Source organism: Lactuca virosa, chromosome 4 (assembly GCF_052849685.1).
Source record: "Lactuca virosa cultivar CGN04683 chromosome 4, Lactuca_virosa_CGN04683_v6, whole genome shotgun sequence".
Classification (NCBI taxonomy): Eukaryota; Viridiplantae; Streptophyta; class Magnoliopsida; order Asterales; family Asteraceae; genus Lactuca; species Lactuca virosa.
The window spans coordinates 431,426,767-431,498,855 of NC_136429.1; the positions used below are offsets into that span (position 1 = coordinate 431,426,767).

Consider the following 72,089-nt stretch of genomic DNA (forward strand, 5'->3'; position numbering starts at 1 on the left):
GGGTTGAACTCTAACTCTTTCAGAACGTCTAAGAGGTAAGGACTCGTCAATTGGTTCAACTGGAGTTTCCTCCTCGGGTTGAGCGCCAGTGTTAGAGGTTCCTTCATCGCTAGATTCTTGAATCTCTTCAAGATCGACTTGCCTCCCACTGTCTCCTTGGCTTATGAGTTCTCGCTCTCGGAAAACCCCTCTCCTCGCAACGAAGACAACATTGTCACTCGGCCTATAGAAGAGATATCCAAAGGATTTATGTGGGTAGCCGATGAATATACATCGCTTACTACGAGGTTCGAGCTTGTCGTGAGTTTCTCGTCTTACGAAAACTTCACAGCCCCAAACCTTGATATGTGCCAACGAGGGAGCTTTCCCTGTCCACATCTCGTGAGGTGTTTTGGCAACCTTCTTTGTGGGTACTAAATTAAGGATATGAGCGGCAGTCTCTAAGGCATACCCCCAGAATGAGATAGGTAGTGAAGCACGGCTCATCATGGAACGAACCATGTCTAGCAAGGTTTGATTACGCCTCTCAGCTACACCATTCAATTGTGGTGTCCTAGGTGGCGTCAATTGTGAAACTATTCCACATTCCTTGAGGTAGTCATGGAATTCAAGACTTAGGTACTCTCCACCTCGATCAGATCGAAGCATCTTGATTTTCCTGCCCAATTGATTCTCCACTTCTTGTTTAAACTCTTTGAACTTTTCAAAGGTTTCTGACTTGTGCTTGATTAAGTAGATATACCCATATCTGCTATAATCATCTGTGAAAGTCACATAGAAGCGATTTGCATCCTTTGTGGTGGATCTAAAGGGTCCACATACATCTGTATGTATGAGATCCAATAAACCCTCACCCCTCGCACAAGTGCCAGTGAAGGGTGACTTGGTCATCTTTCCAAGTAAACAAGATTCGCACGTGTCATCTTCCCTAAGGTCGAACGACTCCAACACTCCATCCTTTTGGAGTTGGGCTATGCGCTTCTTGTTGACATGTCCAAGACGACAATGCCATAAGGATGCTTTATCCATACCATTGGAAGAATCCATACACAACACATCATTTCCTAGGTTATCTACAACCATAACAGTTTCATAAATTCCATTACAAGGCATTGCTTCAAAATATAAAACACCATTTAGATAAGCATAAATCGAACCATTCTCATTATTAAACGAATATCTAAATCCTTGTCTAAATAAACCATGAAAAGAAATGATGTTTCTTGCCATATCTGGCGAGTAGCAACAACTATTTAATTCTAAATTCAAACCATTCCTAAGCTCTAAAGAATACACTCCAATCTTGGTGACAGGCGACGTTCTTCTGTTTCCCATGATCAGATTTATTCTTCCAAGATCCACATCCCTATTTCTTCCTAGTCCCTGCAAATCAGAACAAATGTGGTAACCACACCCTGTATCAAGAACCCAAGAAATAGCATGAGATGAATCATTAGATTTAATTGTGTAAATACCTGCGAAAGATGGCTTGATCTTCCCATCCTTGATGGCTTGCAGATATTCCGGGCAGCTTCTGTTCCAATGCCCTATTTTGTGGCAATGGTGGCACTCTGCCTCCTTTGGGTTTGGGTTGGGCTTAGCAGGATCAACCTTGGTCCCACTAGAAGAGGAACCATTTTGGGACTTTCCTTTGTGGTGGTTCTTTGAAAAAGCCTTCCTCTTCTTGCCCCTTCCCTGTCCAATAGCCAAAACAGGAGCAACGGGTGGATTGGGAGTTGGTGCAACAGACTTGTCCTTGAGGTTGCTCTCAGCAGTCCTCAGGAGCCCTTGGAGTTTGCTTAGGGTGGCCTCTTCCTTGTTCATGTGGTAGGTCATCCTAAATTGGTTGTAGCATGAGGGCAAGGAGTGAAGAACAATGTCGATAGCCAAATCTTCCCCAAAGTTGACATTCAACTTGCGAAGACGATCAACATACCTTTGCATCTTTTGCAAGTGCACAGTAAGAGACTCTCCACTTCCCATTTTAGCAGTAATCATATTTGTTATGATTTCATAGCGCTCTTGCCTCGCGCTTTGGTGATACCTCTCCATCAAGTCTAGATGCATCTCATAAGGATACATGTCCTCATAGGACTTTTGGAATTCTGAGTTCATTGTGGCTATCATGATGCAATGGACCTTCGTTGCATCACGCTCATGGTTCTCAAAGACATCCATTTCTTCAGGAGTAGCAGTTTCTGGATTGATCTTTTCGAGCTTCTCATCGAGAACATACTCTTTGTCCTCGTAACGCGCGATTGTGCGAATGTATCTTATCCATTCGCTAAAGTTCGTTCCATCGAATGTCACTTTTTGACAAAGGCTCATTAGAGGAAATGAGCTAGCAGCTGCGTTGTTTGCGTTAGACATCTACAAATAGAAAGAACAAAGTTTGATTAGATTAAGTCCCTAATTAACACCCAAAATGAAAAATTAGGGCTAGGACCCAACAACGTTATTTACACATTAGAAAAGGGATGCCGTAATCCAATATGCAAATAATTTGGAGGTAAGTGAATGACGATTCACTAATTCTTCACCATAAAAACATAAGCTTTAAGTTTTTAAATGTATTGAGAATTCCTAGATTTCTTTGAGATTCATTGAACCTTTCAATGGCATGTTTAAATCTCGATATGCCCCTCGCGTTTGTGACTGGGATGCCGAGGATCACAAAGTGGGTGTGAATAACCATGAAAATGTACATGGTGCCCTCACTGTTACAGTTACCTATTCAATGTGCTAGTTAACCACACACGCTCCATTGAACTATAACGAACGATGAGTCATCCTTTTTCACCTTTGCTTAGAACCCAATTAATGTGCCGGTTAACCACACGCGCTCCATTAATGTCTTAGCGAGGGTACAAAGTGTAATTTCATGGGATTGCATCAATTCACTTTTCTTAAAGTAACTAAGATTGGGAATTTTATAAAACATGTTTAGTTACTTTATATTGATTCATTATACTTATTAATGAGAGGAGGTTTGCCCTATCCTACCCGTTCGGCTAACGACCCTCCACCAGTCAAGCAAGCGGTGGATGTGAATGTACACCCATTAAGCGCCATTTTATAGGCAGCAACCTTATACCCACCTTATAGACCGGCTTCGTGAATGGGGCCTACTAACGGTAAGACTAGCATTGTAAATCATACATATATATATATATATATATATATATATATATATATATATATATATATATATATATATTAAGCTTGTAATAATATAATAGTATAGGGTTGAATTTTAAACTTGTAAAATTCTAGGGATTGAAATTTAAAATTATCCAAATTAAACTTTTAATCAGAAAATTTAAAATTTCAAAGCTTGAGGACAAGTCTTGAACTTTTTCAAAGCATAAGGATCAAATAGAAAATAATATAAATCATCTAATTAGATTATCTCAATTTGATCTTATTTAATGTTACTTGCAAAACAATTTACCAATTCAATTCAAATAATCAACAATTATCATATAAGGAAATTATTATTCAACTAATTGGTAATTATCTTTTGTTAGGTCAAGAATATACTCATATATATGATTAAAATCGGATTTTAATGACCCAAAACAGTTAAGGCAAGTATCCTCAAGTAAAACAGCAAGAAATCCCGAAACTTCCTCCTTCTGACGCTCGAACTCGCCGAGTACCTCTATGGACTCGCCGAGTTGGAGCTACTCGCTGAGTCCACAGTGGAACTCGCCGAGTACAGCAGTCAGAATCACAAAATCGAATTTTTCAAGCAACAAGCAATCAACCAATGCATCAATTCAATAGAAATCAATCAAAGCTCTGATACCACTGATGGGTTTGAGCCATAAGAACTTTCCTATGTGCACATGCAAACCCTAATTGCTTGGATCTAGGTTTCTCTAATTGAACATGCATTGAATCCAAGACTTGCAATACTAGATCTAATGTAATATATTGAATCTAATCATATGAAATCAGATCTGAAAGAATACCTTGAATTACTTGCTTGATACTTCTTCTTCTTGGAGCTTAGAGTCACAATTGTCACTCCTCTAATGGCTTACAAACACCAACTAGCAAGAAGATGATCTTGAGAGAGAGGGAGGAGGGATAGAAATCGGCCCTAGGGTTCCTTGGCTTGCAAGAGTGTCGATTTCTCCACCCCAAGGGTTCTATTTATACTATGAGCTATTAGGGTTTCTCCTTTAACCCTAATTGAATGACTTAGGCCCTAAGCAATCCAAGATCCTTCTAGATACAAGGCTTGGACGAATTTAAGGTTCCCAAACCCTAAATTTCATCCACCCCAATATCCATAAGGATACATAGCCCAAAATACAACTATCACACATTTGACAGTTTATGCCCTTTATTCAATTAACCTCTTTAAGTCACCAAATTAATTCTCAATTAATATATGACTTATATTAATCAAATAATATTATTATTCCTTAAATATATATTATTCTCATAATATATTAATAATATCTCTTCTCTCTTAACAAATCATCCTCTCAAGTTGCTATGGTGAAGGCAACCCAAAAGGACCATGCATAACCGGGTCAAGTACTTACCAAATATAGTTACAGCCTTAGACACTAATCTAACACCTACTACATGAGTTTATAGACTTGCATGCTAGTACTGATCAGTCAGTGATAGGATGGCCTGTTTAGGTTATGCTTTGATTCCGATTACTCGATGCTCGAATATTGATTGCTTTGTGCTTTTTAGGAGTTACCATTAACATCGGCTAACTAGTAACCGAATATTCTAGGTTAAATATTATTGAGACTTGATAATTTTAGAAGGTTAGGTTTTAACTCTATTGCGCAACTCTTGTTTGAGTACAGCCGTTGTAGTGTGAGACCTTTCATTCAAATATTTATCAGGTGTCGGTGATATGTAATGGTATTTGTGAGCTAGTCAGAGGGTGTTAGGGGGAGTTCCTTCTATAGCTGATGGCCAAGAGTGGTGTGGTGGTAGCCCTAGGAAGACATAGGAGGTGATTCGGTGTTGAGAGCCTTGTCTTCTTGAGAATTTTTTGGATTGATAAGGGAGTGGCTTGGAGGACTTAGGGAGATCCTTGAGGAAAGTACGAATAGATGCGGAAGGTAGTTTAGGCCCGTACATCTGGAAGCAGAGGATCCGTACTTAAGTGAAGGAAAGTCACGATGATTCCAGGGAGCTTGTAGAATGTGGGATTCTTCGAGTATATTATGATGGTTTATATGGTTTATTTTGAGTATGGTGATCACTCGAGGAGGTTATAGTAGTGGTCCTGGTACCAGTGATGGTTCGGGTTCAGGCTCTGGGGCCGGACATATGGATGATTATATGCGGGAGTTCATTTCATCAGAGATTACCCGCAATATTCTTGAGCAGACTCCTATGATCTTTGGTACGATCAAGAAGGGTATCATGGAGATTATGGATGAGTGCTTTGGCGCTTTTCGTTCTAAGATGGTGGTGATGGTGGGAGTTCTTAATTTGACTTTCGTGAGTTCCGGGCATGTGGGGCTCCAGAGTTCTTTGGGAAGAAGGACCCGATTACGAGCAGACGTTGGTTGGGGGATGTCACGAACGCCTTCCGCACTAGTTGTTTCCCCGAGGGGTCAAGGGTCAGACTTGCATACTGTCTTCTAAAAGAAAGAGCTCGAGATTGGTGGGAGGAGGTTGGACACACCTTGGGAGGTGAGGCGGTTGAGTCGATGACTTGGGATGATTTCGTGTCGAGGTTTCAGGCTGAGTTTGCACCTGTGATTGAGGTCCAACAGTTGGCGAGGGAGTTTCAGGACCTTCGCCAGACTATTGAGACGGTGGCAGAGATCACTGCTATGTTCCGAGAGAGGAAGTTGATTGTAACACTCGAAATCCTGGTATGTTAATTATGGTCCTGTGTATTTAATAATTTTCAAATTGGTCCTTATGTTGTACGCGGGCCGTACCACATGGTTCGCTTGGCGTATAAGCTGCAAAGCAAGTTACGCAGGGCGTACCACATGGTACACTTAGCGTACTCATGCGAGGGTTAGTCGAGCATCCGGATACGTATGCGGGGTTTACGTGGCATAATTTGGAAACCCTAATTTCGGGACTGGACACTATATATTCATCATTATGGCCTAAGAAACCCTCATTTCTCAGCCTCCTCATACCCTTAAGCATCATATTCCAAGCCCTAAGCCTCTCTCTCGCATTTTGAGCTTATAGTGTCCATTTTGGTGTATTTTGTCCCATTTTCAAGAAGAAGAAGATCGGTGCAAGGTGGTGGATCAAGGAAGGGCTTGTGGATTTGGATTATCTGCTCCATTCCTAGATTGGTTAAGGTGTAAAGCTTTGATCTTGTTCTTTAGAAGCTTATGTCACACCTCCAAACCGGAAGGGTGGAAACGTTCGGGGGTGCATGACGTCATGTGCAATATCACAACAATTGTATAATAGTAATCAAAGAAACAACAACCATTGTATTGATAATATAGTATTTACATTGTATTCGAATCATTGTATATTTGACTCCAAAAGTATGCAGCAAAAACTAAGACGTGACGCTACTATGCTCCGTCTTCTCGAAACCTATGTGTGTACCTGTCTACTGGTTTCCTGAGAATACAAGTGGTTTTGAAAGTGTATCAGCATTTAAGTTGGTGAGTTCATAAGTATTTAGTTATGAAAAGGGTGTGTTCTTTGTTCCTTGAAAGTATTAGTTTGTTCCTCCAGAAAATCCAATATTTTCTTAGTAAAAGAAATGTAAGTAATGTGACCCATACTAGTTCCTTCTACGATTACTTAGTGTATACAAGTTATATATAATTCAGATCGAACGGACAATCGAATGTGTGAATCTGCCCTAAGCCCACAACCAAACAAGGAACAGGAAATAAGGCAGAAATCACATATTCCACTGCCTATCGGCCCTTCATTGTATATAACCCTAACATATTCACTAAGTAATCATGGAGTTAATGATAATGGTCCTTTCAGAAATGTAAGTTGTACTGTACTAGAAAGTAGTGTATTGTAGTTGTATTTGTACGTAACCCGTTTTAATGTATGTGCTTGAATAAATTTTCTTCCAGCAATGTAAGTGTCTGTGTTAGAAAATAGTGTATTGTACTTGTATGTAGTGGTATGACCCATACCGATTTCTCCTATGATCACTTAGTGTATACAAGTTATATATAATCAAGATCGAACGGATAGTCGAATGGGTGGTTCCGCCGTAAACCCACAACCAAACAAGGAACAGGAAATGAGACGGAAATCACACATTCCACTGCCTATCAGATATTATTTATATATAACCCTGACGTATAAACTAAGGAATCATAGAATTAGCAATAAGGGTCCTTTATGTTTTACTAGTTTGTTATTGAATAGTGAACCTTTTGTATGTGTGTTCCTGGATCTACCAACTGTACTGTAATGTCTTGTTTTGTAATTTTATTATAAAATAAAACTATGTGAAGTTGTTTATGTATTCACACACTAATCGTACTGTTAATACCAAATTGTGAGTTATTATAACCAACGTTCTTCAGGCCTCAAAATCGTTATGACATTTGTCACCCCAGAACTTCCGTTCCAACTGTAACTAACAGTCAGCGCGCGGGATTGTCAGTCCTGTATAGATCTATACACAAATTCACGCTCTCCTTCCAGGAGACTCTGGTTATAAAATCAGGGCTTTCGTTGGTACATAGAATAGTAGTTGAAGGTATGCCTCACAAAGCTATATTGACGGTTACGTGTAGACTAATGAAAATCCATTTTGTAATAATATATCGTATGTATTATCCTTTTCATAGCGAAAACCTAGTGTATGTTCCCTAAACTATATCTATTATAGTTTATATGTTTGTTCTTGTATTGTTATCTTCCTTAGTAAAATAGTAGGTAAGTTTCCCGAACTATACCTATTATAGTTTATATGTTTGATCTGTATGTAATGAAAACCTTTGTAATATAACATTTTTGTATAAATAGTATTGAAATATTTGAGAAAGATACCCTTTTGCTCAACATGTTACAAAAGGGTTAAAGTTTTATTTAAATAAGTTTTATACTCATATATATATATATATATATATATATATATATATATATATATATATATATATATATATATATATATATATATATATATATATATATATATATATATATATAAGACATATAATTTACATTGAAAAGGTAGTCGGACAAGTGATTCTTCCTTAATCCCACTACGAAAAACCCAATGAACTTAGATTCCCTAAACCAAAATCTAAATGTTCTAGAAGTCTAAAACCGAAAACCCCTTTGTGGTGCATTCTTTTATGGTTTTAACTTTATCCTTTTGACTTATGTTGACTTATATTAACCTAAATCAACATGTGTTTCAATCTACACTTAGATATTAACTTATAAACATTCCCTCATGGCTATAGATGATACAATGCAACAAGGTTGCAATGTAGTTTCACTTGTACTCGGTTAGGGTTTAGACCTTGCTTGATCTAAAATTTTCCGGTTGTGACATTATCCCCCCGTTAGAGGGAATTTCGTCCCAAAATTCGTTCTAGAGTGGTTATTCTTTGAACTAGGGAAAGAGGTTGGTACTTCGGTTCCATTTGATCTTCTCGTTCCCATGTGAATTTAGGTCCTCGCTTGATGTTCCAGCGGATATTCACTATTTCGTCTGCTATCTTGCTCGGTAGGGAGTGTGTAGGTTTGGTTTACTTGTCTACGCTCAATCGGATGGTAGCATGTCCCCTCGTAGTCTTGGGCAGCTTTTGTCTTGCATTTCATGGTAGGACTCATGCTTGGTTCATCTATCATCACCTCGCGTATACCAGTCGCATATAATTAAGATTGAAAAGACGGTCGGATGGGTGACTCTGCCCCAGGTCAACAATGAGACAAGGAATAGGAGATAGGGTGGAATCACACATCCTAAGTCTGTAGAATCTTAATTATATACCACTCTCGCTTATACACCTAATAGTGATAGGTTAGCCGCATGGGTCCTTAGTCTCTATTCTTGATCTTGACTTACTATACAAGTGGTCTTCCCAGGAGGTCTGTTGGGAATACTTTCAGGAAGGTTATGGAGTTCCGGAACATCCTCGATGTTTTTCGCTTCAAGCTTCTTGTCTACGGAGTGGGTTAGGAAGGCGTGGTACCCCTCGCATGGGTACTTCTGAGTTTTGAAGAGAGAGACGATACGGAGGTTTGTGTCGGGTTTGTCGTTATAGATTGAAAAGAATTTGTTAGTCGATCGGTTAAGGCGAAGGGTCTTTTCGTAGCACATGAAATTGGTATGGTGAGGACCAAGCCAATCCATGTCAAATGATGACGTCATAACTTCTTATGGTAATAGGTGTTAAGTCGATTCGGAAGGAGTGATTGTTTAGAGCAATGGTGTATTCTATGTATATGTCTTTAGTGCTTTCTGTTTTATCCTTGTTATTTCTACTGCGAACATTTGTACTGCATTTAGTGAATGCAGGCAGTAAGAGTGCTCCGATAGCTAGTGATGAAATCTCGTAGTATGATCCTTACCAAGTTCCTCTATGACCGCTTAGTGTATACAAGTCGTATATAATTAAGATTGAGAAGACAGTCGACTGAGTAACTCTGCCCTAAGTCCACAATCAAACAAGAAATAGGAAATAAGGGGGAACTACTCATTCTAAGCCTGTAGAATCTTAATTATATACGACCCTAATATTTACAACAAGCCATCATAGCTCGCCTGCAAGGATCCTTAGTTTTTATATGAATGACACGATTTATACCGTTATTCACAGGTGGTTCCGAGAGAGTCTCTCCCGCGGTGATTATCAGTACCCTTCCATCTCCACCAGCATTGCTTGCTATTCGACAGTCCCTCTTGAAGTTTCTCGTTTCACCACACCCGTAACAAGATTGACTTACTCCGACGCCTGGGACCTGTGAGATTGGTTGTGCCGGTGCCCTATAGAAACGAGCAGTGTGCCCCTTCCTGTTGCAATTTTTGCAATGTATCTATCGGAAAACTCCGGTGTGATGGAAGTTACACTTATTATTACACTTCGGGAGGGTTCCACAATATCGACTGACATGTGCTAGAGCGGCAGGTGTTGACAGCATGAACAACAACAATTTGCTGTCTCTTCGAGGGCTCTTGTGTTGACTGTCTCTTTTTCTTGGTCCAAGACTTTCGCTTATAGTCACCCCCTTTGGTTCGCTCAGGAATGGAGGCCATCACGCCTTGGCGGACTCCATGGTCCACGAGTGTCTGTGCCAGACGCTTGGCACTATCAAAAGTAAGTGGGTTGGTAGCTATCACGTTCCCTTGGATCTAAGAAGATAGTCCCCAGATGCATCTCTCCACTTTCTTACTTTCCGGGGTGACCATCCCGGGACAGAGAATAGCCAGGTCACTGAATCTGGCTGTGTAAGCAGCAATGTCAGAGTCTTTCATTGTCAAACCCCAGAGCTCTAGCTCTAGCTTTTGTACTTCACCCCTCGGGCAATACTCTTCCATCATCATGGCTTTTAAGTTCTCCCAGCCCATTGAGTTAGCCACTGCAAGGGTCAGGGACTTGACATGGCCAGTCCACCATGTAAGGGTGTAACGCCCGTGTTTCGAGGCTAAGTATTGATGCGGTGATGTAATAGTCTAGGTCAACCGTTGTAACCCATTTTAAAGTAATAAAGATGAATTACTTGAATATTATGTGAATTATGTGCTTTTGTGTGCTTATTACTTTTTTATAATAATATAATAAATAAAGGATAAAAATAAGCATAAAAAATAAAATGTTAGATAAGCATGATATCGATAAAGAAAGTTGCAGTGGTCGTGACAAGGATTCCGGAGATATAAAGAACGCCGATATCCGAGTTATAACGTAGAAGTTATGGTCTGTCGAAGTTTCGCGACAGAACCGGCATGACACCGTGTGACGTAAATAGTGAATTTACGATAGAGGACTTTTTAGCCTTAGCGATCTAAACGAAAGTCGTAGTGTTCGTTAAACCGAGAGCGTACATAAAAAGAACGCCCAAATCTGACTTTGTATGAGGAAGTTATGATTTTTCTAAGTTTCGCCTTAGCGGTATGCAGCCCGGAGTTCGAATATTAGATCGAACGATTTCTAGCCGACGCAACCTAAACGAGAATCGAATGTCTCATTAATAGTAGCTCAACGGTAAAAAGACAGATGAAAACGGACGTCGAATGAAGAAATTATGAATTTTTAACGGACTTTATTGTCCCGGCCTGTTAAAAATATAACATAAAAAATAAAGTCAAACTTAGCTGACAGAGTCTAAATGAAAGTTGTAGAGTACGGTCCCGCCTACGCGTGGATATAAAGAACGTCGAAAACGGAGCTCGTATGCGAAAGATATGAATTTTTGAAGTCGGAGTGGGAAATCTCGAACCTGGTGCGAGGGGTACGCTCCACGTAGTCCGAGGACGCCTCGCGTAACGAGTACGCCCCGCGTACCGAAGCTCGTATGCCCAACGGTCTAGCCTTCTGCGGTCCGGAGCCTGCCACGATGATTTACCGAAGTTGCGACACGTGTTGTACGATCGAGCCTTCACGCCCCGCGTTCTGTGAGGCTACGCCCCGCGTACTGCGAGGCCTCGCAGTGTAAATAGGGGTGCGAGGCAGCCCCATTTCTCACACCATTTCAACCATTCTTTCTCTCTCTACTCTCTCTCTAGCCACCCTAATCCACCTCGAAGCGTAGGAAACCTCCCTAGCATTAGAAGAAAGCCCCGGAGCGCCCGAAGGCTTCGAGAAAAAGAGTTTTTCGGTTTGAAACTCTGCCCGTGCGGAGCCCGGTGTTCAAGCAAACTTCTCGGTTTCGTCAAAGAATATTATTTTAGGAAACAAAGTGTTGTCTGAATCACTCCTCATCAGGTGAGTGTATAGTCACTTTCATCTTACACATAGATATGAAGTATTTTATATAAATTACGTGCTATGTGTATATATGAATGTTGTCTGTTTACCTGAGATGTTTGTTGGATGAAAGATCTATACCTTTTTCTTTTTAGATCTGAACTTCTTCCTTCAGATCTAAACATTTTCTTCCAGATTTTAACTTTCTCCTTCAGATCTAGATTTTTCCTTCAGATCTAAACTGTTTCTCTTTAGATCTAAGACTTTTCCTCAGATCTGTCTGGTATATGTATTTTTGTCAGATCTAAACCTTTTCTTTCAGATTTGAACTTTTTCCTTCAGATGTAGACTTTCTCACTTCAGATCTAAACCTGATATATGGATGATTTATACTTGAGATCTATGATGTACGAAAGAAAAAAACTTCGTTTTCATAGCTTAGTTGTATATGTGTTTTATATGTTGGGTAAAACTTGGGTAGATGAAATAGTTGGTGTGTGATGAAATAAAATGATGAGAGGCCTCGATGTTGACGTTTATCCAATCATCTACCGGAGTATGGATGACGACCACAGACTTTTATAGGAAGTCCAGTGGAACGCTAGCAGGCTCGCAACATGTGGGTGTTTGTGAACGATGTGTTCACCGGTGTACTCCATCCCCCCGTGGTTGCCTTACGGACACTTATGGCTGAGGAATCCCCTTAGCAGTAGTGTCCATCCCGATGAAATTCCTTAGGATAGGTCCCTTGTGATAGATGCTTTAGGGACGTAAGGTGAGGATAACGGGAACGGGTAATTGGGTTTAATGATTGTTGAAAATAATAAACTTATTTATTGTGGGTTGAAACCCCTATATGCTCACCAGGCTCAAAGCCTGACCCATTCAGTTCCTCGTATTACAGGTAGTGGCAAAAGAGTAGTTGGATTACTTGACGAGAGATTATGGATTTTAGGCCAGTAGAAAATAAATGGAGTATTGTAAGGCCTATGTTGTTTTGAGGCCAAATTGTGTTTTGTGGCCTATGATGTTTTTGGTTTATGCTTATGATCTCTATCATTGATTGATATCCCGAGTTTATGTAATGTAATGAAAATACATTTCTTTAAGAAATGCTTTGATAAATTTTTATCATAATTTGTTTTGGGAACAAATTCCGCAACACTTTTCTTAAGAAGTTACTCTGATTTTTATTAAAAAGCATAAACGAAATCGGTCTTTTCTGGCTGTAAAAATATGGATGTCACAATTGGTATCAGAGCATTAGTTTAAGCGAACTAGGAATTTGTAGGATTTCTAGACTTAAACTTAGAATGCTAACCGATGATCGTGAGATGAGTGTCTTCCATATTTTAGACACGAGCATAATTTATTTTAGGAAAGATGCCTAAAATGGTTTTATGTGCTAAATGCTTTATGCTTTCCTTATGTGTTATTATTTGTTCGGATCTATGGTCTGTTGCCGACCGGATGTGGAAACCTTATGTGTTCAGGATTCTAAGCGTTCGATTACGATATTAGAACTAGCATGTAACGTTTTGGAGTGATAAGGAGAATTTAAACGTCTATCATGAATAAAGATCTAAATTCACCTAATTTGGTGTATAGATCGAAATGGAAAGAACCCGAAGTGGAGTTGGAAATGCAAATGGAAACAGGAATCAACGGCCTCGTCCCCAAGTGATTGAGCAGGTGCCGATTGTCGAAGTTGCACCTGAGCCAGTCACAATGGTTGGAGTACAAGCCATGATTCGGGCTATGATGGCTGAAGAAAGGGAAGAAATGAGACAACTGTTGCTGAATAATAGAAATGAACATTCGATGCCTGTTAAACAACCAGAACTGAATGACGGAGAGTCTGAAGAAGGGAATAACAGCCGCACTGTCAGTCAAGTTGAACCCCCAGTGGTGAGAAGGACTGACACGGAGAGGGAAATCGACAGAGATGGACGAATGTATAAGACCTTCTTGGGTGCCAAACCACCAAGTGTTTCTGGAAACCCAAAGCCTGTGGAGATTATGGACTAGATATCCGAAATGGAGATGGTATATAAAAGCTGCAACTATAGCGATAAACAGAAAACCGTCTTTGCGGTTCGAAAACTGAAGACTGGAGTCTTGAGCTGGTGGAAATTGTTGGCGGATACGATGCCATGAGGAGAAGCTTTGAAGATGTCTTGGGAAGCGTTCCTAGAGCAGTTGAAGATGCATTACTGCTCCGAGATAGATCTGATCGATCTAAACAATGAATTCCAGAACTTGAAGAAGGGGAAAATGAGCATTGATGACTATGCTACTGCGTTTACTGAGAAGATGAAGCTATTTCCTTACTTGGTGCCTACTGAACTCGCCAAGATAGAGAAATTTGCTAACGGATTGCCATTAGACTTTGGCCCAACAGTCAAAATGGCAAGCACTTTGAAGGCATCCGTTAGAGCAGCCAAGAATGTTGAGACCCAATTAAAGGAAAGGGGTCTGGAGAAAACTGAAGTGGGTGAGAAGAGGAGGTTCGAGGGATCTTCGAGATCCAACAAGAAGAGTAAATCCTCGAAGTCTGGTTCGAGAGGAGGCGGAGGCGACGCAAAATGGTGCGAAAAGTACAAAAAGAAGCACCATGGGAAATGTGACGGGGAGGTCACTTATTTTAAATGTGGGATGCCCGGGCACTATGCCAACGAGTGCACGTTCAAAAAGAAAGTATGTTATGGGTGTAATGAAGAAGGGTATCTATTGAGGGACTGCCCGAAGAAGAAGGAAGCAACAAGGCCTAATATCCCATCGAAGCTAAAAGCCAGAGCTTTCCAGATGACACTCGAAGCCGCGAAGGATGCAGCGGACGTCGCTTCAGGTACCTTTCTTTAAATGGATTACCTGCCAATATATTGTTTGATTCTGGAGCAAATTACTCCTTTATATCACATAAATTTGGTGGAAGACTAGCGTTGCCTATAAAAAAACTTGATAATGCTCTAGTTGTAGAAGTTGCTAGTGGCAAATTCATACCTGTTAGCGATTGCGTTAGGAATATCGTCATCGACTTAAACGGAAACGAATTCCATGAGGAGCTGTTACCTATTGAGCTGAATGGTTTCGACATCGTACTGGGAATGGATTGGCTTGGCGCCAATGATGCAGCGATATTGTGCAAGAAGAAGATAGTAAGGGTAAACTGTTGGATAAAGTGTCTAAGTCCATAACTATATTTGGTATGTACTTGACCCGAGAGTAGCATAGTCCATTTGGTTTGCACTTCACTGGGACAATTAGTAGGATGGACTTTTGAGAAGAGGATAATTATGATTTAGTCTTATATATATATATATATATATATATATATATATATATATATATATATATATATATAAAGATGACCATTTCATTGAATAGTGAAGTTAAGGTTTTTTTTTGTCAAGAATGACCCTTGGCTATTATTTGTGCTTTAAGTGAATGTGTTTTGGGTGTTGTTTGTTATTTCTTTTAAATTGAACCCCCATGTTCCTCTTCTATTAGTTGGATGTGTTATGTTTATCTCCTAGATAGTTGTGCTTTGATTGCTGTTTGTTTCTTCATAAACTTGCTTTTCTTTCACTCTTCGCCGCATCGCTCTTCTCCGTTTCCTTGCCTTTCTTCCTTCCTCTGCTTGCAGGTAACATCTACGTTTTGTCTTGGCATTTGTTTTGTTTTTTGGGGTTCGTTTTTGTTTTTCCACCCGGTGCAGTTTTCCCTTGCCTTTGTACGTTCTCCCCCCTGCTGGTTTTTGTTGTATTTGCACTTCGTTATGTATGGTCTATGGAAACGACATTGTGGTGATCTTGGGCCCTCAGCTGCTGCTGGCGATGGTAGGTCATCATCAGCTCCCTCAACTGTTGTTGGCGACGGTAGGTCATCATCAGCTGTTCCGATTGCCCCTGTTGCTCGTCGTGGCCGACCACCGGGACGGATGACGGTCAGGCCTGCTCTTCCTCAATATGTTGACCTGGGTGATTGTGCTTGTGTTTGCGAGTTTTGTGGGGCATATTTTTAGTTTTCTGAAAGGAGCATGAAGCTATCTACACCTCATCATCCGAGATATGGTCGTTGTTGCAAGTCCGCTGATGTTATTTTGCCCTATCCTTCTAAATTTCCACCTGAATATATGTCGCTTTTCCGTAAGGACAGTTTTTTGAAGGACGTCAGAGCTTATAATAGTATGTTCTCTATGACTTCTTTTGGGGCTAATGTGGATGACGAAGTGAATGATGGCCGTGGTCCTTATGTTTTCAAGATTTCAGGACAGATTAGTCATAGGATCGGTTCGCTCTGCCCTGATGCTGTAAAGGGGCCTATATTTCTCCAGTTGTATCTTTTTGATACGGATAATGATGTTCGGAACAGGTTGGGGTCGTTTCAAAATCCTAGGACACATGTTCTGGACGAGGAAATTGTTAGGTTTCTTGTGTCCTTTTTAAGAAACAATAATTCATATGTGCGGATGTTTAAGACGACGAAACAGCTTGCTGATGAGATGAATATGCCATCATATTCAGTTTGGTTGTTTAATGATATTGTTGATCGTAGGTATGATTTACCTACACCTGGATCTTTAGGTTGCATTGTTACCGGTGATGATACTGTCGGTGCGCGTTATGACATTGTGGTTCATTCAAATATTGGTCGTCCTCAATGTATCAGCAAACTCCACCCTACTTATATGCCTCTACATTATCCGCTTTTGTTTCCACATGGTGAGCCTGGATGGTCTCCAAATATGGAGTTGAGAAATCAGATTGGTCCTAGAGCCAAAAATCTGACTGTAAATATGTACTATGCATACCATGTTCATTGCCGTCGACACATATGGTCCGCTATTCTTAATTCTTCTCGACTGTTTCAGCAGTACTTAGTGGATGCGTTTACGTGTATCGAGGATGGTCGTCTGTAATTTTTTGCTACACATCAGGAAACTCTTCGTTCCGAATATGTTGGAGGGCTTTATGATGCTCTGTCAAAAGGTGATAGAGAGTCTCGATCAGTTGGGAAACGGGTTTTCCTCCCAGCGTCTTTTATAGGTGGTCCTCGATATATGTATAGCCATTATCAGGATGCTTTGGCAATTTTTAGGGTATATCGGAATCCACAATATTTTATTACATTTACGTGCAATGTTAAATGGCCGGAGATTACACGTTATATGGATCAACACGATCAGAAAGACCCCCAAAGCAGAGCGGATATCATTGCTAGGGTGTTTAAGCTCAAAGTACAGTCCTTCATAACCTCTCTAAAGCAGGATAAACCTTTTGGAGAGATTGATGCATGTATGTTGGCTTTATTATCTCTGATTAGCAATTTTATTTTCCTATTTGGTTGTTGTTTTATCTATTTATACATTCAATATTTTATTATTAAACTTTAGTTTCTGTTTGTTTTCCTTTTTGTTTTCCTATATAATATATTTGTTTGTCTCTCTACATTTCTGCACAGTCCAATTTCAGAAAAGAAGCCTAGCTCATTGTGACACATTCCATAGTGCAGCATTGAATATGATAGATAAATGTTTAGAGGAAAAAACTTCCATTTTATTTCTAAAATTTATTTTGACATTTGTTGTCATTACATCTAACCTGATATTTATTTTTTAATTTCGTTTTCACATTTTGTTGCTGTTATATCTATTTATAGATTGAATAGTTTATTATTAAATATTAATTTATGTTTATTTTTCTTATTGTTTTCTTATATAATGTATGTGTTTGTCTCTATATATTTGTACACAATCTAATTTCAGAAAAGAGGCCTTCCTCACTGTCACACATTAATTTGGGTAAATACTGACTACAAGATAAAGAGCCCGGAGGAGCTTGATGCATATGTTACAGCAGAGCTGCCAGATCCAATATCGGAGCCTCAACTATATGCAACTATAACAACATGTATGATTCATGGTCCGTGTGGGTTGTTAAACGAAAAAGCTCCATGTATGAAGGATGGAAAGTGTAGCAAACATTTCCCAAAACCATTGCTGGGTTCTACCGTTTTCGATGCAGAGGGTTATGTACGCTACAAACGAGGATCGGATGCCCAACACACAACATCACATGGAGTTGTCATCCACAATGGATATGTTGTGCCTTATAACAAGAAACTTTGTTCTCGGTTTGAAGCTCATATAAATGTCGAATACTGTGGGTGGAACATGATGATCAAATATATTTTTAAGTATATCTCAAAAGGAGCCGATTGCGTGAGATATGTCATTCAGAAAGATGTACATACCAATGATGTTGGACCAAGCAACCCTGTGCCCGAACAACCAAATGTCATATCTGAAGAAAATCAGTGCATCGATGAGATAAAAAACTATTTGGATGGCAGATATATTTGTCCCCGTAACGCAGCATGGCGGATATTTGATTTCCCTATACATCATCGGAATTGTTGGGTCTAAATTATGGTTTATACTTTACTTTTCTAGGAAAATGTATTTTTGTGTCTTGGACCGTAAACAGCTTGGTGTTTACGGCCGTATACATGTTTACGGTTGTGTTTACGGCCGTGAACAGGTTTACGGCTGTAAACCCATTCACGGCCCATGTCTACTATATATAGGATGAGGAGTGCATAATAGAAGAGGAATAGTAAAGAAGGAGAGCTTAAGTGTGTGAAACCTAAGGTGTTCTAGAGAGAGAAACTAGAGAGAAGTTTTGTGTGTGTGAATCTCTTGTATCTGGATCTTAATTCATATCAATTCATACATAGATTCATCATATTCTTCTTCTCGTTCTTCTTCATTTGATCTGGCATCATCCGTTTGATTGGGATTCCGCACCATCAAACGGATCTGATTGATACACAAGTAGATTGGGGACTTACAATTGGTATCAGAGCTTGGATTGTATCAAGCATTTTTGTCAGATCTGGAGCTTATTTGATCTTATTTTTGAAGGATTTTTGCGTTTTTGGATAGATCTTGGCAAAATAAGGGGGGTTTGTTCTTCGTGTTTTTGATAAAAACGAGTTTTTGATCGAGTTTTGGAGCAAAAAGGGTGAAAAACGCTGTTTTTGGTCGTAACCAGCGAGGAGGTGGCGGCGTGTACGGTCAGCAGCTAGGGTTTCTGAAGTTTACGGCCCGGAGTTTACGGCCTCGGAGTTTATGGTCCGAGATTACGGCCCTCGGAGTTTACGGTCCGAGGTTTACGGTCAGCATCGCATGTGTACCGTCAGAGTTTACGGTCCGAGGTTTACGGTCAGCATCGCACGTGTACGGCTCGGTGTTTACGGCTCAGCAGCATCGCACGTGTACGGTCAGGGTTTGCGGTCCTCGCCTCAGATTCGTGGTCAGACTCGCATCTCGTCCTCGCATCGCATCTCGTCCTCGCATAGAGTCCGAAGTTCGCATCCTAGCACAACGTCTTATTAAAAAGGGGGAAGCGATTTTGCATTTACCAAGAATTGAACCAGGATCATCTGCCTCCTTTCCCCTCCGCCTTACCAGTTGAACCAACCTGTGACACACATTAAACCTTCGCGATTTAAGTCATAAAGACTCTTTTCTCGGCTCCTAATTTCGCATTTTGACACTTTTAACCCAAAAATTCAAATTTCTTTATTTTTAAATTACTTTTTCAACCAAAAATTTTAGCTTTTAATTTTTAACTTTTAATTTTGACTTTTTACTTAAAATTTGACTTTGACTTCCAAGTTTGACCTTTGACTTTAAACTTTGACTTTTTCGTTTAACTTTTAATTTTTCAAATTTAGCTTTTCGGTTTGACTTTTAAGTTAGACTTTTGAGTTAGACTTTTAAGTTTGACTTTTTAAATTTGACTTTTAAGGTTGACTTTTGAGTTTTTAGTCAAAGGGCATTTTTGATAAACAATGAGTTCTTCAAACATCAATGTCAATGAACTTTCCTTGGAGAATTTACGTGAACATTATGAATTACTTCGTAGAGAGAACGAGGACCAAAAATACGAAATGTATCAACTTAGGAAAGGACAGAAACCCCTGAAGGCTGAACTAGAATCTAAAACCAAAGACTTTAGAAAACTTCAGGAAGAGTATAGTATTAAGAGTACACATTATAGATATGTAACTGAACAACTTGCTGAGGTAACTGCTGAGCTTGACACATTGAAAAACAAATTTGAAAATGCAGATTTTACTTTTAGAAAATTCAATGTGTCAAGTGAAGTAGTTGCATCCATGATAGAAACTAATCTGAAATTCAAAGAGAATCAGCAAAAGGGTTTAGGATATGACAAAGTGCCTCCTCCTTTTAATCATACCTATTCTAATAGAACTTTGACAAAAGAGGAAATAGACAGAGAGCCATTTCTTAAATATGGATTTGTGTCGGGAGGTACTATAAATGTTGAAAATACTAATGTTTCTACTTCCCATGCAGATCAATCTTTAAGTCAAACAAAGCAAGCAGCTGAAGAGAGTGTGTCTGATAATAAGATTGTTTCAAAGTCTGATGAATTAAATTTTTTCGATATATTTGATGATATCTTTGATAATTTTGATGTGGTTGTGCCAGAAACTGTTGAGCTGAACGATTCTAATGCTTCTACTTATTGTGCAGGTAAAGTAATGGAAGATGAGAACAAGGAGAAAACTATTGAACAAACCTATGTCTCCTTGAACTCTGAATCTGTTGCTTCGAACTCAGTTGCTTCTGATCAACCTGCTGTTGAGAAGTACAGGCCACCAATTCCAGTGAAACAGCCAGCCTGTTGCAATTGTGCTTGTGGGAACAATAAGATGCAAGGCAAGGACACGCCACCAGGGGCAGGAAGAAACAACTCATACGTGAAGAAGCAAACTTGCTTTCACTGTGGAACACCTGGACACATAGCCAGAAATTGTCCTAATCGCGCATACATTCCCTATTACGCACAAGGCTGACAAAATACGCCAAGAGGGAGATTTTCCAAAATAAATCCCTCACGGTCACGATCAGACATTGGCGACTGGAATGCCAAGAAGGCCAAGAATTCAACTCCCAAGGTCAAGAATCCAACTCCCATGGGCAAGAAGGGGATGCCGACCCAGAAGTCAAGTTCAAGAGATGCTCCTGCGAAATCAAGATCAGTCAGATCAAAGTCATCTCAACGATCGGCTTCCAGTTCAAAAGCAAGTACTAAGGTACCCATCAGATCGAAAAAGAAATGGGTTAAACCCAACTACAGATGGGTTCCGAAGGTTCACTCTCCCAAATCTCCTAATGCTTCTAACGTTTCTTCATCTTCTGTTTGTGATAAACAGGATATGTCATGGGAGAGGATACCGTGCAAGGATGAAAAAGGTCAACCCAGTTTCAAAATGGACTGGGTTCCAGAGATCAATTGATCCCGCTCGGTGTCGGAGCAGGTATGGAGGCATATATCCAGACTTCGGTTTGTTGGTAGTACTGTTCCAGACACATGATAGGAGGCATCTCTCAACTGTACAACACTCAGAACATTGTTTGAGAGTATGTGTCCTTAGCAGGAAAGGAAGAAAGGAAGGGATCACTCATGGGGTTAGTGCTTAATGATGTGAATAATTTTCGGATCTGTTCTGAGATTATGCGTGCTGTTCTCAGACCTTCTGGATGCAAATTCAATCGGCGACTTACAGTTTGAGTTTTCTTCTCGATACTCCTGAGTTTTTCTTAAGCTGATTCGCTTTAAAGACTAATTTTTGTTTTAGGATAGTTTAAATTTGCGCATTTACTTTCGTTTCTCTCCTATGCACAAATTTAGGGGGAGAAATAAAAAGAAAACAAAAATTTTAAAATTTTAAAAAATCCAAATACATTAGAAAATCAGAAAATCCAAAAATATGGTGTTAATGAAATGTGCTTGAGGGAGAAGTTTGGGAAGTGATATAATCATGTGATAACAGGCAATCTGAATCTGTGTAAGGGACTGAATCTGAATTGTCTAGGCTCTGTGTTCGATGCACTAGTAGGCACTAGAGATTAAAATGGACTTGACTAGGCATTAATGAACTTAAGGAATCTAGAGACTTGGAAAATCTTGACCTAGATAGGTCCATTTATCCTGACAATACAAAGCTCAGATAGGTTGAGCAGGGAGATATACATGATAATCCACCAGTCACATTAAAGTAATCCGTATCTAGAACTGTGGTTTAACTCTTCCTCGATGTACGGACTCTGTCCTTAATTCCGGTATTGATGGGGGCGACTAGGGAATTCCAATAAAGTCGGTCTGTAGGAAATTCTTTTCTTGCTTTCTTTCTATTAGTCATATGTTGCCTCCTCTGTGTGATTGAAATACATCCGACCTGGACTGCAACATATGCAACTCTATTTCTATGCATCTTTTATCTATGCAATTCTTCCTGCCTGTTAGCCATATACTGTCTCCTTTGCGTGATTAACCATCCGACCTGGTACACAACATATGCACCATTCTACTTCTCAATCCATCTAAACTCTTGTTAGTCATATGCTTCACTCTCTGCGTCATTGGAAGAGATCCGACCTGAGTGTATAACATATGCATTCTAAATCTAACTTCTTCTTTAATAATTGTCTGCTCACCTAAAGTAAGGAGTACTTTGGAAGTTCCTGATTATTAGGGTATGTCAGGAAGCGGGAAACATATTCTAGTACATTTAAAATTGAACAATCACTAGGTTGTCTGTAGATCTCCCTGATCAATTTAGGTGGACAACAATATCTTTGGTCGTCGTCAGCTGAATGGTCCTTAAGGAATATTATCTAGGAACATAGGATCCATTGTCTTGTCACTTATAGTATGTCCTAATTTTGTTACAATCTTTCGTGTTTAAGTGGACCACAATACCGGCGATTGACCAGATCTATTCATGTAGGGAGAGGTACTGATAAACGGATAAAGGCTGTCTAAAAACTTTGATCCCAAATCACTCTTAAAGTTAGATATCATTTTTATTTTTGTTAAATTTGTTCATAGTTTTCTTCTAATTTAAATATCAGGGGAGAATTAAAAATTTTAAAAACCAAAAAAAAATCAGAAAATTAAAAATCCAAAAATAGTGTTATTTCTGTTTTATTTCTTTTTCAGAAAATATGAAAAATCCAAAAATATTGTGTGCTAAGTTTTCTTTTAGTTTTGTTTTGTCTTGAAAAGTGAATTCAGGTGTAGATGAGACTCATGGAGACTGTATCGAGATTTCTGAGCCAAGGCTTCATCCGTGAGCATCGAAGAATTCTCATTCGAAGGAGCAAGAAATGAAGACTATTCTTCCAACATTCAATATTTCAACCCCAGAAGCAAGGTCAAGTTGTACTTGAAGATTATGTGACAGATTGCATTGAAGCCTCCTCAATCAATTTACTGCTGTGTATGTACCTGCTGAAGTGATCCTGAAGATTAGTTCTCTCTGATGCTCTCTCTGAAGATTCTCAAGCTGAAAGCGCTATCTTTCAAGAATCTTATCAAGAAGCATCCTCACCCAACGTGCGTTCAAAGCTAAATCCTGAAGAAAAGCCCAACTGCTCAAGATGAAGTCATTCATTGAAGATTCATCAAGTTCATCTTGAAGCTGTGAAGAATTTGAAGATTAAAGCTAAAGCCAAGCTCCCAATGAAGATTGACAAGAAAAGACAGCTACTTTTTTGGGGGAGCTTGTTGGGTCAGTTATAAAAGAAAGCTATAAACCAAGGGGGAGATTGTTGGGTCTAAAATTATGGTTTATACTTTAATTTTCTAGGAAAATGTATTTTTGTGTCTAGGACCGTAAACAACTTGGTGTTTACGGCTATATACGTGTTTACGGTTGTGTTTACGTCCGTGAACAGGTTTACGGTCGTAAACCCGTGTACGGCCCTTGTCTACTATATATAGGGTGAGGAGTGCATGTGAGACATAAGGTGGAGAGCTTATGTATGTGAAACCCAAGGTGTTCTAGAGAGAGAAAGAGGGAGAGAGAGGAGAGGAGCTTTAGTGTGTGTTAGTGTGTGCGTGAATCTTGTATCTGGATCTTAATTCATATCAATTCATAAAAGATTCATCATCTTCTTCTTCTCCTTTTTCTTCATTTGATATGGCATCATCCGTTTGATTGGGATTCCGCACCATCAAACGGATCTGATTGATACACAAGCAGATTGGGGACTTACAATTGGTATCAGAGCTTGGATTGTATAAGTCATTTTTGTTAGATCTGGAGCTTATTTGATCGTATTTTTGAAGGATTTTTGCTGTTTTTGATAGATCTTGGCAATATAGGGGGGGTTTGTTCTTCGTGTTTTTGATAAAAACGAGTTTTTGATCAAGTTTTGGATCAAAAAGGGTGAAAAACGTTGTTTTTGGTCGTAACCAGCGAGGGGGTGGCGGCGTGTACGGCCAGCAGCTAGGGTTTCCGAGGAGTTTACGGTCCGAGGAGTTTGCAGTCAGAAGGTTTACGGTCCGAGGTTCACGGCCGGTCTTCGCACGTGTACGACTTCGGAGTTCACGGCCAGCCTTGCCTCGGAGTTTACAGCTTGCTCGTTTGCGGTCCACGTCCTCGCATCGCATCTCGTCTTCGATCAGAGGCCGAAGTTCGCATCTGTGTTCATTAAAAAAAAAGCGGAAGCAATATTACAGGTGCCGGGGATCGAACGCGGGCCTCCTCCCAAACTTACCCAGCACCTTAACCAACTTCTCTAGCTAGCTGAATGATAAATCCCTTCGTTTTTTAATTCAAAAGGTGTTCTTCTCTCGGTTCCAGTTTCACATTTTTTACATTTTCAGCCCAAAATCAATTTTCTTTTCTTTTTAAATTATATTTTCAATCAAAAATTTTAGATTTTAATTTTTGACTTTTAATTTTGACTTTTTACTTAAAATTTTGACTTTGACTTTTAAAGTTTGACCTTTGACTTTAAACTTTCACTTTTTCGTTTAACTTTTAATTTTTCAAATTTAGCTTTTCGGTTTGACTTTTAAGTTTGACTTTTAAGTTTGACTTTTTTAATTTGACTTTTAAGGTTGACTTTTGAGTTTTTAGTCAAGGGGCATTTTTGATAAACAATGAGTTCTTCAAACATCAATGTCAATGAAATTTCCTTGGAGAATTTACGTGAACATTATGAATTACTTCGTAGAGAGAACGAGGACCTAAAATACGAAATGTATCAACTTAGGAAAGGACAGAAACCCCTGAAGGCTGAATTAGAATCTAAAACCAAAGACTTTAGAAAACTTCAGGAAGAGTATAGTATTAAGAGTACACATTATAGATATGTAACTGAACAACTTGCTGAGGTAACTGGTGAGCTTGACACATTGAAAAACAAATTTGAAAATTCAGATTTTACTTTTAGAAAATTTGATGTGTCAAGTGAAGTAGTTGCATCTATGATAGAAACTAATCTACAATTCAAAAATAATAAGTCAAAGGGTTTAGGATATGACAAAGTGCCTCCTCCTTTTAATCATACTTATACAAATATCTCTTTGACAAAAGAGAAATGGACAGAGAGCCACATCTTAAATATGGATTTGTGTTAGGAGGTAGTATTAATGTTGAAAATACTAATGTTTTTACTTCCTATGCAGATCAACCTCTAAGTCATTGCAAGCACGCTTCTGAAGAGAGTGTGTCTGATAATAAGATTGTTTCAAAGTCTGATGACTTAAATTTTTTCGATATATTTGATGATATCTTTGATAATTCTGCAGTGGATGTGCCAGAAAGTGTTGAGTTGAACAACTGTAATGCTTCTACTTCATGTGCAGGTAAAGTAGCAGAAGATAAGAACAAGGAGAAAACTGTTGGACAAACCAATGTCTCCTTGAACTCTGAATCTGTGGCTTCGAACTCAGTTGCTTCTGATCAACCTGCTGTTGAGAAGTACATGCCACCAAGTCCAGTGAAACAGCCATCTTGCTGCAACTGTGCTTGTGGGAACAATAAGAGACGAGGCATGGACACGCCACCAGGGGCAGGAAGAAACAACTCCTACGTGAAGAAGCAGACTTGCTTTCACTGTGGAACACCTGGACACATTGCCAGAAATTGTATGAATCGAGCATATGTTCCCTACTATGCACAAGAGTGGCAAAACGCACCAAGAGGGAGATTTTTCAAAAGAAACTCCTCAAGGTCACGTTCAGACAATGGCGACTGGAACGCACAAAAGGAGAAAAATCAAAATCCCAAGGACAAGAAGGGAATATTGGCCCAGAAGTCCAATCCAAGAGATGCTCCAGTGAAATCAAGACCGGTTAGGTCAAAGTCATCTCGAAGATTGGCTTCAAGTTCGAAAGCAAGTACCGAGGCACCCATCCGCTCGAAAAAGAAATGGGTTAAACCCGACTACAGATGGGTACCAAAGGGTCAATCTCCTAAATCTCCTAATGCCTCTAATATTTCTTCATCTTCTGTTTATGATAAACAGGATATGTCATGGGAGAGAGTTCCTTGCTAAGATGACAAAGGTCGATCCAGTTTCAAAATGGACTGGGTTCCAAAGACCGATTGATCCCGCTCTGTGTCGGAGCAGCAATGGAGGCATATCATCAGACTTCGGTTTGTTGATAGTGGCTGTTCGAGGCACATGATAGGAGGCATCTCTCAACTATACAGCACTCAGAACATTGTTTGAGAGTGTGTGTCCTTTGCGGGAAAGGAAGAAAGGAAGGGATCACTCATGGGGTTAGTGCTTAACTATGTGAAGAATTTTCGGATCTGTTCTGTTATTATGCGTGCTGTTCTCAGAACTTCTGGATGCAAATTCAATCGGCGACTTACGGTTTGAGTTTTATTCTCGATACTCCTGAGTTTTTCTTAAGCTAATTCGCTTTAAAGACTAATTTTTGTTTTAGGATAATTTAAATTTGTGCATTTACTTTCGTTTCTCTCCTATGCACAAATTTAGGGGGAGAATTTTAAACAAAACAAAAATTAGAAAATTTTAAAAAATCCAAAAACATTAGAAAATCAGAAAATCCAAAAATATGTTGGTTATGGAATGTGCTTGCAGGTGATGTGATGGGAAGTGATATAATCATGTGATAATAGGCAATCTGAATCTGTGTAAGGGACTGAATCTGAATTGTCTAGGCTCTGTGTTCGATGTGCTGGTAGGCACGAGAGATTAAAATGGACTTGACTAGGAATTAATGAACTTAAGTTATCTAGAGACTTGGAAAATCTTGACCTAGATAGGTCCATTTAGCCTGACAATACGAAGCTCAGATAGGTTGAGCAGGGAGATATACATGATAATCCACCGGTCACATTAAAGTAATCTGTATCTAGAACTGTGGTTTAACTCTTCCTCGATGTACGAACTCTTTCCTTAATTCCGGTATTGATGGGGGCGACTAGGGAATTCCGATAAAGTCGGTCTGTAGGAAATTATTTTCTTGCTTTCTTTCTGTTAGTCATATGTTGCCTCCTCTGCGTGATTGAAATACATCCGACCTGTACTGCAACATATGCAACTCTATTTCTATGCATCTTCTATCTATGCAATTCTTCCTGCCTGTTAGCCATATGCTGTCTCCTTTGCGTGATTAACCATCCGACCTGGTACACAGCATATGCACCATTCTACTTCTCAATCCATCTAAACTCTAGTTAGTCATATGCTTCACTCTCTGCGTGATTGGAAGAGATCCGACCTGAGTGTATAACATATGCATTCTAAATCACCTAAAGTAAGGAGTACTTTGGAAGTTCCTGATTATTAGGGTATGTCAGGAAGCGGGAAACATATTCTAGTACATTTAAAATTAAACAATCACTAGGTTGTCTGTAGATCTCACTGCTCAATTTAGGTGGACAACAATATCTTTGGTCGTCGTCAGCTGAATGGTCCTTAAGGAATATTATCTAGGAACATAGGATCACATTGTCTTGTCACTTATAGTATGTCCTAATTTTGTCACAATCTTTCGTGTTTAAGTGGACCACAATACCGGTGATTGACCAGATCTATTCATGAAGGGAGAGGTACTGATAAACGGATAAAGGCTGTCTAAAAACTTTGATCCCAAATCACTCTTAAAGTTAGATATCATTTTTATTTTTGTTAAATTTGTTCATAGTTTTCTTCTAATTTAAATATCAGGGGAGAATTAAAAATTTTAAAAAACCAAACAAAAATCAGAAAATTAAAAATCCAAAAATAGTGTTATTTATGTTTTTATTTTTTGTTCAAGAAAATCAAAAATCCAAAAATATTTTCTTTTAGTTTTGTTTTGTCTTGAAAATATGAAAAATCCAAAAATATCGTGTGCTAAGTTTTCTTTTAGTTTTGTTTTGTCTTGAAAAGTGAATTCAGATGTAGATGAGACTCGTGGAGACTGTATCGAGATTTCAGAGCCAAGGCTTCATCCGTGAGCATCGAAGAATTCTCATTCGAAGGAGCAAGAAATGAAGATTATTCTTTCAACATTCAATCCTTCAACCCCAGAAGCAAGTTCAAGCTGTAATTGAAGATTATGTGACAGATTGCATTGAATCCTTCTCAATCAATTTGCTGCTATCTTGTACCTGCTCAAGTGATCCAGAAGATTAGTTCTCTCTGATGGTTTCTCTGAAGTTTCTCAAACTGAAAGCGCTACCTTTCAAGATTCTTATCAAGAAGCCTCCTCACCCAATGTGCGTTCAATGTCAAATTCTGCAGAAAAGCCCAACTGCTCAAGATGAAGTCATTCATTGAAGATTCATCAAGTTCATCTTGAAGCTGTGAAGAATTTGAAGATTAAAGCTGAAGCCAAGCTCCCAATGAAGATTGACAAGAAAAGACCGCTACTTTTTAGGGGGGGGGGGGGGCTTGTTGGGTCAATTAGAAAACAAAGCTATAAACCAAGGGGGAGATTGTTGGGTCTAAATTATGGTTTATACTTTACTTTTCTAGGAAAATATTTTTTTTGTGTCTTGGACCGTAAACAGCTTGGTTTTTACGGCCGTATACGTGTTTACGGTTGTGTTTACGGCCGTGAACAGGTTTACGGCCGTAAACCCATTCACGGCCCATGTCTACTATATATAGGATGAGGAGTGCATAATAGAAGAGAAATAGTAAAGTGGAGAGCTTAAGTGTGTGAAACCCAAGGTGTTCTATAGAGAGAAACTAGAGAGAAGTTTTGTGTGTGTGAATCTCTTTTATCTGGATGTGCATTCTAATCAATTCATACATAGATTCATCATATTCTTCTTCTTCTTCTCTTCTATTTTATCTGACATCATCCGTTTGATTGGGATTCTGCACCATCAAACGGATCTGATTGATATACAAGTAGATTGGGGACTTACAGGAATCCAGCGGTTCAGGTGCTCTCAGTTCATGAAGAGAATACTCAAACAATTATCTTCAAAGAAAACACAACAATAATAGAAGTTCTACGTAATCCATCTGCTGCTAGGACGACTCTTCTGGCATGGTTTGAAAGCAATGCAACAGACCCAACAGGTCATGAGTACACATATATTGAGTACCCAAAATACTACAAATGGGATGCTCCTTCCAAATCGTGGGTTAGGAGAGCAGACGATTCATCTAACATGGTTGGTCGCCTTGAATTTGTTCATCCATCTTCTGGTGAATTGTTCTACCTACGATTGTTGTTGTGTCACCGAAAGGGTTCCACCTCTTTTGAAGATCTGCGTACAGCATCTGGTTACGTTCACCCCACATACAGATCTGCATGTAATGCGCTTGGAATTATAGGGGATGACACCGAGTGGCTTGTTGCGTTCGATGAAGCTTCTATATGGGCAACAACATTGCAGCTCCGTGTTCTTTTTTGCAATTTTTTATTATTTTGTGAAGTTACTGATCCAAAGGTTTTGTGGGAAAAAGCTTATGAAAAGATGTCAGATGACTACATTTATAGATTAAAATCAACATTACCAGATAAGACTTTCTATTCAGCAGATGATGTGGTTCGTCAGCAATTACTTCATGACTTAGAACACATCCTCTCTTCTTCTGTTCCCTCCAGGTCACTTGCCGATTTCAATTTACCGATGCCATCATTTGTTATGCTTACAACCCTCCAGAATCGGCTCCTCCTGGAAGAGATGAGTTATGACAAAAGGGTGTTGGCTGATCATCATGCTCAGTTGCTTCCACAACTAAATACCCAGCAGATGTCAATCTACGAAAATGTTGTCTCCTCTATTGAAGCTAACAAACAGATTCTCATGTTTGTTTATGGTCATGGGGGTACTGGAAAGACATTACTTTGGACAACCATTATGTCATATTTTCGATCGATTGGAAAGGTTGTCCTTGCAGTTGCTGCATCTGGAATAGCATCCTTACTTTTGCCTTCTGGAATTACAACACATTCGAGGTTTAAGATACCGATTGATCTGAACACCAAAAGATCATGTGATATAAAAAAAGGACATCACTAGGAGATCTTATGCAGCATAAATCGCTCATCATATGGGATGAAGCCCCAATGAGTGATACGAGACGCTTTGAGTATCTTGATAGATCTTTACGACATGTGCTTGGCTCTGACGACAAGCCATTTGGTGGTATTTCAATTCTTCTCGGTGGCGATTTTCGACAAACACTCCCCGTTTTGCCAAAAGCCACACGATCTCAAATCATAGATCTTACCTTGCCAAATTCATACTTATGGACCCTTTTCCAGCTTCAGATCTTGACTCGGAACATGAGGCTTCTTTCTACCGAGAACAACAACGCGCACACAATGTCAACAACTTTTTTTGCTGAATGGCTACTTCAGATTGGCAAAGGCACACTTGGACGGCCTGATCCGGAAGATCCACGAGACACATCTTGGATTCAGATCCCTCATTCGTTGCTGATACCTCCAACACATGACTCACTACAGCACCTCATATATTTTGTATATGGAACGAAAATACTTAATGCTCCCACTGCAACCGACCTATCAGCTCGAGCAATTGTTTGTCCAACTAACGAAGCCGCTGACAATATCAACAGTATGATTATGAAATCAGTTAATGCATACAGCAGGATATATAGAAGTACGGACGCGATGGAACCGAATGGAAAGCACACATCAGATTTAGAAGGTCTGTACCCTATAGAGTACCTAAATCAATTGACCTTCCCAGGAATACCACCACACGCATTGGAACTAAAGCTAAACACACCTATAATGCTGTTGCGGAATATCAGGCAACGAGATGGCTTATGTAATGGAACCGGACTTATTGTGACACAGCTGTTGCCAGCAGTAATCGAAGTGACTATAATTACAGGGGCATGCGTTGGACAACGAGTCTATATTCCTCGCATAAAATTCATCAATAGGCCATTGGATTTACCGGTCTCCTTTTCGCGGAAACAGTTCCCTGTTAAATTATGCTATGCAATGACGATCAACAAAAGTCAAGGGCAGTCTCTAAAAAGAATCGGTGTTTACCTATCTCAACCGGTTTTTTCACATGGATAGTTGTATGTAGCGCTTTCTAGAGCAACTTCCCCAGGTTCATTAAGATGCTTATAGAAAGAAATGATGCCATGCCATACAACGAGACAAAAAATGTTGTCTATAGAGATTTATTATGAAAAGTCAGCGCAAATGAGGTGTATCACATCATCACCACATACTGTCATTCCATACATGTCCATGCTATCTATATTCATCCAATAATAGATGCTAATAAATATTCATATCTATTACACATATATACTGGATTACACAACAATTTTTTATTCTTTAGATAACCTCATTATATCCATTTGAAATGCATACTTACTAACACATTTGATCTCCTATCAGAAACCAACAGTGAACAATGACCAGTATATCTGAATTGAAGCGTGATGGGATTGGGAGTCCAATATAACTGAGAATCATTCGGAAATGGAAACATGACGTGCGTCGATACGAAACCTGGTTTCTTGGTGTTAACAGATTTGTAAGTTAATGAAAAACAATAACCGCAATCCAATATGTGTATGGATGTCACACATATGAATCACTAACAGTATGAACCATATCATCCCTTTTCCACAGGGAGATGCAATACAGATCCTAGGACATCATACGAATCAGGCATATATAGAATCGGTATTGAACGTTTTGGATTGTTACACATTATCAGAATACAACTGTCCTGAATTAGACAAACATCAAAAAGTTTTGGAGAACGATTTCTACATAGACGTTGGGCTTAGCTCTGTTATAAAACCACTTGCAAATACAATGACTATTCCAACTACTTGGTTTCGTTTTGCTTCTAAATCACAGCTAGCAGAACTTGGAGAACATCCACCATACTTTCCAGGTACCAATATAATGTACTTAGCCCTTTTCGCTCATATAACCTAAACATCTATGCATGGTCCTCTGTAGATTCTATTGGGATGCTATCTAAGATCAGAGACTGCACAAAAACTTATGGTCAACCGTATGTTCTTCTTATTCTAACTGATGACAGGTACAACTTATAGCAACTAACATCCGTTCCTAACAAAGTCATATTATGAATCCTAACAGAATAATCTGTGAAACTTACAGTGGCAATGAAATCCGGATAAATATTTGGAAAGAATGCATTACGAATCCCACAAAATTCAATCGCAGTCTACTCACTCCATCTCCCGCTATGACAGTAGTGGCGGTTACAAATTTAAAACCTTCTGTTTCTGCAGGTCAGATATGTTTGCTGTATATAACATAGACACAATATCACACATGTCAATTATTGCAACTGAAATCCTTATTATAGGAACATTACGTCACGGATCATCACATGCTACCCATGTATATGTAAATCCACATATCCCAGAGACCACATCACTGATGAACCTGTACACCCTTGAAACCAAGTAAAATATAAAAATTTTACCCAAAAACAACAGTCACATCAAGTTGAAAAACATTGCAGGTACAGTGATCCACATCGGCCATCAACAAGACCTACAGGGATGCCAGCAAAGTTGAAGGATATCAAAGAAAAAACACGATTGGAGCTCCTGGTAAATCTACATAATTCTCAGCTAGAAGCTAACCACATATCTTTTATAAACACCCTGTATTAAATCAGTTTACCATCATCTACATACAGGACAAAACGTTTTTAGTCAGAGCATCTATTACAGACTTTGTATTTCAAGACAACTGGTACCAAATGACATGTCCAACCTGCAGAGATCCAATCTTCAGAAGAGGCCCACAATGGTACTGTAGTGCACACTCCAAGATTGAAAAGCCCATACTAGCGTACGTACCTGCCACCAATCATACAACATATTAATCTATTTGAAAAGATAATAACAAATAACATCTTCCTGTAGGCACAAGTTCAATGTCACAATAAACGATCCTACCGGCATAATATCAACAATCATATTTGACACATCATTTCGGAAACTTCTAGGCTCAAGCTTTGAGGATATACTATCTGAGAATATACCTATCAACAAAAAGAGTTTGCCAGAGGTCATCACTCAGCAAAAAGGAAACCCAAAAACAATGTCCATCCAACTGCTAAGAACATCGAGTGATGAAAATCGACGCTTCATCATAATTGACATAGAGATACCACAAATTGCCCCACAATCAGCAATTCCAGTAACTCCATCACAAACTCCAATCACTAGGTCCACAGCACAGCACAACCCCCCCCCCCCCATATCAAACATAACCACATAACAGATTGCACGGAGCCTATCCTTTACCACAAATGGTATATACACACAAATAAATACAAATATCAGCTTCATTAAATAATTGTTTATGATATTGTCATTTAACACTTTACAGATGACCCGTCACCTTCAGGAGATGTGAAACGCACCCGAATGAAATAAAGAAGCAGACACAGAGTCATACCCCGTTGCTTACTAATATGTTCCTCTTTTGCCATTGCTTACTAATATGTTCCTCTTTTGCTACCTATAAAACTGTGAACAAACAATATTGTTTTCATGTCTTAACCACACATCAGTGTGTGCTAACGGATTCACTTTTGAAGTTATATGTTTTTGTAATGAAATAGCATGTTGCTATGTATGTCTTTAAACAATGGAAGACTTTATTACTCTTCTGCATGTTTTAGAAATATCCAACAAACAAAAAACCTATTTCACATGGAATCAAAATGATAGAACCAAAATAAACAACAACATCAATGCAATACATACATTTCTATTTATATAGGTTTTTCACCCATATATAGTTTGATTTATTACACAGTATGACTTACACGCATGATCAAATCCCTGTCCATTACAAAACACTTAAACCAAAATAAATTTTGCTTTATATGGACCAATCAGCCCATTTAATATGACGACAGGCCAATAACACAGTTAAAAGAAACAAAAAATGGGGTCCACAAAAAAAAATTTTGTTGCCTATCGCCCACTAGGCCCAATCTCCATAACTTAAATTACATAATACACATTGTATAGATACATTGCCTTGCGCGATCCAATTGTTATCAATTTCTCCAAAACTAAATCATACATGTCCTAATGACTTGGCCAATTAACACAAAAGTTATTAATGAAATCGATTTCCCACACATCCTGAAAAATTAGTAACCCAATATTAACACCACTTCACCATTAAAACAATAATAAAAAATTGAATATATCAAATCTAATCACCGAAGATTTATCCTAAAATGAAATATTAATTACCAGATTAAACAGATGGTTTAATGGAAAACAATTCAAAATATTCCTGATAGTATTTCATTAGTATTATCCCTATTCTTTGATGTTTTTCGAAAAATCTAAGGGATAATCACCTCCATTTGTAGATAATAACGAATACGTCACCCCTAATTAGGCTTTGACCACTTACAGTGAACATATCTATAGCGATCGATTGCAGTCGACTTTCTATGTAAAAACTATCCGTCCCTTTCACTTCTGCTATGATGACTGCTTTAATTACGCCAACAAAAAACGTCAATAGCATTAACTAATGGCCTATAAATCCATAAACCATATTACACTTCTATACCACATCCACTTACACTACCAATCGGAAAACCAAACGACAAAAACAACACCCAAGAGAATGAAACCTGCAGAGATGGAAAGCATTATTCAAATGCTAATCGGTCAGGCAGAGGAGGAGGTCACCGCTCTAACAAACCTTCAGAGTGATTTCTTCTTCCACAAGGAGATGAAGAACGAAGTACTGGAAAACATGAGTCGCTGCCCTAAGTATACCAACTATCTCCAGATGAAAGACATTCTCACCAGCAGCACATACGATGCATCAAAAAGAATCCAAGCCATCTACAAGCTCCAGAAGGAGACCGAGGCCACCATTAACGACCTCTAAAAGCTACTGAAAAAGCTTCCAAAAGATGATCAGCCATACATGGACTGATCAGCAGTAAGGAAACACCCATCACTTTTGCTATTTTGTTGACCGTCATGTGGGTGAATAGATCCCTCTTTTGATTCTATGTTTATCATGTTTCCCCTGGTTTGAAGGTTGTAACTATCTTAAACAAATATAATCTATGTTTTATCTTTATTTTCTGCTTCCGATTCCATACAATCGTTACCGTTAACACTGTAATCCATTCACATATATACGCCAGTAACACATTACATAAAAAACACATAACTCCGTTTCTATAACATACAAGAAAAACAAATGAAACAGGACATGAACTATCATAACTTTTGATATTTTTCATATGGATTCTAATGACATACGGATTGGAAGGTAGCATAATTAAGAAAAGGTTATTTCTTGGCAAAAATACATCGCTTTCGCAACCTTTTGTAGGGCATAAAAAAGGAACTTTGAACTTAGATGCAAATGTTTTAACAAAACACATGTGGAAATAGTGTAGGAGAAACATGATAGACGAATTAGGAAATATTCTATGGTTTCATAAAAAACCATGGTCCATGACTGAACATGTATTATAGGTTACACTGTTTATCAATTTATAATCAACAAATGGGTCTTGTAACATTGATATAATGATCTATCCTCTTACAACGAAAAGAGCTTTAACAAAAGATATTGACATTTCTTTATTTATGTATAAAAGTAGTTAAACAAATACAATCCAGGTACAAAACCAAAACCAATACAATAATAAGGGACCATTTTTTGTACGAAAGGTGACCGCCTAACATTTACAAAGAACACACAGCAGAAAAAAAACGTCGCGTCCGACCCCCGCAACGCAGGGGTTCCCACCTAGTTAATATATTATAAGTTCTAATATATTAATATGAAATCATATTATTTAATTAGTATTGATCAAGAATTAATTTGGAATTCAAAAAGAGACTAATTAAATATATAAGGATTGGTTGTGTAAATCATTCATTCTTATAAAGTGGGCTAATGATCCATGATTCCTTATGTTGGGCTAAACCCATATGGTGACCCATGGATACTCCATGGAGGTTGAAACCCATGGATCATGAGGAATGCAGAAAGTCATGCACATTAGGGTTTCCATGGTGTAACCCTAATGTAGCCACGCTATATAAGAAGCCCTTTGGTTCATGAAATCGGGACCTAGAGTTCTTGTAAGTGTGCTAGCCGATTTTGAGTGCATATTATCTCCTCTCTAGTTCTTCCATTTGTTGGTGGTGATTTTTGATTCCACTTAAGGCATTCACATTATTGGTGTTGGGCTCTTAAAGCTTCAAGGTTTCAACTACACCAAAATGTATGTAATCTAACTAGAATTTTGTAGTATAGTTACTCCGTTATATGCTAGTTAGGATGATGCTTTGGAATTTTGAAAGTTTACATGCATATTAGAGAAAACATAGATCCAAAGCATCTAGGGTTGCATGTACACCATAGGAGTGTTAGAATGCTCAAAACCCATCAGTGGTATCAGAGCCTAGGATTGTTTTCCAATATACTTGATGCTACTTGCTTACAAATGCTTCAAAAATCGAATTTATGTTGTCTAGACAGTGGACTCGCCGAGTCCCTTCACAATTCTGACCAACTCGCCGAGTTAGTTCATGCAGTAGACGAGTTGGTGCTCCAGAGTGTAGATTTTCGAGTTTTAAGGCTGGAATAGGACTAGGATCACTAGCCTAAACTGTTTTTGAACTTATAAACCTAATTTGGATGTGGTAATGATCATGCTAATCCAATTTAAAAGATAATTGTCAAAAGTTTCATGTTTTGTATTAGTTTACATGTTAGGCTAATTACATGAAATTTGTTTTGATTTGAATTGTCTTGTTCATATGAGTTTGATTGAATCTTCTTTAAATTATTTGATTATTGTGTTAGTTAAATAATGTTTTAAATGATTTTAATGGACTCCATAACTTGTCCTCAAGTTATGGATGTTATGGAACATGAAAGTTTTTTCTAATAAAGATGTCATTAAACTCATATGTTATGGACTTGAAGAGTTTTGACAAGTTTCAAAACTTGCCCTCAAGTTTTGGAATTTGTAAAGTCTCACTAAATGAAACTTTAATTCCAAACCTTAGAATTTTAAAAGTTAAAATTCAACCCTTAGACTATTATAATATTATAGGTTTAATATTTATATATATGTATAAGACAAGTCGGTTTTACCATTAGTAGGCCTCATTCACGAAGCTGGTCTATAAGGGGGTATAAGCTTACTGCATATAAAATGACAGTTTAATGGGTGTCCACTCTCACCCACCGCTTCCTTGACTGGTGGAGGGTCGTTAGCCGAACGGGTAGGACAAAGACTATAATTCTCATTAAAAGTATAATGATAGTAATAAAGTAACTAAACCTTTTATAAATTTCCAATCTTAATTATTTTAGGAAAATGTGAATTGATGCTAATCCATGAAATTACACTTTGCACCTTACCAAGTCGTTGATGGAGCGTGTGTGGTTAACCGACACATTAACCTGGACTAGTCAGGGTGGCAAAGGGTAACTTAATGTTTATCATAAGGTCAATGGATCGTGTGTGGTTAACCGGCACATTGATTAAGGTGATAATTGACATTGAGAGTACCAAATATATTTGCATGGTTATTCATACCTTGTTTGTGATCCTCGGTATCCCAGTCACAAACCTGAAGGGCATAAACAAGATTTAAACATGCCGTTGAATTGTTCAATGAATCTCAAAAGATCTAGGAGTTTCAAATCCAATTAAAACTTAATTAACAAATTTCGTTTTCATGGTGGAAATTGGTAAATCATCATTTACCTACCTTCAAATATTTTGAAAGTTGGATTACGACATCCCTCTTCCAAATTGTAAAATATTGTGTTGGGTCCTAGCCTTAATATTTCATTTTGGGTGTTATATTAAGGACTCTTTATCTAATCTAAACTTTGTCTTTCTTTATTTTCAGATGTCTTCCAACACTGCTTCTGGCTCAAACCCTACCGGCTCCTTCTCTCACATGAACCTTTGTAGGAGAGTCATCTTGGATGGGACTAATTTCAATGATTGGATTAGGAACATCAGGATAGTCACTCGCTACGAGGACAAGAAATATGTCCTCGACAAGGAGCTCAAGGAAATCGATGAGTCTGCTACTACTCCTCAGGAGATTGCTGATTTCAGGGCGCATGAGAAAGATGTCACCAAGGTAGCTTGTATCATGCTTGCCACCATATCATCAGATGAGAACCCGACAGATCCCCTCAAGAAGGGACTGAGTAGGGTTAATCACTTACAGCATGCGAGGTGCATTGGGCTGAGGGATGATATTAGTTTTAATGATTAGATACTTGATTCGAAACTTGTAATAGATAGAATGTAATTGAGATTTGAAGCTTAAATAAAAGGTGCTTTTTATTTACTAGTATGGTGCTGTCTCATGTCAATTGTTTACTATTGTTTCATTTAACATATTTTGACTTCTAGAATACTTGGATAATTCAAACCATCCATAGTCGATCGTACTATGGAAGTAGGTATTGAATTAAGACTGTCATGAATTTGACTTGTAGATTGTCAGAAATGGTTAGACATTGCTATGACATCCATGAGTGCTCATAAGGTCTGAGTATTGGATTCAACCCACGCTCACTTGTATCACTTCATGGAATTTATCTTGAGTGATCGTGAGACAATAATATCATATAATCTTCAAACCTAGATATATGAGTTGTTGACTATGATTTGGTCGTACATTGATAGTACGAAAACGCATCGGTAACTCGATGTTATAAAACGTGTTGTTGTGTATGGTTCAGTGAATAGTCAGTACAAGCATATACTGTCAAAGTGTATCTGTTCCTTTTAGTCCTTGGAGGATTAAAAGCGATATTTAGGGCCCCTCGATGATTTTGTTTTGACTTATGTGTCGGTCCCGGTCAGAACTGAATTGATGTGTTCGATTAAGTTCTATGTCAAACAAATCAGAAAATCGGGAAACAAACTGCTGGACAATAAGATTGACTGTGTTCCATGTGTTTGTCTGGCTAATATCTTGAGAACAGAGGATTTTATGATCACTTATATAAAATGGTAAATATAAGTTCGACAAAGGCATTTAAGAGCCACGATTGCTAGCCGGATCCTGAAGTTATACTTACAACTATAGTTATTAGACTTATCCAAGTGGGAGACTGTTGGAATTAATTTTGTGATAAAAAAGAGACTAATCAAATATATAGGGATTAGTTGTATAAATCATTCATTCTTATAAAGTGGGCTAATGATCCATGATTCCTTATGTTGGGCTAAACCCATATGGTGACCCATGGATACTCCATGGAGGTTGAAACCCATGGATCATGAGGAATGTGGAAAGTCATGCACATTAGGGCTTGCATGGTGTAACCCTAATGTAGCCACACTATATAAGAAGCCCTTTGGTTCATGAAATCGGGCCCTAGAGTTCTTGTAAGAGTGCTAGCCGATTTTGAGTGCATATTATCTCCTCTCTAGTTCTTCCATTTGTTGGTGGTGATTTGTGATTCCACTTGAGGCATTCATATTATTGGTGCTAGGCTCTTAAAGCTTCAAGGTTTTAGCTACACCAAAAGGTACGTCATCTAACTAGAATTTTGTAGTATAGTTACACCATTGTATGCTAGTTAGGATGATGCTTTGAAATTTTGAAAGTTTGCGTGTATATTAGAGAAAACATAGATCCAAAGCATCTAGGGTTGCATGTACACCATAGGAGTGTTAGAATGCTCAAAACCCATCATAAACCCGTCGGGAAAAGATTCATTTGTGGTGTATGGGGACAAACATAGAGTGAATTATGGGATCATTTCCCTAATGAAGGCCAGAAAATGTTTGTCCAAACGGTGCACATCATACTTGGCATTTGTGATCGATGCTAAGAAGGAGAAAAAGGAATTGAAAAATATACCAGTGGTGTGTGATTATCCGGAAGTCTTTCCAGAGAATCTGTTGGATAAGGTGTCTAAGTCCATAACTATTTCTGGTATGTACTTGACCCGACCCGGCATGGTCCATTTGGGTTGCATGGCACCATGCAATTGGATAAACTAAAATAAGAGAAATAACACTTACGGTTTATTAATATATTATAAGTTCAAATATATTAATAATATTATTTAATTAGTTTGATCAAGAATTAATTTAGAATTAATTAAGTGATCAAAAGATAACTAATTAAATATATGGGTAGATTATGTAAATCTTCCATATCTTATATAGTGGGCTAAGAGGCTCCATGGATTATCAAGTTGGGTTCCACCCATAGGATGCTCCATGGATGCTCCATGGGAGTTACAAACCCATGGGTCATGGAAATGAAGAGTCATGGCACATTAGGGTTTACATGGTGTAACCCTAGATGTGTCAACACTATATAAGAAACCCATTCTCCACCAAAATAGGCTACACATAAGAAACAAGAGGGCTAGAGCCGATTTTGCAAGTGTAAGATTCTCTCAAAGTTTACTCCTTTGCATTTGGTGTTGTGTGAAGCATTTGAGGCATCACACTTGGGGTGCTAGGCTCACAAGGTTTCAAGGATCATAATCAACAACAAGGTAAGTTATTCTATCTTTCATTCAAGTTAAAAATGTTCCCCATGTATGCTAGATAGGAATATAACCTTGGAATTCAACTTTGCATGATTATTAGACAAACATAGATCCAAGGTTATTAGGGTTGCATGTACACTTAGGAAGTGTTAGAATGCTCAAAACCCATCAGTGGTATCAGAGCATGGTTCGTTTGTTGTTTTTTTTTTGTGTGCAAACAGCTTGAAAAAAAAATAGTTTTTCTGTTTTCTGCTCGTATGAAAGTTTGCACATTTGTTGCTGGAAATGGACTAGAAACATTACCCTAAACTGTTTTGATGTTTTAAAGCTTGTTTTAGATGGTGTAATGTTTATGCTAATCCATTTACAATGGCAATTATTAAAATTACAAGTTTTTTTTAAGTGTAATTTTTGATTCTTGAAAGTGTTCATATTCATGTTCTTGAACTTATGAAGATTAGATGATCATAGGAATTGTTTGTAACCTTCATGGTAGTTTAATTCATGATCATAATGTGTTTTAATGGAGTCCATAACTTGTCCTCAAGTTATGGAAAACCAAAAGTCTCACTTTTATTAAAGCCATTAAAAGAACACAAGAGTTATAAAAATGAAGAGTCTTCATTTTTATTACTCAACTAATTCATAAGTTATAAGAAATGAAAAGTTTTGGAAGTTTACAAAACTTGCCCTCAAGTTTTGGAACATGTAAAGTCTTGATTAAAACTTTAGTTCCAACCCTTAGAATTTTAAAAGTTAAAATTCAACCCTTATACTTTATAATATTATAAGTTACTAATATATATATATGTATAACGTCAAGTCGTCTTACCGCTAGTATGCCTCATTCACGAAGCCGGTCTATAAGGGGGGTATAAGGTTGTTGCCTATAAAATGGCAACTTAATGGGTGTCCACTCTCACCCACCGTTTCCTTGATCGGTGGAGGGTCGTTAGCCGAACGGGTAGGACAAGGACTTATAAATTCTCATTAAAAGTATGATGAATATTATAAAGTAACTAAATGCTTTTATTAAATTCCCAATCTTAGTTACTTTAGGAAAATATGAATAAGGTGCTAATCCATGAAATTACACTTTACACTTTGTTTAAGTCGTTAGTGGAGCTCGTGTGGTTAACCGGCACACTAACTTGGACTTAACAAGGTAGGTAAAGGGTGACTTAAAGTTTATTATAGGTCGGTGGAGCTCGTGTGGTTAACCGGCACATCGATTGAGTAATAAACATTGAGTGTACCAAGTGATTTGCATGGTTACTTCACACCTCGTTTTGTGATCCTCGGTATCCCAGTCATAAAACTTGGAGGGCACACTCGAGATTGAAACATGCGTTTGAAAAGTTCATTGAATCTCAAAAGAATCTAGGAATTTCTAAGAACCAATTAAAAACCTAATATTTATATTTCGTTTTTCATGGTGGAAATTGGTGAATCGTCATTCACCTACCTTTCAAATATGTTATAGCTTGGATTACGGCATACCTCTTCTAAGTTATAATATATTGTGATTGGATCCTAGCCTTAACATTACATTTGGGTGTTTTATGAAGGACTCTCTTAATATCTAAACTAATCTTGTTCTCTTCTTTAAGATGTCTTCAAACAATGCTGCTTCTGGCTCTAATCCTAATGACTCCTTTACCCTTATGAACATGTGTGGGAAAGTCACTTTTGATGGATCCAACTTCAATGAATGGATCAGAAACATCAGGATGATTACCCGCTACGAGAACAAAGAATATGTCCTTGAAAAGGAGCTTAAGGAGATTGATGAGACCACTGCAACTCTCCAGGAGATCGCTAACTTCCGGGCACATGAAAGGGATGCTACAAAAGTGGCATGCATCATGTTGGCCACCATGACAGCGGAACTCCAAAAGTCCTATGAGGACTTCTACCCTTTTGAAATGCACCAAGATCTGATGGAAAGATACCATCATAGTGCACGACAAGAGAGGTATGAAATCATATGCTCTATCATAACAACCATGATGAAGGACGGGGAATCCGTCACGAGCCACATGCAGAAAATGCAAAGGTATGTGGATCGGTTGCTGAAGCTTAATGTGAACTTCCCTGAGGAGCTTGCAATAGATATCATTTTGCACTCCTTACCATCGTGCTATGATCAATTCCGCATGACATATCACATGAATAAGGAAGAGGTCACACTCAGCAAACTTCAGGGACTCCTCAAGACCGCAGAAACAGGTCTTAAGGGTAAGTCGGTTGTTAACACTCCTACTCCAAACTCCGCCCCGGTTTTGGCAATCGGGAAAGGTAGAGGGAAGAAGAGGAAGAGCTCTTCGAAGGGTACCAAGGCTAGGACCCTTGATGGCTCTTCTTCAAGTGGAACCAAGAAAGGTTTTGTCACTCCTTCTTCTGACCCTAAAGAGGCTGAATGCTTCTATTGCCATGAAAAGTCACATTGGAAGCGGAACTGCCTAAAGTACCAGCAAGATGTGAAGGATGGGAAAGTTAAACCCAACCATGCAGGTATTTACACTATCTTATCTAATAACTCACCCCATTCTAACTCTTGGGTCCTTGATACCGGTTGTGGTATTCATATCTGTTCTGATTTGCAGGGACTAAGAAGAAGTGAGAATGTGGAGCATGGAAGAATAAACTTAATCATGGGGAATAGGAAAGCTTTACCTGTCACAAAGATTGGAGTTTATACTTTATCGCTAAGTAGTGGGTTTAGTTTAGATTTGAATAAATGTTGTTATTCGCCAGAAATGGCAAGAAATATTATTTCCTTTCATGCATTGTATAAACAAGGTTTCACCTTTTCATTTGATAATGAAGTTGGTTCGATTAATGCTCTCTTTAATAATGTTCTTTATTTTAAAGCATTACCTTGTGATGGTGTGTATGAAACTGTATCTGTGGTTGATAACTTAGGAAATAATGTATTGTGTATTGATTCTGTTAATGATAATAACTTGGATAAAGCATCATTATGGCATTGTCGTCTTGGACATATAAGCAAGAAACGCATAGGCCAACTCCAAAAGGATGGAGTATTGGAGTCATTTGACCTAAAGTCAGATGATAATTGCGAATCATGCTTACTTGGAAAAATGACAAAGTCACCCTTCACAGGTTCTTGTGAGAGGGGTGAAGGTTTGTTGGATCTTATACACACGGATGTGTGTGGACCCTTCAAACATGCCACAAGGGATGATAATCGTTATTATTTGACTTTTACTGATGATTACAGTAGATATGGATATGTCTACTTAATAATGCATAAGTCAGAGACTTTTGAGAGGTTTAAAGTGTTTAAACAGGAAGTCGAGAATCAATTGGGCAGGAACATTAAGATGCTTCGATCCGATCGAGGTGGTGAGTATCTTAGTTCAGAGTTCCTCGACTATCTTAGGGAATGTGGGATTGTCTCACAATTGACACCTCCCAGGACACCGCAGTTGAATGGTGTAGCTGAGAGGCGTAATCGAACCTTGTTGGATATGGTTCGTTCCATGATGAGTCGAGCTTCGCTACCAATCTCATTTTGGAGGTATGCCTTAGAGACTGTCGCCCATATCCTTAATCTAGTTCCCACAAATAAAGTTGCCAAAACTCCTCATGAGATGTGGACTGGTAAAGTACCCAAACTAGACCACATTAAGATTTGGGGTTGCGAGGCTTTCGTGAGACGCGAGACTCATGATAAGCTCGAACCTCGAAGTGAGAGGTGTATTTTCATCGGCTACCCACAGAAATCCTTTGGTTACCTCTTCTACAGACCTAGTGAGAATGTGGTCTTTGTAGCTAGGAGGGATTTCTTTCGAGAGAGAGAGTTCATAAGCCAAGGAGACAGTGGGAGGCAAGTTGACCTTGAAGAAATTCAAGAGTCAAGTGGTGAAGGAACTTCAAACCCTAGCACTCAACTTGAGGAGGAAACTTCTGTTGAGCCAATTGACAAGTATGTACCTCTGAGGCGTTCCACAAGGGTTAGGAATGCACCTGAGCATTACTATGGATTCCATATTACTGCGGAAGGTGATACACTTATCAGTGATGAGACACTGATAGGTCTGGATGAACCTAACAGTTACGCGGAAGCCATGGCAGGCCCTCAGTCAGCCAAGTGGAAAGAGGCAATGGACAGCGAGATACAGTCCATGTATGACAATCAAGTTTGGAACTTGGTTGAGAATGTACCAGATCGTAAGACTGTAGGGTGCAAATGGATCTTCAAGAAGAAGACCGACATGGATGGTAATGTACACACTTATAAGGCACGACTGGTTGCAAAGGGTTTCTCACAAACTCCGGGAGTTGATTATGATGAGACCTTTTCTCCAGTGGCCAAGATTAAGTCTATTAGGGTTCTGTTAGCCATAGCCGCATTTCATGACTATGAAATATGGAAAATGGATGTCAAAACCGCTTTCCTTAATGGAAAGTTGGCTGAGGATGTTTACATGAGTCAGCTAGAGGGTTTTGTCAACACAGAGTACCATAATAGAGTGTGTAAGCTTGAGAAATCCATTTATGGGTTAAAGCAAGCACCTCGCAGATGGAATCTTTGCTTTGATGAGAAAGTCAAGGAATTTGGCTTTTCTAGGAGTGAAGATGAATCTTGTGTATATGTCAAGGCTAGTGGGAGTATAGTTAGCTTTTTGGTATTGTATGTGGATGACATACTACTCATAGGAGATGACATCCCAACTCTGCAGGAAGTTAAGTCCTGGCTTGGGAAGTGTTTCTCTATGAAGGACCTAGGAGAAGCTGCCTATATTCTAGGGATAAGGATCTTGAGAGACCGGAGTAAAAGACTAATTGGACTTAGTCAGAGTACTTACTTGGATAAGGTGTTGAAGAGATTCGGCATGCAGGACTCCAAGAAAGGAGAGTTACCCATCCAGAGTAACGCCAGATTGAGTAAGACACAAAGCCCTAGTACCGAGGCTGAGATAGCAGAAATGAGTCGAATACCTTATGCTTCGGCTGTAGGATCGATCATGTATGCTATGACGTGTACTCGACCTGATGTAGCCTTTTCTTTGAGCATGGTTAGCAGGTATCAGGGGAACCCTGGCAAGGCACACTGGACTGCGGTAAAGAATATCCTCAAGTACCTACGGAGGACTAAGGACTGGGTCCTTACCCTCAGTGGGAGTGAAGACTTGAGAGTTGTAGGGTATAGTGATGCTATCTTTCAGACTGATAGGGATAATTTCCGCTCTCAGTCAGGCTGGGTCTTTACGTTAAATGGAGGAGCAATTTCTTGGAAGAGTTCCAAGCAAGAGACAGTGGCTGATTCAACTTGCGAATCAGAGTATATAGCAGCTAGCGAGGCAGCAAAGGAGGCGATATGGCTGAAGAACTTCATTGGAGACCTTGGAGTTGTACCAGCTATTAAAGAGCCAATGGAAATTTTCTGTGATAGTGAAAGTGCAGTTGCCTTAGCCAAAGAACCAAGGGATCACGGGAGATCCAGACACATCGACAGAAAATACCATTTCATTAGACATCGAATAGAAGAAGGACTCCTCGTGGCAAAGAGGGTATCATCGGATGAGAATCCAGCAGATCCCCTCACGAAAGGACTGACTCGGGTTAAGCATCTCCAGCATGCTCGGAGCATAGGGCTGAAGGATGATATTAGATTTAGTAGTTAGATAACCTTGAAATTTGTAAAGTGTAATTGACATTAGATGATGAATAAAAGGTGTTTTATTTATGAGTAAAGTGTTGCTATCTCTTGTCGATCGTTTACTATATTTCTTTTGCATGTTTTGACTTCCAGAATAATTATGTTTGGTATATCATATTATTCGAACCTCCACAGTCGGTCATATGTCGGAAGTAGGTATGAATCAAGACTGTCATGATTGGTTGCAGAGCTCTAAGTTGTTGGACATGGCTACAACACTCATGAGTGCTCATAAGTTCTGAGCATTGGACTCAACCCATGCTCACTGGAATCGCTTCATGGAATTTATCTCGAGTGATCGTGAGACGGTAATATCATATAAGTCTTCAAACCTAGATATATGATTTGTTACTGATGAGTTGGTTATGCATTGATTGTACGAAAACGCATTGGTAACTCGATGTTATAAAACGTGCTCTTGTGTATAATTCAATGAGTAGTAGAACAAACATATGAGTCGAAGTTTATCTGTTCCTTCTTGGATTAGAAGCTGATATCTGGGCCCCTCGATGATTTTGTTTTGACCTATGTACCGGGCCCGGTCAGAACTAAGTTGATGTGTTCAATTGAGTTCTATGTCAAACAAATCGGAAATCGGGAAACAAACTGCTGGACACAAAGTAAGACACTGTTCCATGTATTTGTCCGGCTGATATCTAGAACAGAGGATTATATGATCACTTATCTTAAATGGCGTATCATCATCTTCTCAATTCCGAGCGACCTTGAAAGAGCTACGATTGCTGATCGGTTCCTGAAGTATTGCAGTTATAGTTATTAGACTTATCCAAGTGGGAGACTGTTGGACAAGGTGTCTAAGTCCATAATTATTTCTGGTATGTACTTGACCCGACCCGGCATGGTCCATTTGGGTTGCATGGCACCATGCAATTGGATAAACTAAAATGAGAGAAATAACACTTATGGTTTATTAATATATTATAAGTTCTAATATATTAATAATATTATTTAATTAGTTTGATCAAGAATTAATTTAGAATTAATTAAGTGATCAAAAGATAACTAATTAAATATATGGGTAGATTATGTAAATCTTCCATATCTTATATAGTGGGCTAAGAGGCTCCATGGATTATCAAGTTGGGTTCCACCCATAGGATGCTCCATGGGAGTTACAAACCCATGGGTCATAGAAATGAAGAGTCATGACACATTAGGGTTTACATGGTGTAACCCTAGATGTGTCAACAATATATAAGAAACCCATTCTCCACCAAAATTGGCTACACATAAGAAACAAGAGGGCTAGAGCCGATTTTGCAAGTGTAAGATTCTCTCAAAGTTTACTCCTTTGCATTTGGTGTTGTGTGAAGCATTTGAGGCATCACACTTGGGGTGCTAGGCTCACAAGGTTTCAAGGATCATAATCAACAACAAGGTAAGTTATTCTATCTTTCATTCAAGTTAAAAATGTTCCCCATGTATGCTAGATAGGAATATAACCTTGGAATTCAACTTTGCATGATTATTAGACAAACATAGATCCAAGGTTATTAGGGTTGCATGTACACTTAGGAAGTGTTAGAATGCTCAAAACCCATCAGAATCTTCCTGGATTACCCCCTGATACACAAGTAGAGTTTCGAATAGACTTGTTGCCAGGAACAACACCAATAGCAAAAGCACCATACCGATTAGCACCAATGGAGATGAAGGAGCTTATGACGCAACTTCACGAGTTGTTGGACAACGGTTTCATTAGACCAAGTTCATCACCCTGGGGAGCTCCGGTGTTATTCATGAAGAAGAAATATGGAAGCATGAGGATGTGCATATATTACAGGGAGCTGAACAAGGCAACAGTAAAGAACAAGTACCCATTGCCGAGGATTGATGACCTATTCGATCAGCTACAAGGTTCGAGCTATTTCTCGAAAATTGATATTAGGTCAGGATATGATCAGCTGGAGGTGAGAGAGTAGGATATTGAGAAAACCACATTCAGAACAAGATATGGACACTATGAGTTCTTGGTTATGTCGTTTAGACTAACCAACGCTCCAGCGGCATTCATGGATTTGATGAACAGGGTTTGTAAACCATTCCTCGATAAATATGTGATAGTATTCATAGATGACATTCTAGTTTACTCAAAGAGCCAGCCGGAGCATGACAGGAACCTACGAGAAGTGTTAGAAGTTTTAAAGAAGGAGAAGTTGTACGCAAAGTTCTCCAAACGTGATTATTGGATTCGAGAAGTCCAATTCTTGGCTCATGCGGTTAACTAAGAAGGGATCATGGTTGACCCAGCAAAGATTGAAGCTGTAATGAAGTGGGAATGACCGAAAAGTCCCACGGAGATCCGAAGCTTTCTAGGATTAGTTGGATATTACCGAAGGTTTATCCAAGGCTTTTCTTCGATAGCTGCTCCATTGACAACTTTAACCCATAAATGAGCCACTTATACTTCGAGTGAGAAACATGAAGAAGCATTCGAGAAGCTAAAGAAGAAGTTGCGTGAAGCACCGATTCTTTCTCTGCCCGATGGAGTTGAAGACTTTGCAGTTTATAGCGATGCATCTGGAATTGGGTTAGGTTGTGTTCAGACCCAAAGGGATAAGGTGATAACATATGCATCGAGACAATTGAAAGAACACGAAAAGAACTACGCCACTCATGATCTGGAGTTGGCAGCGGTAGTATTTGCACTAAAGATATGGAGGCATTATCTTTACGGCACGATGTGCAAGCTTTTCACTGATGTAAGTCCCCAATCTGCTTGTGTATCAATCAGATCCGTTTGATGGTACGGAATCCCAATCAAACGGATGATGCCAGATCAAAATAGAAGAGAAAGAGAAGAAGAAGATGATGAATCTTGTATGAATTGATATGAATTGAGATCCAGATACAAGATTCACACACACTAACACACACTAAAACTCCTCTCTTCTTTCTCACTTTCTCTCTCTACAATATGGTCTCACTTCTATCTAGCCTTACACTCCTATACATGCACTTCTCACCCTATATATAGTAGACATGGGCCGTGAATGGGTTTACGAACGTAAACCTGTTCATGTCCGTAAACACAACCGTAAACACATATACGGCCGTAAACACCAAGCTGTTTACGGTGCAAGACACAAAAATACATTTTCCTAGAAAAGTAAAGTATAAACCATAATTTAGACCCAACAATCTCCCCTTTGGTTTATAGCTTTCTTTTCTAATCGACCCAACAAGCTCCCCCTAAAAAGTAGCTGGCTTTTCTTGTCAATCTTCATCGGGAGCTTGGCTTCAACATTAATCTACAATTTTATTCACAACATAAAGATGAACATATGAATCTTCTTTGAATGACTTCATCTTGAGCTGTTGGGATTTTCTTCATAATTTGGCATTGAACGCACGTTGGGTGAGGAGGCTTCTTGATAAGATTCTTGAAAGATAGCGCTTTCAGCTTGAGAATCTTCGGAGAGAACATCAGAGAGAACTAATCTTCAAGATCACTTCAGCAGGTTCAAGAATAGCAGTAAATTGATTGAGGAGGCTTCAATGCAACTTAACACATAATATTCAAGTCAGCTTCACCTTGCTTATGGGGTTGAGGGATTGAAAGTTGAAAGAATAATCTTCATTTCTTGCTCCTTCGAATGAGAATTCTTCGATGTTCACGGATGAAGCATTGGCTCAGAAATTTTCAATACAGTCTCTATGAGTCTCATCTACATCTGAATTCACTTTTCAAGACAAAACAAAACTAAAAGAAAACTTAGCACACAATATTTTTGGATTTTTCATATTTTCTGAAAAAAAATAAAACATAAATAACACTATTTTTGGATTTTTAATTTTTTTATTTTTGTTTGATTTTTGTTTGATTTTTGATTTTTCTGATTTTTGTTTGAATTTTTTTTAATTCTCCCCCTAAATTTGTTTATAGAGGAAAACTATGAACAAATTTAACAAAAAAAAAATATATTTGGGATCAAAGTTGTCAAGCAATCCAATATCGTTTATCAGCACACGCCTGCATGTCTAGATCTGGTCAATCACCGGTATTGTGGTCCACTTAAACACAAAGGATGTTGGCAATTTGGACAGATTATAAGTGACAAGTCATTGTGATATATATTACTAAATGGACATTTAGCTGACGATGACCAAGGATATTGTTGTCCACTTAAATTAAGCAGTAAGATCTACACACAACCTATTAAATGGTTCAATTTTAGTTGTACTAGAACGTGTTTCCCACTTCCCGGTATACCCCGATAATCAAGAACTTCCAAAGAACTCCTTACTTTAGGTGAGTATTCAATCATTAAGAAAGAAGTCAGATATAGAAGTGCATATGTTGTATCCTAGGTCGGATGTCTTCCAATCACATAGAGGGAACAACATATGACTAACATAGATAGGGGTTTAGAGAGATAGTAGAGTGCACATGCTGTGTCCTAGGTCGGATCTTCAGATCACGCAGAGGGAACAACATATGGCTAACAGATAGGAAGAATAGCATAGAAGGAGATGCAGAGAGACAGAGTTGCATATGTTGCATTTCAGGTCAGATATGTTCCAATCACGCAAAGGAAGCAACATATGACTGACAGATAGAAAGCAAGAAAATAATTTCCTACAGACCTACTTTATTAGAACCCCCCAGTTGCCCTATCAATACCGGAATTAAGTACATGAGTCCATACATCAAAGAAATGTTGAGCCACAGTTCTAGATAATTAACTTTTAGTGTATCTCGCAGGCTCCCATGTTTATCTCACTGCTCAATCTACCCGAGCGTCGTATGGTCAGTCCAAATGAAACTATTTAAGTCTATATTGTCTAGTCCTTTCATGGTCAATCAATGTCTAGTCCTTTTGAATCCTTTGTGCCTACCAGCACATTGAATACAAAGTCTAGACAATTCGGCTTTCGTGCATTACACGAATTTCAGATGGCCCTTTAGCACTAGACTTTATATCACTTCCCAACAATACCTACTAACGAAAAAACTATAAGAAAATAAAAGATTGTTTTCAAAATGTGTCACACCCCCAAACCAAGGATGGCGGAAACGTCCGGGGGTGGAGGACTTCATGTATAGTATCATAACAACAATTTCAATAGTGATCAAAGTAAACATAACCAACATAAATATAATTGAAAAAGTTACATCATTGTATGAATTACATGTTTATGAATCAATTACATTATGTTGATAAAATATGAAATGTTTGACGCCTTAACGTCCCATCCTCAAAAGCACTTGTTTACCTGTTTAGTGATTTCCTGAGAATACAAGTAGTTTTGAAAGAGTGTCAACAATTAAGTTGGTGAGTGCATAAGCTTTTGTATGTAGTTATGAAACCTTTTCTTGTAAAAGTAGTGTTCGTTCCAGAAAATCCAATATTTTCCTTAATGTGTAAATGTAGTCTTAAAACCCAAAGACCGAAATGTACAAGTAATTTGTCATATTTATAGTAAAACAATGCAAGTTTAAATCGACATAAACTCGTTTGATTTTAGTGAAATCCCCGTAAATTCTATGTTTGTTTATATTTAATGTGAGTTTATGAAAGCCTTTTCTTGTAAAAGTAGTGTTCGTTCCAGAAAATCCAATATTTTCCTTAATGTGTAAATGTAGTCTTAAAACCCAAAGACCGAAATGTACAAGTAGTGTTCGTTCCTTATAGTAAAACAATGCAAGTTTAAATCGACATAAACTCGTTTGATTTTAGTGAAATCCCCGTAAATTCTATGTTTGTTAATATTTAATGTGAGTTTATGAAAGCCTTTTCTTGTAAAAGTAGTGTTCGTTCCAGAAAATCCAATATTTTCCTTAATGTGTAAATGTAGTCTTAAAACCCAAAGACCGAAATGTACAAGTAATTTGTCATATTTATAGTAAAACAATGCAAGTTTAAATCGACATAAACTCGTTTGATTTTAGTAAAATCCCCGTAAATTCTATGTTTGTTTATATTTAATGTGAGTTTATGAAAGCCTTTTCTTGTAAAAGTAGTGTTCGTTCCAGAAAATCCAATATTTTCCTTAATGTGTAAATGTAGTCTTAAAACCCAAAGACCGAAATGTATAAGTAGTGTTCGTTCCTTATAGTAAAACAATGCAAATTTAAATCGACATAAACTCGTTTGATTTTAGTGAAATCCCCGTAAATTCTATGTTTGTTAATATTTAATGTGAGTTTATGAAAGCCTTTTCTTGTAAAAGTAGTGTTCGTTCCAGAAAATCCAATATTTTCCTTAATGTGTAAATGTAGTCTTAAAACCCAAAGACCGAAATGTACAAGTAGTGTTCGTTCCTTATAGTAAAACAATGCAAGTTTAAATCGACATAAACTCGTTTGATTTTAGTGAAATCCCCGTAAATTCTATGTTTGTTAATACCACATGTGAGTTATTATAACCATGCTATGACCTAGTTGGCCTGAAACGACGTTCTTCAGGCGTCGGAAATGTTATGACATTTTTCACCCCAGACCTATCGGTCTAACTGTTGCATGCAGTTTAGGTGTGGGTTTGTCAAACCCAATATAGATCTATACACAACTATCACGCTCTCCCTCAAGGAGACTCTGGTTACAATACAGGACTTAATGGTAATTTGAAGTAAATGTCTCACAAAGTCATTAACGGAATTACGTGTTATGAAAACTTGGTACCATATGGCCGTACCTTGCTTAATGAAAATATCATTTGTATAAATGTACCCTTTTTAAATGTATGTGTTATGTAATGTATCATAAACTATACCTATTATAGTTTATCAACCAAGGGTAGTACGTAGTAATGTATGCAAACTATATTCAAAATAGTTTATTAAATGTTTGAATGTATCGGTTGTACTTTGATTATAATCACTTGTTATTCTTTATATTTTATATGTCCAAATCCATTTGTAAACTGATGTGTGTCTAAATATTAAGATAAAATGTCATATATTGCAATAACATATAATCACATAAAGATATACACCTTGCTCAACATGTTACAAGGTGAAATGAAATTGACAGCAACTTTTCGTTGAATACAGTTTCTGTTACTGTTCTTAGAAAATTTATAGAAAAATCATCAAAGCTCCAAATCCAAATCCACAAATTATGAGAGTTTGTAATATGAGTCTAGTTTGTTCATAAATTTTATCATGATTTTTAGTGATCTCTAACAGAGGTCAAAATGTCCATAATCACAGGCTGGTCCGGGTTTGCCTCTGAAATGATAGGCAGTTTTGTAAAAATCACCATAAATTGTAGAAACATCATACAGAGATGTGCAAGTAGCCATTTTAAAGCTAAGAGTTTGAACTACTTGCACCTGGAACAGTTTTGAAAACTAAAATATTTAAGTTGACCAAAACAGTCCGTGATTAAAGTCCATCTTTTCTGATGTAATCTGTTAGAAAAAGTTTAATTGTGTTCTTGATGATTTTACTTGTATTCCCCCCTTAAAAATTAAGAAAACATGTAAATGTAGGGGTATGAACTCACCCTATGTGGTTTCAGTAGATGAAAGTAAGAGAGAGGAAGTGTTCAACCCAAGAACACTAAGAAGATGTCTTGATGATTCGAGAATCTAACACCGAATAAGATGGAATTTGTGTAAGATATCAATGATTTGAGTAGAATGGAGTGTAATAATTATATGAATGATGAAGATACTTACTAATTGAAGAAAGAAATCCCTGGAGAAAGCCTTGAAGTTCTTGAAGTTGAGAGAAAAGATGAGAGAATTTTGGAGAGTGTTCTTTGGTTGCTAAGTGTAGAATGAAAGAAGTTAATGAGAATGAGGAGAGATGACCAATTCTCCAGCTCTTAGAACGTGGGAAGAGCTGGAGATTGAGTGTAAAGGTCCACTAAGGTGACAAGGGGTAGTGGGAAAGAGTGGCTGATCATAGAGTGAGGTGGTGGTGGTTTGCTTTTGTCATAAAATAAGGAAAAGCAAATATTCCCTCAATAATTAGTTCAACCACTAATTCTTTTAATATATTTTTATAAAAACCCTGGGGATTTATATATTTTGGGGCCTTAGTTTATAAAATAAAGTTTTGGGTGAAAATCCCACGTTAAAATAATGAAAAACGGAGTTAAAACGAAGTCGTAGTCGAAAACCGGGAAAAACAAGCTATCTGCGAGACCTCTCGCATGGGGTCGAAGGTGCGAGGCTTCGTACCAGCAGGCTCGCATGCGAGGCTTCTGTCTCGGTAGTTTCGGCTTCGGTCTGTCATGCTGGCTTCGGCTTCGGTCTCGCATGCTGAGAGGCTTCGGTCTCGCATGCTGAGAAGCTTCTAATAGGAGGGTTTTGGGTTCCTTAGGGCTATTTCACCTGTTTTTACCCCGTTTCAAGCGGTTTTTGACCCGGTTAAGGGTCGAGATGACCCAAATGATTAAAAAAAGTTAAAGTAACTTTTGAGAGAGATTCGAGAGAGATTTGGGAGAGATTTTAATAGAGAGAGATTGAGTGAAAGAGATTGAGAGAGGTTTCGTTTGTGATCTTTTTGAGTGTCCGGCTTCGCAACGCAAGGTCCATAAACCCCCTTTAAGCCATGATTTAGTGTCCTACACAATCCCGATGATTGTGCAATAGTGTTTTATCGCTTTGGTTCGTTGTTTAGCACTGTTAAGGCTAAGGAAGATCAAACACATGAACTTTCCAAATGATGATTTCTCATTAAAATAGCGAATTGTATAGTGATTACATAACGTAAACCCTAACATACAAGGGTTATTGGAGTTGACCGGTTTGACTTGTTGACTTTGTTTGACTTTGACTTGACCGAAATTTGACGGTTGTCACAAAATGAATCAGTTTAAGATAAACTCAGGAGTATCGAGAATAAAAATCAAACTGTAAGTCACCAATTGAATTTCCATCCAAAAGGTCTGAGAACAACACACATAATCTCAGAACAGATCCGAAAATTCTTCATGTTATTAAGTACATAACCCCATGTGATCCTCTCCTTTCTTCCTTTCCCGCAAAGGACACGTACTCTCAAACAAAGTTCTGAGTGTTGTACAGTTGAGAGATGCCTCCTATCATGTGTCTGGAACAGCCACTACCAACAAACCGAAGTCTGATGATATGCCTCCATAGCTGCTCCGACACAGAGCGGGATCAGTTGGTCTTTGGAACCCAGTCCATTTTGAAACTGGGTTGACCTTTGTCATCTGTGCAAGGTACCCTCTCTCATGACATATCCTGTTTATCACAAACAGAAGATGTAGAAATATTAGAAGCATTAGGAGATTTAGGAGAGTGAACCTTCGGAACCCATCTGTATTTGGGTTTAACCTATTTCTTGTTCAATCCGATGGGTGCCTCGGTACTTGATTTTGAACTTGAAGCCGATCGTCGAGATGACTTTGACCTAACCGGTCTTGATTTCACTGGATCATCTATTGGATTGGTCTTGATTTCTTCTCTTGATTGTAAGGTCCTAGAAACAGGATCTTAACCAGTGATCAAGCAATCTAACAATCAAATAAGATAAGAATTGAGTAGAAGAAGAATGAACCAAAGCTTGCACACGTTTATATCAGAAAAACATCTAGTACAACTTTGACAATGACCGTAAACTCAGTGGATCATCAACAACTTCTTCGTCTTCATCTTCAGGTACAATCGTCGAACCAGAAGTAGAACCAGATAAACTATCTGAACACATATTGAACGATTTAAACAAAGATGTGTAATCCAACAGCCAATCAGGACCCACTCTAGCATCCGTTTCATTCTCCTCCAGCCAGCGCACATCGAAGGATTCTACAATTTGCTTTGTTCTTTTGTTGTAGACCCTATACGCAGTGCGAGCGGCATACCCCACAAAATAGCAGTCATCAGCTTTGGCATTAAACTTCGGGTTGGACTCCAGGTGAAGAAGGGTACAAGGGCATTCAAATACGCAGAAATGACTGACAAATGGCTTGTGACCGTATAGAATTTCGTACGGAGTTTTCATCTGAGCTTTGTTGATCAAAACACGATTCTGAACATATCAAGCAGTGTTTATCGCCTCAGCCCAAAAGAAAACTGGTAACTTTGAGTCACACAACATCGTCCTTGAAGCGTTCGATTCCTCCGTTCAGCAAGACCGTTTTGCTGAGGCGTGCGAACTGAACTGTATTGACGCACAATTCCCTTTTCTGCGCAAAAGTGATCAAGAACTGCATTCTTGAATTCTGTTCCATTATCAGTTCGAAGCGCCTTCACCCGGTTATTGGTTTGGTTCTCTATCATTACGATGAATTTCTTGATCAGATCAGATATCCCAGCTTTGTTGGATAAGAAGAAAATCCATGTGAAACGTGAGAAGTCATCAATCACAACTAGACAGTATGAATTTATATTGATGCTTAGGACATTGACCGGACCAAATAAATCCATGTGCAACAATTAGAGCACTTGGCTGATTGAATTGATCTGTTTTGGCAGGTGTGGTTTCCTGTGATGCTTTCCTTGGGCACATGACACACACTTTTGAAATTTTATGAAATCACTGACAGGCAGGCCACGCACCATTTCGTTTTTAGCAAGACGATTCAGATTCTTAGCATTCGCATGACCGAGTCATCGGTGCCACAGCATATCATTTTGTTCTGAGACTTTTGAAAAGAGGCAGGTGACTTGCTCAGGGATGTTGCTATTCATGTCGATGATGTATGCATTTCCATCCCGCTTTGATTTAACAAGAATCTACTCATCCAGGATGACAATGCCTGGCTTTAAGATCAGACACTCTTTATCAATAAAATGCATTGAATAACCCTTGTCACAAATTTGAGAGACGCTCAACAAGATATGCTTCAACTCGGGAGCATAGTTGACGTTCTAGAAACTCAGCACTCCATTTGTCACAGTTCCTCTCTGAGTGATTTTTCCGCCTTCTCCGCCCGCAAAGGAAACAAATCCCCCATTAAAAGTTTGAATGTTGTTCAGTTGGGAGATGTCTCCTGACATATGCCGGGAGCAGCCGCTGTCGATATACCAAGGTCTGACGACATTCCTCCGCAACTGTCCCTGCAAAATGAACGGGATTATTTAGATTTGGGGACTCGGGTCATTTCTTTCCTGGGTGGACCCTTTACAATCACAAATTTATTCTTTGAACTTTTGGATTTTGAATCATCATGTAAAACACTTTCAGAGGATGATGATGATTGGTTGGAAGATAATTTGGGCACCTACTGGTATTTAGGTTTCTTAAAACTCACGGGTGATTTTGAAGCATTTTTCTTTTCAGTTTGCTTTGAGCATTCAGATTTTCTACCAGAAGTGGTTGAAGATCCAGATCCATTCTTTGACAAAACCGACCTTGGCTTAGCCGAGCTCGATTTTGGCAAACGGTTTGTGACTTTGTTATTGAAAACCTGTTTGTTCTTTTGAAAAACTGCCCTTTTCTTGTTTTGATTAGCCTTGCAATCATCATCTTGAGGACGAGATCTCGAGGACTTTCTAGTTAAAGACCTTCCTCGAGACTCGTTCTCTCCTCTTTGAGACGAAAAATGCACAAATTCCCTGTAAGGACAATTCCAAGCGATGTGACCAGCAGTACCACAATTAAAACAAATTTGCTTATTATTATTGTAACTGGTACTGCCTTTGTCTGATTTACTTTCTTTACTGACACCCTTACTTTTTCCACAAGAACATGTGCAAGAATCAGATTGTGTGATAGATGAGGGTGAATCCGGTTGTGTGATTGGTGAAGTGGATGTGCTTGAAACAGGAACATCAAATTCAGGAACATCAAATTCAGGAACATCAGGATTATAAAACAAATCATCAAATATGTCAAAAAAAATTGAAATCAACATGATCCGATGCAGAAGTATCACAAGATGTATCATTGATTTTAACATCAGAAACAAAAGAGTCATTTTTTGAAACAGAGACAACAAATTCAGAAACTTTTTTATTTTCAGAAACACATCCGCCAGCTTCTTGCTTTGATTGACTTAAAGATTGGGAAGTAGAAACATTAGTATTTTCAACATTAATACTACCTCCTGACATAAATCTATATTTAAGAAATGGTTCTCTGTCAATCTCTTCTTTAGACAATGGCTTAAACTGATAATTATGATTATAAGGAGGAGGCACTTTGTCATATCCTAAACCCTTTTGATGATTCTCTTTGAATTTCAAATTAGTTTCTATCATTGATGCAACTACTTCACTTGACACATCAAATTTTCTAAAAGTAAAATCTGCATTTTCAAATTTGTTTTTTAATGTGTCAAGCTCAGCAGTTACCTCAGTAAGTTGTTCAGTTACATATCTATAACTCGCACTCTTATTGATATATTCTTCCTGAAGTTTTCTAAAGTCTTTGGTTTTTGCTTCTTGACCGGCATTTCCTTCTTGACCTTGGGAGATGGATTCTTGGCCTTGGCATTTGAATTCTTGACCTTCATGGCATTCCAGTCGCCATTACTTGAACGTGGCCTCGAGGGGTTTCTTTTGGAAAATCTCCCTCTTGGCGTGTTCTACCACCCTTGTGCATAGTAGGGAACGTATGCGCGATTTGGACAATTTCTGGCAATGTGTCCAGGTGTTCCACAGTGAAAGCAAGTCTTTTTCTTCACTGGGAAGTTGTTTCTTCCTGCCCCTGGTGGCGTATCCATGCCTTGTCTCTTATTGTTCCCACAAGCACAATTGCAGCAGGCTGGCTATTTCACTTGATTTGGTGGCCTGTATTTCTCAACAGCAGGTTGATCAGAAGTAACTGAGTTAGAAGCAACAGATTCAGAGTTCAAGGAATCATTTGTTTGATAATCATCAGAATTTGCAGAACTAGAATTAGTTATGTTCTCCTTGTCCTCATCCTCTACTACTTAACCTGCACAAGAAGTAGAAGCATTAGAATCGTTCAGCTCAACACATTCTGACACAACCATGGCAGAATTATCAAAGATATCATCAAATATATCGAAAAAATTTGAGTCATCAGACTTTGACACATAATTTTTATCAGACTCAATCTTTCCTTCATCCTGCTTTCCCTGGCTTACTAACGAATCTGCATTGGAAGTAGAAACGTTAGTATCTTTCATCTCAACACCCTCAGTTGGCCCTGATTGTTCAGTCTTAACTGAAACTGGAGCAGGGGGTTGGCCATACTGAAGGTATGCTTCATTTTCAACTTCTTCCTTAGTCAGAGGGGTATAAGAGTAGTTATGATTGAAAGGAGGAGAAACACTCTCATACCCTAGACCCTTCTGTTGGTTATCTTTAAATTTCAAACAGTTGTCGATCATGGACACAACTACCTCACTTGACACATGAAATTTCTTAAAATTAAATTCAGCATCATTAAATTTAGCCTTCAATGCATCAAGTTCGGCAGTTACAGCAGCAAGTTGTTCTATCGCATATCTATAGTTAGCACATTTATTGCTGTACTCTTCCTGAAGTTTTCGGAAATCCTTGATTTTGGCTTCTAGTTGTGCTTTTAATGGTTTTTGTTCTTTCGTAATAGTGTACCTCTCATATATTAGGTCCTCGTTCTCTCTACGTAATAATTCATAGTGTTCACGTAAATTTTCCAAGAAAATTTCATTGATATTGATTTTTGAAGAAATCATTGTTTACTAAAAATGCCCTTTAACTTGAAAACTCAAAAGTCAACCTTAAAAAATCAAACTTAAAAAGTCAAACTTGAGAAGTCAAACTTAAAGTCAAAAATTAAAATCTAAAATTTTTGGTTGAAAAAGTAATTTAAAAATGAAGGAAATTGATTTTTGGGTTAAAAGTGTCAATTTTGCGAAATTTGGAACCGAGAAAGGACTCATTTTGAATTAAATTTCGAAGGAATGAAGCAAGTGACTTCCTAGTCCAACTGGTAAGGCGCCTTGTTGAGTCCAGAGGAGACCCGGGTTCGATCCCTGCCACCTCCAAAAATTCGTCCGCCCTTTCCTTTTTTTTTAAATGTACGATGCGAGGAAGCGAGAAAGACTACTGCTGCTGACCGAGACCGAAGCTAAGACCGAGAACGAGGTGCGAACCGGAAACGCTGCTGGACCGCAAACTACCAAGCCGCACACCCTGACCGTACAAGTGCGAGGCTGGCCGCAAACCGAGCCGTACACATGCGAGACTGGCCGCAAACCGAGGACTGCAAACCGAGGCCGTAAACTCGGACTGTAAACTCCGAGGCTGTAAACTCTTCGCAGATTACGTGAAAAACAGCGTTTTTTACCTCTTTTTGCTCCAAAACTCGATCAAAAACTCGTTTTTATCAAAAACACGAAGAACAAACCCCCTTTATTTTGCCAAGATCTATCCAAAAACGCAAGAATCCTTCCAAAATAAGATCAAATAAGCTCAAGATCTGACAAAATAGACTGATACAAACCAAGCTCTGATACCAATTGTAAGTCCCCAATCTGCTTGTGTATCAATCAGATCCATTTGATGGTGTGGAATCCCAATCAAACGGATGATGCCATATCAAAATAGAAGAGAATGAGAAGAAGAAGATGATGAATCTTGTATGAATTGATATGAATTAAGATCCAGATACAAGATTCACACACACTAACACACACTAAAGCTCCTCTTTTCTCTCTCACTTTCTCTCTCTACAATGTGGTCTCACTTCTATCTAGCCTTAGACTCCTATACATGCACTCCTCACCCTATATATAGTAGACATGGGTCGTGAATGGGTTTACGGACGTAAACCTCTTCACGGCCATAAACACAACCGTAAACACGTATACGGTCGTAAACACTAAGCTGTTTACGGTCCAAGACACAAAAATACATTTTCCTAGAAAAGTAAAGTATAAACCATAATTTAGACCCAAGAACTGATCATAAGAGTCTTCAGTATCTCTTTGATCAAAAAGAGTTGAATATGAGGCAACGATGCTGGCTAGCGTTGCTTAAAGATTACGATTGTGAGATACTTTACCACCCTGGTGAAGCAAATTTCGTAGCTGATGCTTTGAGCCGAAAAGTGAGCCTTAAAAGTAAAATGCCAAGAGCATTAAGAATTGAAGTTGTCTCAACAATTGTGGAAAGCATCAATAAAGGTGAGAAAGAAGCTTCAGAGAAGCATCAATAAAGGTGAGAAAGAAGCTCCATCTAGTTGCGTATGGTGCAGTTCCTGGGGCTCCTTGTCAACTAGAACAGTATTCTGGTTGATCCGGCCAAGGTCGAGGCGGTGATGAGGTGGGAGGTTCCCATGTCTCCATCTAGAATTCAGAGTTTCCTGGATTGGCGAGTTACTATCAGAGATTCATTTAGGATTTCTCAAAGATAGCGGTTCCCTTGACCCAGTTAACGAAGAAGACCATCACATTTTGTTGGGGGCCTGAGCAGCAAGCAACTTTTGACACTCTGAGGCAGAGATTGTGTGAGGTGTCGATTATGACCCTACCAGAGGGTGTTGAGGATTTTGTGGTGTACTGTGATGCATCAATCATGGATTTGGGTGCGGTGTTGATTCTGTGGGGTCATGTTATTGCTTACGCTTCAAGACAGCTGAGGCCTCATGAAGCGAACTATCCTATGCATGATTTGGAGTAAGGGGTTTTGGTGTTTGCCCACAGTATTTGGTGACATTACCTCTATGGGGTCCGTTGTACTAGCTACAAGGATCACAAGAGCTTGATCCTTTATCACCCAGGGAAGGCCAACGTGGATTATAACTGTGAGATCCTTTATCACCCAGGGAAGGCCAACGTGGTTCCCGATGCTCTCAGCCGCAAGGCGGTCGTGGTTCCGATCAGGGATATGTGTTTGAGGATGATAGTGATTACCCCACTTTTAGAGTAGATCTGAGAGGCTCAGGTTGAGGCTATGAAAGAAGAGAATCGAAATAGTGAGCGCATAATGGGTCGGGTGGCTTCCGTCGATTATGGTAGTCAGGGGTTATTAACCCTTTATCGAAGGGTGTGGGTTCTATATTTAGGTGGTGCACGAAATATTTTGATGGATGAGGCGCACAATTCGAGTTTGTCTATTCATTCCAGAGGAACAAAGATGTATAAAGATCTCCAAATCGACTATTGGTGGCCATGCATGAAGCGAGATGTGGCCTGGTATGTGGAGAGGTCCTTGACTTGCAGGAAAGTCAAGGCCGAGCATCATCGACCTTACAAAAATTTGCATCCGTTAGACATTCTTGTTTGGAAATGGGAAGAGATTACTATGGATTTCATCACAAAGTTACCACTTCCAGCACGCAAAGTGGATTCGATATGGGTCATCGTGGATTGGTTGACCAAGAGCACTCATTTTATTTGTATTCAGGAGAGTATCTTTGTGGATAGGTTGGCTGGTATTTACATTAGGGAGGTTGTGGCATGGTATGGCGTGACAGTTTTAGTGGTTTCAGATAGGGATGTCCGGCTTACTTCGAGGTTTTGGAAGAGGTTTCACGACGAGCTGGGTACCTGTCTGCATTACAGCATGGCTTTCCACCCGCAAACTGATGGACAGAGTGAGCGGACTATCCAGACCTTGAAGAATATGCTTCGGGCATGTGTATTGGATTTTGGTGGGAGTTGGGATACGGATCTCCCTTTGGTGAATTTTTCATATAACAACAGCTATCACGCCACCATTAATCGGCCTCCTTTTGAGATGCTCTTATGTGAGGAAGTGCAGGACCCCGATATGTTGGGGTGAGGTCGGTCAGCAAGTCATTGGGAGTACTAAGGTGGTACTCAAGATGATAGAGTTGTTACAGCAAGTTTGGGGTAGACTTTAGACAACACAGAGCCGATAGATGAGCTATATCGAAAAGCGCCGATCAGATCTAGAGTTAAATGTTGTGGACAGTGTGCTCCTGAACGGGTCGCCTTGGAAATGTGTCATCCGATTCAGGAAGAGGGGCAAGTTGGGCCCAAAATATATCGGTCCTTTCAGGTTTTTGGCTCGGGTGGGCAGGGTTGCTTATCGCTTGGATCTACTCGAGGAGCTCAGTCAAACCCATAGCACGTTTCACGTCTCTCAGCTGCGGAAATGTTTGGTTGATGATTCCGCAGTGCTTCCTTTGGAGGATATTCAAGTGGATGATCGCCTGAATTATATTAAGAGACCGATTGCCCTCTTTAACAGGGTGGTGAATCATGTACGGAAAAAGACGGTGGTTTGGAACCGAGTTTGAGGTCGAGATGAGGGAGCATTATCCAGAGTGGTTTGCAGCAACCGAGTTTGAGGACGAAGTCTGATTAAAGTGGGGGAGATTTGTAACATTCTCATTTTAGGCATTCCTCTTTTTCCTTCAAACTTAAAAGTTTTTGCATTTGGATCCCTGGACAATATGTTGGGCGTATGTTGGGAGTACTGGGCTGAAAAGTTGGTCACAGAGGCATCCACATACGCTGCACATACAACCACCTGGGATAAACCCTAATTTTTAGGGTTTGAGCCATATTTAAACACCTTAAGTTGCTCTTGGACCTTTATATGACTAGCCTCCATCCCTCGAAACACTGAGAATGAAACCCTAACCTCCATTTGAGTGTTTGTGAGCCAATGTTGTGATCTTGTGGTGTTTTTGTGTACCTTGAAGAAGGTGAAGTGTGAGAACAAGAATCATTGCGCAAGGACAAGGTTTGAAAACTCAAACCTTGAGTTAATCTTTAAGATCAATGTGTACTCTTAATATGTAGTTCCATTCGAATTTGGTAAACCAGTTAAGAGTTGAAGATAAATAATAAAAAAGGTATTCAAGTAATAAATGAAGTAAACTTGAGTGTAATCAATGCAAAGATAATTTAAGAACAAGAAGAATGTTAAGAAAGAACTTTGACTAGAAGGAAGTTGAAAGTGATGTGAAGAGAATAATTGATATTCTTGAATTAATACTTTGATATCAATTCTTCAAACATTCAGTCCTTAAATAGTGAATGAGAAACATAGTACAAACCATTAAAACATTTTAAGGACTTGATAATGATCAGTGTTTGATAAACTGACATCTAAAAGATAGACATGTTTTAGTCCTATGAACTGTTACATCAAAGTAAAGACAAAATGGATTAAATGCATGTACAGACTTCTGACTTCTGAACATCTTGATCTTGGAATTGATCTTGCTTCAGAACTTCACCATAACTCGGATACAAGCAGACTTCAGAACTTGATTGCTTGGGATTTCTGGAGGTTCACTTTTCATGTATCAACAATTTCCCTTAAGTGAACTTATCAATCTTGTCAGCTTAGTTGGCTTCTTCTGATATGAAAAGGTAAGAACTGTAGATCCAACTTCGGACTTCCACATACCAGGCGAGATGATTGATAAACTTATTCTTCACATGCTTCGGAGAATCACTTTTGGCAGCATTGGTGATGAACTTCTACAGAATGATTGTAGGAACAAGATTCTTGTCAATGACTCGGAAGAACTCTTTCTTATTGGTCTTCTTTCTCAGATAGATGAATCTGAGTTCCGGTTCTTCAGTCGGCCCTTCTGCTAGAATCTGGGCTTCAGGAAGTTCACATGAAATTTTCGCCAACACTTTTCTAGTTTCGAACAAGTGTGCGAACTCAATATTGGATCTGTAGAATTCGGCTACATAATCCTTCAAAAATTTGATTGCAGTAATGTATGTTCCGATTCTCATTTTATCATTTTGACGACTTCAGAAGTGAGCAGCAATAGTGAGAATATCGTTTGGGTTGATGGATGGGAAATCTGCATCCGTTATGGTGATGGTGGCTTCTTTTTTCTGATTGATGTAAAATTTGTACAACAAGCAATTAAGGTCGAACTTGATTTGAACCTTTCTTCATGACCCAACAATTTTTTTTATTGTCTCTTGAGACCACACTTATTTTTGAGGACGTATGTTGACGGAGTAGAATGTATTCAATCTCTCTCGCCTAGTTCTGATGATGGTTTCAGGATCATCATTGGGATGAAGTGGAGCGAACTTAATGTAATACTTTCCGAAGGGAGATATTGGGAGATCAATTTGGTCGGAATCTTGCGTGGGTAGATCAAAGTACATGAAAGGCACAATGTCTTGGTCATGAATTATCCCTTCTCGGAAGAGTGGGGATATGCCCAACATCGGATTGGGATTATATTTTAAAGCTTGGATCCGGATGCTCTCTTCATGTTCTTGATCGATTTGAGCTTGTGACCAGCCTCCAGAGTTTCTGAAGGTTCTTTGAGGGCTGTGAGGTTCTGAGGCAATGTTCTTCCCTTTGTCTTTATGTGCTTTGTTTAAGTCAGAGATGACTTATTGAAGTGTTTCATGGATGATGAACTCAGGAGGAGGAGGAGGAATCAGAGGCTCTTCGGGAATATCGTATGTTTTACGAACAGGAGAACCTTCATCGATTGGGATGATTCTTGGAGAAGGAATGAGGGGCAGCATAAACGGAGTAGCTCGAAATGCATCGATGGTGAGCTTAGTCTTGACTTTAGCCATTTCATGGCTTCTTTGATGAACGTCTGCCAAGGATGATGGCCAAGTGACAGTGGACCATATCCTTCTTTCTTCTTCCAATAAAACTTTGGCTGGAAATTTCCGAGGAGCTTGAAGTCCTACAACAGCATTTGTAATTACGTTTTCATCATCTTCTTCTTCATCATCTTTGATCGGAGGATCCATGGATATAACATGTATTTCATCATCATTAGGCTCGTCTCGGAGACTGAACTTCGAGGCAGGTTTCCATTGAATGTTTCGAACATTTTGGGTAGTGATGTGTGTAAAACCAACCAGTTTTAATCCTACTAACTTAAACACAAAGACAAACACATGAAAGGCAGTGTACCTATCGATTAGCAGTTTAGTTCAGGTAAATAGGGTATCGAACACAGGGAACGATAAATAATTAAAATAAATGCTAATATTATCTAAATAAAACAAGTAATAGAAAGGGGGTTTTCCCTAGTATTGCAAGACTAGAAACTTAAACAATTAAATAATACTCAAACTAAGCAACTAACAGCTAAGCAAACAAAAATCAACTAAATTCAATAATAGAAGAGACTTCTATTTAGGTTCGAATCATTTATTCCTATGGTTGATTTTATGACGAGTGCAATGGATTAATTGGCATTGGCTACCGATAAGTGTGATTAGGTTCACGTTCGCTATTACTAATCCTTAGAAAACTAATTAGTTCAAACAGTGGCCAATTGGTTAAACTAATAAATTTCCTAGTTTATTGATTCGGGTTAAGTAAGACTTGTAGTAAGCTAATCAAATATGCTAATTTAATTAACTCCTTGTTGATGGTTCGTCACACAAGCTCACACATTAACTTACCTATTTCCTAGTTAACCCTAGTTTCACGTTCGCTATTCCTAGGCACATAACAATGTTTTCACATAAATCATATGAGATTAGCAATTAAGAGATGTTCATGCAACTTAATTTGCTGGATATATAACAGAAAATAGTTATTGTTAACACATAAGGATCTTTAACAAGCTTAACAAAACAAAATCACCAAATTAAATCAATCCAATCATAAAATCAAACCATAGTTACAAACTCATCTATCCTAAACAGAAGTTATGAGTTTTTAGCTCATATCTACAGCAAATAACAAACTAAAAACATAATCTAATAATTGAAACATGGTTCATGCAAAAGATTAAGATAAAAGTATTGTGTTATTGCCTTTGATCTTATTCCAAATTGATATCTAAGTTGAAATCTCGAAAACCACAGCTTCTAAGAACCCTTATGGCCTCCAAAAAATCGTCCTAAACTTCCCCGATTCGTTAGGGTTCGAATGAGAAGCGTTTATATATATATATATATATATATATATATATATATATATATATATATATATATATATATATATATATATATATATATATATATATATATATATATATATATATTCTGAAAACAGGGGCTACTCGGCGAGTCCATCACTTAAAATCCCGTGTACGGCAAGTCAAAGTCAATAATCGCGAAACTTCTGACCAACTCGTCGATTTGATGGCCAACTCGTCGAGTCCGTTTGGAATCAGCATTTTCTCAAAACACGAAAGTCGTCCGAAATTGTGTCTAGTTTTCAGAACATTTTGAATCTCGTCATTCGGAGTTACGGTTCATGAGATATGGCCAACACTGACGAGGGGTCAAGCTGTCCAGCAACATCCTTCTTTCTTCAAAATCCAAGATCCAAGCTTCCAATCGCCAATTCCGCTTCCTTTTGCTTCCGAGCTCATCTTTTAGGCTGCAAATACATTTTAAACATAATTAAGTATTTTTTGTTCATAATTTGCAATAAAATATCCAAAAAGTATTAAAGATTTAACACAAAATATATGACTAATTATGCACATATCAGCTAGGTCCTTCTCCCCCTCTTGCTTCGGAAGGCCCTACATCCGAGGCAAGTCGAGATGTAAATTGGACTTTAGACAACCTTTCAAATACTCTCTGGAAGCTCATGTTGATTTTCTTGGAGAGAGCATCGTAGGATTAAATAGTGGGAGCTTGGGCTTTCAGATTATCAAAAAAGGTAACCAAAGTGGAAAGCATTTCGTCAAACTTGTTATTGGGGACGTCAATGATGTTCCAGCAAGCTCAGAGTAACTTAATGATGAATTGTTACATGATGAGATTAAGTTCATCCTTCTTTCTGATTTCTTTCTCTAACTTCTGGATCTTCTTCTCATGACGAACATGTGTTTCTGAATCAGATCGTTTGTCACTTTTATCACGTCGTCATGGATTTTCAACATAATGGAATTGGTAGAGATGCGATGATCCAAGCTGTCATTGTATTTTTGTTCGACTTCTTCCAAGGCGTGCTTGAATCGTAATGAGATGAGCTGATCAAGTTGAGTTTCTCGTTCAACTTCGGAGGGCTCATGTTGTTGAATCTTGGAAAGGGATTGGAGGATAACATCAAGCTTGGAGTCGATGCTAGAAACCTTTTCATCAAGCTTGTATTCTAACCGTGCCACTGATTTTTCGAGTGATTAAACCTTGGGGACACTTGTAGCTACGTTGTCTCGGAGTTCCAGAAGGGCAAATGGATCAGCAATATTTTCATCTGATGATCCAGTGTCCGAGGTGGAACTCTCGGACTTATCGTCATTACCATCTTTGTTAATTTGAGGTTCGGAAGGAGAGAGATTATTTTCTATTTGATTTCCTTGGGGAGGATTTGTTTCAGTTTCACCTCCTAGAGTTGTTTGGACTTGGTTATCAATTTGTATTTCTTCATTAGCATGTTCTGAGGAAGATGACATTAGTCCGAAATCGTAAACATGCCTTGATGAAGAAGGCTTTTGTAGTGATTTGAATGAGGAGAAGAGTGGAGGAGCGCCAACGGAAGTGCTATCATCATCGAACATAAACTCCGTTGAGTGATCTTCGTCCGAGGGTGTTTGAAAGACTTCATGATGAGGAGACTTCGGAGGATTATCCGAGATGATTGTGGTTTGATGATCTTCTCTGGTTGCAAATTCTTGAACTGTGACTTCATCTGTGGGAGCAACAAATGGCAGGTTGCTCTAAATCACACGATTTCTCATGGAAATGAGAGTTGATTCAACTTGAGCACGATTTAGCTCAGGATGTCTGGTGTGATCCCTGTTAACAAAATCAATCCAACCTTCATTTGTAGAATTTGTTTTTCCTTTACCTGAACTAGGTATCAGACCACTTGGGGCTCTAAAAGTCGGAGGGACAACCACAGCTTCCAAGAGCTTAGGATCCGAGGCAGGGGCCCCATATGATGCTTGTGTTGAAGAAATTGCGATTTCCGAGATGACACGTGGGTTTGTTCAAGGGGTTCAAGGAACATTTTTCTACACCGACATCATCTTTTTTGGAAGATGAGGGTGGATCATGTGGACACTCTTTGTGAGTGTGTGTAAGGGGTATTGAAGCTCCGAAGGGTAATTCGAAAGAGTGGCCAGGTAGGGTAATCGGATGACCAGAGTCATTCGGAATGTTAGTATGTGATTCCTTCCGAGAGGTACCACTCACTTTGGCTCTCTTTTTGGTTTGAGCTTTGGTAGGAGAGGTTTTGCGTTTGGCTGCCTTTTTCTTTATGCCAGCAGTCGAAACTTGTTTGACCACATCCGAGGGCTGATCAATAGAGACTGGGGCAGACTGTAACATCCACATACTTCATAAAAATTTGAATCTTTTTCAAACATCCAAAGACCATTATTTATTACAAAATGTTTTCAAAATAGTTTCATATCAGAGAATCCCAGAAATCAAAATCATAAAATGTGAGGAGGTGCACGATCAAGCCTTCACCTTCCCGCGATCATCCGTAATACCTAAAACAAAATCCAAAACTGTAAGCCCAAAGATTAGTGAGTTCCCCCAAAATACCAACGCCATACCAACCAGAACAATATCATAACAAACAGCATGCATATAGAGTTGGCAGTATGACTGGACCGCCCTCACCGGGCCTTCAGTCTGTCTGGCCCACTCTCAGAACCTTCAGCATGTTTGGTCTGCCCTAACGGGCCTTCAGCCTGTCTGGACCATTCTTCGGGCCTTCGGCCTGACTAGTACACCCCTATTGGGCCTTCGGTCTATTTGGGCCGTGCTAGGTATGTTGGCCTTCAACACAAAGCAGGACCGCCTCAACCCCCCCCCCCCCCACACACACACACACAATCAACACATAGATAACAAATGCTAGCACGTACAAATAGTCTAACTGATCTAACAAATCACTAATCATAACATCATCCTATATACCAGGATACCGACCTAACAGGTCACTAAACATAGCATCATCCTATATACCAGGATACCAACCTAACAGGTCACTAAGCATAGCATCATCCTATATACCAGGATACAGATCTAACAGATCACTAAACATATCACCATGCGATAACCAGGATAACAATCCAAAAGGGTTGGCATTGGTGCCTTCTACCCTGTTAGTATAATGAGGAAAACTCACCTCGCAAGTAGTGCGGAACCGATAAATCGAATCCCAACTCACAGCTCCAAATTCAACTACCTATAACCACCATATAACTGATTCCAATAGAATCCTAATTTACCAAAATATCCTCAGAAGTCAAACTTGGTCAACCCTGGTCAAAGTCAAAGTCAACGGTCAAGGTCAACAGTCCATGTTGACCCAACTCGTCGAGTGCAGCTTACAGACTCGTCGAGTTCCTTTAGAACTCAGAAAACTGCGAAAACTCGCCGAGTTACCAAACAACTCGTCGAGTCCATGCAGTGTCCAGAAGATCGGGAAAACCTTAACTAACTCGTCGAGTTGGCTATACAACTCGTCGAATTCCTTCAGCTCTTTTCTCATTCAGACACTTTTAAGCGAAACCAAGGCTCCAAACTGTAGATCTAGCCTCCTATGGTGTAGTTACCACGTAAAGTTGCCAACTTTACGTGCATGCAAGGCCTCAAGAGGCTAAAACACCCAAAACTAGTCTTAGGAAGAGGTTTAGGGCATGGAGAAAAGCCAAGATTAGATGAACTCGATAACTTTATGACTATGGGGGCCTAGAGGAGTCCATATATGAAGTTACAACTTTAAATCATGCTCAACTTCCATAAATGAATCCAAAGTGGGCTAAAAAGACCCTAAACTCTTGAATGGAGAGATCTAACAAGAAAATGAGCAAGGTAACGACTTTTAACCTTCAACAGGTTGCTACAACTGAGTAGATGTCGGATCTATAAGCTCCTTCTCATTCCAAGCTCCTAAACCTTCAAGTTTCTCCAAGACATGCACCAAACACACACTCTTTAGCCTTATACATACTCAAAATGGAAGGTTAGCTCGTTTAGGGTTTTCTTTGGACGATAGGGTGGTTAGGGAGGCTAGAGAGAGAGGACTTAAGGTCCTTTAAATATGGTGCAAACCAAAAAAATTAGGGTTTTCATGCGCAGCCTCAACTTGTCGAGTTGGGTTCTCCAACTCGTCAAGTAGGCTTCATAATCCACGTTGCTATATGATTTTCTACACGACGAGTTGGGGACTCCCAACTCCTCGAGTAGGGTTTCTTAAGTGCATAAAATCCCTAAAATCTCATTCCTGGAAATCAGGGTGTTACAACTCCCCCCGCTTAAATTCGATTTTGTCCTCTAAATCACCCTTTACCATCCTTGGCATGGCCGACATCCTGAAGGGCCCTCTACACTTGAACTCACAACTACCTTCCCAAGACTATCAAACCTAGCAGAAAATTTCCACCGCGGAGACTCCAATCCATAATTCCACGTAGCGACCAATCCCACTTCACCCGAAATTTGAAGCCTGGAATTTCCAAAACCGGTTTGACTCTTTGACAGACCGCGCATACTGAACCATTGCTAATTTCATTTCATTTATCCCTTAAACTGACTATCCATCTTCTGATAATGTAAGGTTCCAACCAGAAAACGAAATCACAGATCACATGCTGTTGCGAAAATCCAACGCCTCCTTTAACTCCTGAACCAATATGCAAATCACTGTTAGCTCATAAGCACGAACACTCATGCCTATCCCGATCAGCCTCGGGCTGGAATGCCATCATCCAGGGTCCATTCAACCATCGGGTTGGGTTACCTAGGGTTTGTTGGCCTACCACCTCAACCATACTGTTCCTCATGAGCCTCCGTGCCTACGACTTACAGTCGGACCGCACCGGGTGTCTTGGCCTTCCGCAACAAGCTGGACCACCTCAACCCAACCAACACAATATGTCATCAACTAGACAACCAGGATCAAGTATGCACATAATACCGACTAATAGCAATCATACAGCTCCCTGTCG

General features: G+C 38.9%; 2 protein-coding genes across 2 annotated transcripts; both read left to right on the forward strand.

The window, feature by feature from the left end:
• The first annotated feature begins 15,639 nt into the window (after positions 1-15,639).
• Positions 15,640-18,288, forward strand: LOC145106629 (uncharacterized). Its single transcript, XM_079043585.1, has 3 exons — positions 15,640-15,807; positions 15,886-16,653; positions 17,629-18,288. Exons 1-3 carry the CDS (start codon positions 15,640-15,642, stop codon positions 18,286-18,288), a joined length of 1,596 nt encoding a protein of 531 aa, XP_078899711.1.
• An 11,914-nt stretch (positions 18,289-30,202) lies between these two features.
• Positions 30,203-31,231, forward strand: LOC145106631 (uncharacterized). The gene has a single exon (XM_079043587.1). The coding sequence runs from the start codon at positions 30,203-30,205 to the stop codon at positions 31,229-31,231; it is 1,029 nt and encodes a 342-aa protein (XP_078899713.1).
• The last annotated feature ends 40,858 nt before the right edge of the window (positions 31,232-72,089 follow it).

Coding starts and splice junctions, on each gene's coding strand:
- LOC145106629 (XM_079043585.1), top strand. CDS start 15,640: ATGTATGGTCTATGGAAACGACATTGTGGTGATCTTGGGCCCTCAGCT. Junction 15,808..15,885: donor GACCACCGGGACGGATGACG/GTCAGGCCTGCT, acceptor GCATATTTTTAG/TTTTCTGAAAGGAGCATGAA. Junction 16,654..17,628: donor CTAGAGCCAAAAATCTGACT/GTAAATATGTAC, acceptor ATCTAATTTCAG/AAAAGAGGCCTTCCTCACTG.
- LOC145106631 (XM_079043587.1), top strand. CDS start 30,203: ATGCAGCATAAATCGCTCATCATATGGGATGAAGCCCCAATGAGTGAT.